This window comes from Mytilus californianus, unplaced genomic scaffold, assembly GCF_021869535.1.
Source record: "Mytilus californianus isolate M0D057914Y unplaced genomic scaffold, xbMytCali1.0.p SCAF_2, whole genome shotgun sequence".
Classification (NCBI taxonomy): Eukaryota; Metazoa; Mollusca; class Bivalvia; order Mytilida; family Mytilidae; genus Mytilus; species Mytilus californianus.
This window is the reverse complement of record NW_026262668.1, coordinates 75,485,948-75,558,036: the sequence shown is the minus strand read 5'-3', so window position 1 is coordinate 75,558,036 and position 72,089 is coordinate 75,485,948. Positions and strand designations below refer to the sequence as shown.

The following is a 72,089-nucleotide window of genomic DNA, read 5'->3' as shown; positions in this document are numbered from 1 at the left end:
TCCAGTTCATTCAAGGGTGACATTTAATGGTTTAGGTTGTTTTGTTTGAGTCGATTTCTTAGATGGCAAAGAGTGTATATTGAATATTTGTTTGTTTTTGTGGTGATTAAGATAATAACACAACGTTGACTGTTATACCCCAATTTTTGACATTTTTACCCATTATGTCTGTTCATTTTGTTCACACATTGTTGTTAATAGAATGGAATTGTATACGACTGTCATACAAGTGAGGGGCTTAGCTAGCGATAAAACCAGGTTTAATCAACCATTTTCTACATAAGGAAATGCCTGTACCAAGTCAGGAATATGACAGTTGTTTTCCATTCGTGTCATGTGTTTGAGCTTTTGATTTTGCCATTTGATAAAGGACCTTCCGTTTTTAATTTCCCATGGAGTTCGGTATTTTAGTTATTTTACTTTTCATTAGTTTTACTTTTGGTCTGGACGTACTTGATGTAGATTATTCCAGAATTACCAATTGTATACTGGTACTGAGTCTATACTGCTGTTTGTAACCTCCCGTCAATGGGGAACCATCGATTTAAGCCCTTTCGATGGTTATCCTTCAAGGTCATGTCACTGGGTTTTAAAACTTGTAAGTGTCAATATCACTTAATGAAGATTTTCCCAAATGATGTTATACGCACGAGAAATAGACCATGTTGTTTTCATAAAAGACAAAAACGACTTAAAGACAAAAATTAAATACGTTCAGACAGAAATCAGAATTAATCAAGATAATTACAGGAAAACTTTTTTTTTTATAATTCTTTATTTTGTATTTCTTCATCTCATACAATAATTATATGCATTTTTTCTATCAAAGAATACAATACATGTTTATTTGTTTTGACCTGCCAGTGTCAGCGCTTATATTAACATTCCCCTCCCCATACAAAAAAAAAAAATAAAAAATCATTAACTTATATTCATATATGATTAAATTGATATTAAAAGATTATTATTATTATTGTTGATGCAACATAGTTATTCTATTCGTACATGTACTCATAGAGAAAATTATACATATAATGACACACATTTGTATTTTGTTGTTATTTTCTCTTCCCGACAATATCTGGAAATCATATAAAAAACAGTATTTTAACTCCTATTATCATAACATAGTAACACACATTTAATTCTTACATACATATATATAATATCTATAGAAGAGGGACGAAAGATACCAGAGGGACATTCAAACTCATAGATCGAAAACAAACTGACAACGCCATGGCCAAAAATAAAAAGACAAATAGACAAACAAAAGTACAGATGACACAACATAGAGAACCAAAGTCTATGCAACACGAACCCCACCGAAACTGGGGGTGATCTCAGGTGCTCCGGAAGGGTAAGCAGATCCTGCTCAACATGTGGCACCCGTCGTGTTGCTTATGTTATTACAAATCCGATAAATAGTCTTAATTCGGTAGGTCACATTCGTGAAAAGGGAAGGGTATTGTAGTTACGACATAAGGAACATATCCGATATCATCTGTGAAACGGTTATTCCATAACGGTCAACCAACTCGTGATGGCGTCCGTAAAATTTACGAAGGGATGATTTCAACTTCACCATTTGGAACTCTTGGTTTAATAGCTTCCTTGTGAGCAGCAATCCTCTATCAAGGAAATCATGATAGGAAAAACAAGCCCGGGAATATCTTATCAATTGGGAGATATATACTCCGTATGCAGGCGCTGCTGGAATGTTGCTACATAGAAATGGAAATTTCACAATTGTGGAAAGCTTAAATCATCTCTTTTGTCGTAAAGTTTTTGTTTTCAACCGACCCTCATTGTAAATTTCTAGATGTAAGTCAATATAGGATGCACACTAACCACTGTTCAATTGTGATGTGAATCCAGTTATGTTACACATTTATTTTCAGTTAAGTATGAGTTATCTTTCTTGTATCATAAAATTAATTGTTGAAATGGTTCCCATTTTTTTTCTTCTATTTTTTCACCTATTGCAGGAGAACTGTGAAAGGTGGAAGAACGTTTTTCAATAATATAATAATTTTTTAATTTCTTTAGTGCAATCTTTACACAAGGTAACAGTGAGCTCAATCTACAAGAATAAATATAGTACTTCATGAGAACAGTGAAAAAATTTCCAGAGATATCTATAATATCTGATCCCAAGAGGATGTTTTGTTTTGATATTAGAAGCTCATAATTGCTATCTGAATGTAATGTATCAACTAGTTGAAGCCAAACATTTTTGACAATGTAACATTCCAAAAAAAATATGTTCTATTGTCTCTTTTGTTTCATTGCAAAAACTGCATAGGTGTGTTTCTTTAAGTTTACACTTATATAGCAGATCATTTGTGCATAAAATTCTGTGCAGAATTTTGTATTGAAAAATGATCAGTTTATTACTCAAAGAACACTTGAAAGGATGCATATAGAAAAGATTACAGGAAAACTTGGTATGTGTTAGAATTTAGTGTTTTCAGTAAAGCAGCTTTGAATTATTTATTCAAAGGACATCGGCTATATAGGGGAACATGAAGTTAACGGATAATTTTATGAATTCTTTCTCATAAGAATAACCAAAGAAGTCGTTAAGAAGACGAGCACAGATGTTTCCTATAGAAATGCCGATTATTTGATGGAAAACACGTATTCATACAAAATAGATATGTTGTAAATCAACAGAACAAGCATCTTGATAATTTATGAAAGGCAGTTGGACTTGTAACCATCAGTTTCAAGATTATAATGAGAAGACGAGAAACACTTGTTTAAAGGATAAAGAAAAAAAACCGATGTGATTGGTTAAAGGGAAAATATACAAATCAATGCTTGTATGAATCGGAAGCAACAAATGATACACTTTGAAGTACCCAAACTATTTTGTATAGTTGACGTCTATATATAGAATTCAATACGAATCACAATTATCTCTCTTCCTACGGCTAAACTGTCTTGAAAGAGAAATTGAATGTGTAACATTACGAACGTGAGATATCAATAATTCTCTGAATAGTTTATCTGCCTTTTTATAAGTTCAACAAAGAAGCAAAAAGGTGTGTTTTCTAACGAAATAGCTCGAAAGCAAGAATTAACTTTATTTATAATATTATAGTTTGATTTCAGTGTACACGATACGATTTCAGGAATATTTTCTTCTGCTTCATTCCAAATCAAATCATTATGAAGCCATGTATATGAGGTCGCACTTGTTTTAAATCCCGTAAGAAATCCTTTAGTTCCTAAATAAGAGGCATCAGCAGTTTACCGATGTTTACATCTCGCGAATCCAATTAGAATATACAAATCAAGATTCTGGAGCATATTTGTGTCATGAGAACATCCTTGTTGATAAAAACCAGTGTGCTCATGATTCATCGTAGCTAGATCAACAACGAATGTGTCGTAAAGAGAGGATTAAGCATCCACAACCTCGGGCTTCTTCAAAGAGATAAAAACCAGTGTGCTCATGGTTCATCGTAGCTAGATCAAGAACGAATGTGTCGTAAAGAGAGAGGATAAAGCATCCACAACCTCCGGCTTCTTCAAAGGGATAAGGGGCCTCGGTGGCCGAGTGGTCTAAGTAGTTACTACTGTTATCACTAGCCAGTCAACACTGAGGTTGTGAGTTCGAACCCCACTCATGCGGGTGCACTCGACTCCAATCTTAATTGACTAGGATTGTCAGTTTTCCTATCGACGATCGGTGGTTTTCTCCGGGCACTCCGGCTTCCTCCACCAATAAAAACTGGCCGCCACGAAATAGCCGAAAAGCAGTGCTTAAAAGTGGCGTTAATACACCAAAAATCAATCAAATTAATCAAAGGGAGAAAAACCAGTGTGCTCATGGCTCATCGAAGGTATTTAATGTGCTTCTGATTGTTCGAACGAGCAGCATTGATTCATGCAGAATAAAGTGGCCAAAGTATGTTATATTGCCCATTTTCTGGCAAAGTCCCCAACAACATCCATCAGTAAATGAAGTTCTCCTTTCAGTTGGTGGGCCAAAGAATTCAATATTTGAAGAATAAAAATAAGAGTGGTCCATTAAAAAGGATTTTTCCGCAACCTCAGACTAGAAAAAAGTATCTTCATTTGTTTTTTTTTCCATTTATCTAGGAAACACTTAGAAGATGAAAGCGGTCTTTTAAACATCAGTGTAAATGGTAGAGAAAAGTTACATAATTACGTTCCATTGCAAATTACCATACACTTCAACAAACGATAAACACAAATACACACATATCATTTTAACCTTTCTTCACCAGATATTTCTAATTTCTGGCTTAGAGGTATTTGTGAAATGCTTATTCAGACATATCCCAGTTTTCTGTGTCTCCTGAAAAATCGACCATCCACAAAATTACATGGATAGCAACCAAACAAACATAAATAACCAAATATATATAGATCACCACAAAATATAGTCTTCAACAAAAGATGGGTGTCTATTCAATGTCAAGCTTAAAAGGTAAATTTTTTACTGCTACAGATAACAGAAAATTCAGTTATGAAAAATCTATCAGGTGTTAATGTGAAATAAAACGTATGATTTTTGTATACACAACAGCCTTTTAGATTTGTTTAATACCAACTTTGTCGGAAAGACTCATTCTGAACCCCCACTGTTCACGAAATAAGTATAGATATACATGAAGAGTGGTTCAATAGGAATTCTTGGCACTTTGACTTGTGTTTAGGTAGAGTTATTATTGACTGTTATGTTATTGGATTCTTTTTCCAGAAGGAAAAACTGTTTAATCTTCAGAAAGCAACAGAAAAATACATCGTGTTCATTAGGTTCAAAGGCTAAAAAAAAAACAATAAACAGTAAGTGGCATAACTGTCCATATGAAGTTTTACCTGCTTTTCAGATAAATATATATCTCAACCATTCTGAGTCATACAGACCATCTAGAATATTAAACAACCAGAAAGCACCAGCCAATATTACCATTCGTAGAAACATTTTTTCATCTTGATATGGATATACCTTTCTTGTGTTGGTGGCTTTACTGCGAATTCTGCAACCTTTAATAACTATAAAAGTTAAACATATTGTATTTACAACAATGGACACCATTACAAGTCCCATGAAAAATATCAATTACTAGAATAAGAGTTGGGAAAGCATGCAATGTCGCCATAGCCAGCAGAGAAAAAGGTAGGGCCAAAGGTGTCCAGACAAAAAGTCGGAATGACAAAAAATAAAGGAAAAGTAAAACCAAGAAGGGTGTTTTTACTACACTATTAGCACTACATAGCTTCCAATGTCGAAAGGATTGGGGTAATGAAAGCTACAAAAATAGATATAAAAGAAAACATGGACAGACATAGGTAATGAAGCATTACTCCAATACAATAACATAGTGTTGGTATTTGAGATACTCCAATACCAATAATGAACAGCAAATTGGACAACAACATTGTTTACATATATTTTCAATACTTGAGGCTGGTATGTTTGTAATCATATTTAGTTTTTGTTGATAATAATAAGCATGAATAGGGCAACAACCGATACAGAAAAACAAACATGAGTCAACACTGCAGAAATGGGAATCTCTGATCCCGTACAAATTGCTATATCAGAAGCGGTCTCGCAGCTTATTTGTCCAATATGTAGGTCATCTTCCACAAATGTCACGCTGATGCAAACCTTATTGCATTTAATATCTGTTAGGATAAGTTTACCTTTAATATTTTCAGATGAAATTCGCAAGGCTATGGTATAAAAAATCGGGTATGAATTGTGTGAATTGTTGAGCATAGTTTAAGGTTACATAGTTTATGAAATCACTAGGAATATGCTTTGTACTAATCACTTCAACACGTGGATGACTATCAACATCTTCTAAATGCTTATTTTTCTCTTATTCAAGTAACTTCGAACTTACAAAGGAGTGTTTACGAATCTTTATTTCAACACTAACATTAGCTAGATGTTGGCTTTTGTCTATTTGCATTGTTAACATGTTTGTCATGGTTGAGTATTTTTTCTTGTTGTAGGTTAATAATGCTAGAACACCAAATTGCCGGAATTTTCGTATCGTTAATGCTTTGTGGGAAAATAGGTAAAAACTTGACTGTATATTGAAATTGGTATATGTAGTAAGATCGGCAAGGAGAGGCGCACATTTCGTTCCCATAGGAATGCCGACAATTTGTTAAAAAAGTCTTCCTCCAAATTCAACAAATATGTTGTCAATAAGAAACTCTAGCATAGTGATCACTTGTTCCTCGGTGTAGCATGTTTTACCTTTTTGTTAACTATTAACAAAATATGTCGTATGGTATCCCAAAGCAATACAATTATAGCGTATGCTACCATTTTATATTGAAAAGCATTGTGTATTATTTCTTGTAGACTATTTTTCAATTTGACATGGCGAATGGTGGTATAAATGGTTGAAAAATCAATAGGGCGTATGACATTTGCGCCAATTTTGAAAACATCATTTTTTTCATTTGCGCCAATTCAATTTGAACAGGTAAGATCTGATACATTAAAGATAAGTTTCCGTTTCTAAGGTTAGCCGAAGATAGCAGGCATAAGTGGTGTTCAACGAGTACATGTCTATGTTATATGTACATGTATATACATACATGTTGAGCTCATTGATTTATTACACTCCTGTTACCCGCACATTTACATTTTATGGATGTCATAAAGAAATTCCAGGCAACAACTTATGTAAAAATCAGATCTCTCGACATGGCAGCAACCGTAAGAAAACAAGAAAAGGGAAAAAATGACTTTTTTAGTAAAAAGTCACGGATGTATTGTAGAGAAGATATCATCGCAGTTCATTAGAAGTGTTGCATAACAATACTCAGCTAGGAAAGACTTTTTAAAAACCTCATTAATATAGTCTGTCCTTATGTCTACTGATCAAGACACACTTATTATTGCATAATTATCACAACAGCATATCATTGCATTTATAAACATTTAATGTTGGTTTTAACTAGGGCTTACAAGTTTATTGTATCTAATAATAAAGGAAAATGCTTCAAAAGAATTCAATATAATAAATATATCTTACCAAATTATAAATAAAGACTTAGATTTTATTCTTTATTTTTTTATGTGGCGAATTTTTAAATAAACTTAATTACTTAAGTACAGAATCTTTTAATAAAGATTTCTGTTTTATTTCTTTTAATCTGTATCTTGGAATTCTTGAGTCTATATCTGTTTTTATCTTTAATTAAAAGATGACTTTAAGTTGAAATTAAAATTTTAACAGCAATTTAATGATTTTTTTTCGTTTATTCATTTGTCTAATATTTCAACTTTTAATAACAGTGGCAACGATGTTTGGTGGCTGTCACACTTTGTAAACAAGACAAAAGAGGCATCAATTACTGAAAGTTTGTCTAGCTGTTCCTGCGAAAGAAAGAGTCAAAGGGATACATGTAAAGGTTTAAACTTTTTTTCAGGATGGTGTCCAAGTGATAAGTTAAGCCACATGAATATCAAATAAAATACCATAAAAGATTGCATAGTTTAAAGGTCATCCTTACACAGGAACTAGATTGACCATCCTCACAAAAGATTTAAATAAATCCTTTAACACAGCTTCTGATATTTTCCCTCCATACTTTCTTGCTTTGTATAAATGTTTGCAGATGTCAATCTTAATTACAATGCCTGAGCAAACATTTATACAAACAAAGCAAGCAAGCCAACAAAACCTTTAAACTACAAGCATTAGGAAAATAGCTCTAATAGTTAATATAATTTTAGCCTTGGATGGACACTTTCAATTTTAATTAGTTGTTATTGGCTTTGAACTAGCTTTCAGTAACTGTGAGTACTCTGTACTGTGTGTCTTTGTTAGGGTTTTTACGTGTTTTGTATCGAGTTGATGAGTAAAGCCCTTTTCAACTGATTTATAGTTTGTTCTTATGTTGCTTAATGTCCAGTTGCAATTCTATATTATCTTTGAATGCATATCATGCATAATTAACTTGTTCAGGATGAGAACATATCAACAATTTTAAACAATTGGTTAGTTTAAACATACATGTATACGTACATGTACGTTATTGTTCAAAATGACAAATGGATCAGACACAAGTGTAACAACTTAGTAACATCTTGTCCAAACCATTACTTACTTACAAATGTATGGTACAGTTTGTAGGTTTTGCATGGTACAGTGAGGAAAGGCAGGAAATTTGGACTGTAAAATGTCGGTTTGCTGGAAATTTTGCATTGCCACTGGCCAACTTCTGACCATCAGAGCTGTTGCAACACGGGGAAGGTCTTTTTTGTTATGTAACTTGAAGAGAGTGTTGTGCTCACCCTTCCATTGCCTTCACCAGTACCATGATTTCCTGAGAACTCCTAAGAACTGAATATTGACCCGAGAACCGAGATATTACCCGAAAAGTTTATTTGATATGGTGCTATTCTGCATTTACAGATATCAACATGATTAAATTATATAATTTTGAGATACAAGTCATTTCTACACAATAAAATATCAATTTCACTCAGGAATTCGAGTTGTGTGTCTTGTATACAAGTTCCTTGCATAACAATATGGCTGACATAATAATTCAAAAGGGAAATCATGGTACCCTGCCTTCACAGCCAACTAAAATATAATTAGCATGCATCAACATGATCAAGGATTTGTTACTATACAAATGTAATATATGCGCATGCCTGTACATCGAAAGACTTCCTTGATTTGGGCTCTTTATTTTGGTGAAATACATACATATTTAACGTTCCAAAATCCACAAAAGCTTTTTCAAACAGAAAACCAATCATAAATGTAATATTTTTCATTCAACATTTTGCAAAAAGTCAAAAAATCACAGATTAGACTTTTTCTTGAATTTGACAGTAACTACCGCCAATATCAGTCACATGACCAAACATAAAAACCGGAAGTAAACAAACATCACATTTACTATCCTGTCTCAAGACTTTTCTATCGTTCTACTAACATGGCTGAACTTTGAGTAAGTAATACCCTGTACCCTTGAGTTGCCAAAGGGACGAAGACTAACTTTTGTTACATTTATTTAACGATCCTACTATATATTTTCTCTGCGCTGCGGCACTATCTCAATTCGTGCACAGACCATTTAATTGTTTCTTTATTATTATGAGGCTGACTTCATACAGGAACTTATTAGGAAGAAAGATAAGAAGTTAGCAATATCCTTTATCTTTACGTTCCGCTATATAGATGATGTTCTCTAACTAAATAATACAAAATTTGGTGACTATGTTGAACAAGTCTATCCCATCGAACTAGAGATAAAGGATACTACAGATACAGTTAAGTCTGCCTCATATCTTGACTTACATCTAGAAATTGTCAATGAGGGTCGGTTGAAAACAAAACTTTTCGACAAAAGAGATGATTTCAGCTTCCACAATTGTGAACTTTCCATTTCTATGTAGCAACATTCCAGCAGCACCTGCATACGGAGTATATATCTCCCAATTGATACGATATTCCCGGGCTTGTATTTCCTATCATGATTTCCTTGATAGAGGATTGCTGCTCACAAGGAAGCTATTAAATCAAGAGTTCCAAATGGTGAAGTTGAAATCATCCCTTCGTAAATCTTACGGACGCCATCACGAGTTGGTTGACCGTTGTGGAATAACCGTTTCACAGATGATATCGGATATGTTCCTTATGTCGTAACTACAATACCCTTCCCTTTTCACGAATGTGACCTACCGAATTAAGACTATTTACCGGATTTGTAATAACATAAGCAACACGACGGGTGCCACATGTGGAACAGGATCTGCTTACCCTTCCGGAGCACCTGAGATCACCCCCAGTTTTTGGTGGGGTTCGTGTTGCTTAGTCTTTAGTTTTCTATGTTGTGTCATCTGTACTATTATTTGTCTGTTTGTCTTTTTATTTTTGGCCATGGCGTTGTCAGTTTGTTTTCGATCTATGAGTTTGACTGCCCCTCTGGTATCTTTCGTCCCTCTTTTAACTAGTATCAATAAACAAAAGCAAAATGCAAATCATACACACAGCACTTATCACTCTAGCTGTGACGACTTTAACAGCAAAATACTGAACCTTAGCACTACTGTCAATTACATCACTGATCTGTCAAGACAAAGCAGTCTGTACTATAACAGTAGTTTTCCAGACAATTCTTGGTTAACTATAAGTCAAGAATCAAGTAAGTCAAACATATTTACCCTCTCAATAAACATCAGTATAAGGAGAGGCTGAGAAATAAAACATAATAAATTAGTACTGACTTACCTATGTAGCCTCCTCTTAGTCAACTCGTATGCACCTGAGTCAAACCCAGGTCCTACAAAATACCCATGCGGTTCTTGTGCCAAAGCAGTCACATGGAGACAAAAAGCAGTCTGCTGTGACACATGTGATGAGTGGTATCACATTAAATGTGAAGGTATTGATCAGCACATGCATAAAATCCTAAATAATAGCAACATCTCTTGGGAATGCATAAAAATGTGGCATGCCAAACTTTTCTACCACATTTTTTAACACCACTATTGAAACATCAAATAGCTTTGCAGACCTAAGCACAGATGATAATACATGTAACTTAGAACACATTGGAACACCAACTCATACATCATCACCAATACTCAAACAAAAATCGAAACCATTTAAGCAAAATAAGAAACAAAGTACAGTTCCACCTCTTCGAGTACTCACTATTAATTTTCAACCAATGAAAAACAAAGCCAGAAATTGATGAGATAATAGACTCATGCAAACCTGATGTTATATTTGGTACTGAAACCTGGCTTTCAAATGACACATCAGCATATGAATATATTTCACCATCCAAATACACCATCTACACTAAAAACAGGAAAGATGGCTATGGAGGTGTGCTACTGGCAATCACTAACACACTGATTACATCACAGGTGCCTGAACTAGACACAGATTGCGAATTAATCTAGGCAAAAATAACTCCAACAGGAAATAAAACCACTCATCTTGGAGCATACTAACGACCACCATCAGACAAAGGGGAATCACAAGAACATCTAAGTACCTCACTAAATAGGATATGCAATATATCCAGTGCAAATATCATGCTCAGTGGCGATTTCAATTTAGGCAATATTGACTGGTCAAATTCATCGGTAATACCTAGCAAACCAGATCCTTCTCTTCGTCAACACCTATTAGATATATTACAAGATCACAATCTCACACAGGTAGTTGACAAACCAACAAGAAATGACCGCACACTTGATCTACTGTGCATGTCAAATCCATCCCTAGTAAACAGAGTAGAAACATTACCACCACTAGGAGACCATGGCATAATTTTCGGTGAAATTACCTTTCGAAAGCCAAACAGTCACCACACAAGTATTCATTTACAAGAAAGCAGACTGGGAAAAATTGGAAAAGATTTGAAAGAAACATACACACATATGAAAGAACACAAATTAGAACTTGATATAGACAATATGTGGAATTACTTCAAAACAAAAACAACAGAAAGTATCCAAAAGCATATATACCAACTAAGCTAATAGGTAATAAAACCCACCTACCATGGATAGATTCAAACTTGAAAAAAGTAATAAATAAGAAAAACAAATTATATAAAAAGAAAAAACATGATGGTAAACACCTTAAAAAATTCAAACAAACCAAAACATAATTACAGAAAGAGATGAGAAATGCCTATTGGAAATATATCGAAAACATGATTTTTGACATTGAAATACAAGAACCTGAAAATCAGAGATTCAACAAACAACCTAAAAAACTCTTTTTATACATAAAAGGCCAAAACAATGAAAACACTGGTATTGCACCTCTTAGGAGTGAAGGTTTACTACATACGGATCTCTTGAAAAAAGCAAATGTATTAAACGAACAATTTAAATCGGCTTTTACATCTGAGACTAATACAGTAATCCCTGACAAAGGTCCATCAACACATCCAATAATGGACAACATAGACATCAACAGAGAAGGCATCTATAAATTAATTAAAAATATAAATCCTAAAAAAGCAACAGGACCAGATAACATAACTGGAATAGTGCTAAAAGAAAACATTAACACATGCACAGACATACTCACTCTAATTTTTACAAAATCAATACAATCAGGAAAAGAACCTCATGATTGGAATCACGCAAACGTAACACATGTTTTCAAAAAAGGAGACAAACATCATCCTGATAACTATAGACCAATCTCTTTAACATGTATTTCCTGCAAATTATTAGAGCACATACTTGCAAGCAACACCTTGAATCAAACAACATACTTTATGACTTGCAACACGGCTTCAGAGCAAATAGATCTTGCGAATCCCAGACAATTTCACTAATTCACCAGCTGTCATCAAATAACGATAAAAACATACAAACCGATCTAATCATTATGGATTTCGCAAAAGCCTTTGATAAAGTTCCACACAACCGTTTACTATATAAACTTAAAATTTTTGGTGTATCAGAACAAGCTACAAACTGGATTTAATCTTTCCTTTCTAATCGTACACAAACAGTCATACTAGAAAACCATTCCTCTGACAACATGCCAGTTACATCAGGTGTTCCTCAGGGCACTGTATTAGGTCCAATACTATTTTTAATATACATCAATGACTTACCTGACTATTTACATCACAGTCAAATCAGGCTCTTTGCTGGCGATAGCATCATTTACCGACAGATAAAATCAACATCAGATTGCCTTAAACTTCACGAAGACCTAGAAGGTGCAATCAAATGGGAACAAGACTGGCTAATGCAGTTCCACCCTGACAAATGCAAAATACTTCGAGTGACCACAAAGAAAACACCTATTTATTTTTATTATAATATGCACGGTCACATTCTTGAGTCAGTTGAAAATGTAAAATATCTAGGCATAACTATATCATCAAATTTAAAATGGAACAAACACATTCAGAACATGACATCAAAAGCAAATAAGACCCTTGCATTCATCAGAAGAAATCTAAAAATAAACTCAGTAACCATCAAAGACCGAGCATACCAAGCCCTTATTAGACCGAAACTAGAATACTGCTGCACTGTCTGGGACCCTTACACAACAGAGAACATTAACTCCATAGAAAAAGTCCAAAGACGTGCAGCAAGATACGTATGTTCAAAATACCAATATACTGAAAGTGTAACAAACATGCTTAACACACTTCACTGGCCAACATTACAAGAAAGAAGACTCAAAAGCCGATTAATTATGGCCCATAGAATTACAAACAACAAAATTGCTATACCACATACTGACATACTAATTAAAAGCAAATCAAACACCAGGTTTAGCCACGAACAAACATACCGACAAATTCGATGCAGCAAAGACAGTTTCAAATTTTCATTTTTCTGCCAAACTATAAAAGACTGGAACAAACTACCAGAACCAATAGCCTGCAGCACCACTACTGAGTGCTTCAAGGAGAAACTCACTAGAGAAATTCTCCTTGGCACTTACAAATACCTACATGTTTAATATGTATCTTGTTTTTATCTTATACCAAAAATTAAAAATAAAAATTGAAGAATATTACTTACATATACACTTGTATATATAAAAATTGAAACTTATTATGAAATTAAATATATTTTTAATCATTAACAATACTGTTAAACCAGGCATGCGCCAGAAAGTAATCATCACCAGTTGATGTTTTTCTGTATATAAAGAAGAAAGAAGAAATCCTTGCATGCATGATATGGAACTTAGGCAATAATCAAATCCCCTAACTTACCTAAGAAGAATTTTACTTAAATTCTCTACAATTTTTTTATAGTAGTCCTCTGTATTATGTCTATGAAGGTCAGATATATGAAATGAGAACTCTATTTGATCCTGAAGTTTCTTCACCAACTGTTTTTGGTTCAATTTTAAATTTCCAAACATTCCTGTTTGTTCGAATGCCATATCTAAGATTGAATGGCAGGATAATGATTCGTATTTGTAGTAGACACCAAGTGACTCAAGACAAATTGGCGTCCAATGAGAAGTACATGATGGAAGAAGATCTAAATGAAAATCGGCACATAATTGATCAGTATGAATACTCGATATTTTACGTCTATTTCGATGTCGTTCTTTATGTACACTGATGTCCTCGCTAGATGATGAACTTTCTCTAATCCTTAATTTTCCATTGTTTAGAAATTGTTCGAGATTAAAGTCTGAATCAGGGATGCGTTCTTTAATTTTCTCAGATGTCAAGTTCCTTGAACGATGATAACCAGGGGCTGTTAAGGACAGGGGATGCATCGTTAATATAGTTGTTTTCTTTTTTCTTTTCTCAAAAGTACTGTAAGCCAATCTCTTCTTCTTCTTCCGGTAAAGTACAGCCCTCCCAGGGGAGTATTAACGTACCGTTAACTATTGACATACTCGATGCGAGGAATACATTGTGGAAAACGTGCATTTATATATACAGTCTGTTGTGCTCCATCAAAATCTGGCCTAAAAGCGACATCTATCTACAATGATCTACATCGTACGACGATCAATCAGCACATTGATAACTACACGTCGGCGCATCGCAAACAGACACTTTTTAAAAAATAACAATTTTATAAATGCAATAAACAAAAATAATTTTGTAAAAAGAAATAAAAAATAAACACATTTACATATTTACAAACAGGGCAGATGTCTAAATGTACTGACTTTGGATCAGTATTTTAAACGTCACTATCTATCCGATAAATGGACACCCTCTTCCACTTCCTCGCAACTTCATTACTAACGAGGACTTGTGTGCATGTGAGTACATTGTAGTTTGATGTGCGCAAACAATCCAATAAAGAATGTAGCTACGGTGATTAAAAATATAACAAGTATGTACACTATAAAAAAGTTCAAGCTCATTAGTTGATGTTGGTTCTCCTTGGTTGGTGCATCTGGAGGGATGATTTGAAGGCCTCCCGTGATGGTGCGAGCATAACCGATTCTGAGTGTTCCAGACGGTAACTGTTCTAGGGAAATTTGTTTGAATGACTCAAGGGTTGTGCATGTAACTAAGGACGCTGGTAGTCCATTGGAGATTCGGATTGTGTCAGGGAAGAACGAATGTCTGTAAATGTCAGTCAGGTCTGGCAAATAGTACCAGGAATCTGTCATGATGTCCCCGCCGAGAGGTGGATGTTAGTGGCATGAGATGATTCGATGATTGAATAGCCACAAGGTTGTTTTACATTTATCTTGTTTAGAGAATATATAAAAAGCAATACTCTTATCTAAAAGTAAAAGGGAAATATGTACCTTTATCATATACTTATAGAAAATAATGGTATAATTGTACCCCATGATAAAACTTATTTGTACATATATTTATTCATTAAATTTGAAGAATTGCCTTAGCCGTGTGATATGACTTTTATTATCAACTGCTTCCGGTTTATATCAACTGCTTCCGTTTCATATCAACTGCTTCCGGTTATTATCGCATGTTTTTCTGTAACGTTATCGCATGACAGTTCGGCGTCATTCGGCAAATTCCGGAAAATGTACCTCAATGGTACGTTTTTTTTAGTAAAACATAACAAAATTGGAGAAAAAGAAAATATCAATAATCAGGAAAATATATTATTTAAAAATACAAAACAAATATTACAACAAATGCATTGTTTCAAAGTTTTAAAAATAGTTTTGTCTGTATGTCTTCTGCTGAAGTATATGATAAAAAGAACATAACATGTCGTTTTTCATATCAGACCCCTTATCAGCCATTGGTCAAAATCATCCCTCGAGCCTGTCGGCTCTCGGGCTGATAACATGACCTAGGGCTGATAAGGGGTCTGATATGAAAAAGGCCATGCTATAATCTATATTTATCATTAAAACGAACACTTCATATCTAATCCTTTACTGAATAAATATAAAGATAAAGATAAAGTTAATTGTGTGGGGCAGAAGGAAGCAGAAATGGCACGAACCGAGGCAATGAATGCTGTATAGCTCATGCCAGTATAGTGCGAAATTAAAACATCCTGTTTTTTATCGCCTGTACGTTTAATACGAATCTAAATTTTAAAAAATGTTCCTAAGTAGACCTATTTTCGCTTATGAATACAACGATTTATTGTCGCCTAATTTGCTACGAAATCGTCCTTTTTTCGCCAACACGTCCGTGGTCTCTGAAATGAATGACAAAATATTCATGAAATTCCGTTATTTTGTTCTCAAGGAGTCACGATAATCTGTAATCATAAGCGAATTTAGAAGATTTTGATTGAATGCCAATCTAAGAAACGTGCACTGATAGGTCTTCTTCTTTACTGAGGATATAGTCTTGCGTGTGCTATTTTGACTTTCAATTTGAGTCATTCGCGGGGGAGTTCCCATACCAAAAACAAAAGAATGGCCCGGACTTTATGATTATATTTCAGTTTGGAGACGGTAGTCGACACACGTCTACTTGGAAAAATCACACATTTTTTTCCCCAGAAAAAAATAACATACGTATCCCTATTCAATCTAACCCGAACAATTCAGTCGTTATATTCTGCTGCTCTTCGATGATCATTGTTTAAAAACATTAAAAGGCTATTTACTAAATGATTGTTATCAGCGCATAATCAGACAATATAGGGTGGCATTATGTAGGGTTTCCAAAATTTGAGAACAATTACATTTATTAAAATAACAAATTCCTTGGATATTTTTTATTAAAATAACAAATTCCTTGGAGATTATCTGATTTAGTAAAATAAATATGTAAATTCATAACTACTAACAAACATAAGGCGTTTCAATTGTCTTCGATATACTGTACCAACAGATCTCGAAAGAAGAAATAACTAGCAGCAATGGAAAAATGCAAACCAGAACTTATATTTTCAACGATTTCATTTCTTCGTTACCATATTATTATCTGACATTTGATGAACGTTCATTAGATCCTTGTTATGAATACTGAAAATGTCATGTTGCGCAAGACAAAAAAAAAGATGGGTTTGCCACTGTGATGATGAGTGTAAAATATTTCAGGATTGCTGCATTGACTATATTGACACTGGTGACTATAAATATAGGAAAAACCAATATGGTTTATGGGGGTTATAATCAGATCTATCGGACCCTTTAAGTGGTTTCCTTGCAGTTGGCAAATGGCCAGACACGTATGAGAACAATACTGTACAGTAAGAGAAAAATGTTTGCAAGAAGATATCGTAGAAAATGGTGTTTCTGTTTTAAACGGAAAGAGCTCATATTCAAAAACACATTTTGTGTATTATGCAACGACGTGATAGAGATCAAAGAATTTTACATAGGGTTTTATGATATCGCATATAAGCAGGAACTGTATGACCATATGAATAAGCTGAGGAATAAAAACAAAATGAGATTATGAATTTATCATACCATCTGATGGCAAAATGAGAGCATGTACGAAATACATTACTACACGTAATAACAGCCTATGTGAAATGTACAGTAATCCAGTATATATATTAGGACTTGGTATCATTTTTATTTTTATAGAAATTATTTTTGCACTCCTCCAAATATTTCTACACCGATAATATAAAATTGAGAATGGAAATGGATATGTTTACTGAAGGGAAACAATATTAATACATGGATACCAGGTATACTTAGCTTATCAGTCTCAATGTGTTCCAGAAAAACAGCCGAACATGGAACTGACCAGTGTAAAGAATGGAATGAAGAGGTATGCATACGTGTATATGATGGTAATAATTCCGATTACGTGTATATGTTGGTAATAATCCCGAAAAGCCCAATAATCAGACACATAGATCTATACAAAATGAAATGTATTAAAACATCGAACAAAAAACGTTTGAAAAGAGAGGCGAAGGATACCAAAGGGACATTCAAACTCATAAGTCGAAAATAAACTGACAACGCCATGGCTAAAAAAGAAAAAGACAAACAGACAAACAACAGTACACAAAACAACATAGAAAACTAAAGGAGGAAATCAAATCATCTGCAGCATAAGCTATTTAGAATTAGTATAAAATACCAAGTTTCTTAATTTATACATTCCTTAAAGATTGAAATTAAATATATATCTTCGTTTTATCTTGCATTTAAAAGGTCGATAAATGTTTAACTTAAGTTGCTCTTTTTGCATTTTCGGAGAGAAAGAAATGTTGTTTCTTATGTTTTTGACAAGTTTAGTTTTCTACGAATGTCATCTAATAGTAAAACTCAAAAGAAACTTATAAATATTTCCCGAAAAGGAGAAGATCTATGATAAGGCAACTTTATTTAAACTTGAATGCTAAAATCAAAAAGTAGTTATATTCTACTAAATAACATCCTTCAGATGTTCATAAGACATAATACAAGTCTTACAAATATCTGTAATAATTTTTTAATAGTTTTGTATTTTGTCTTACATTTTTGCTTTTAATCAATGCTTAAAACTTCTAGAATTTAGTGCAAAACTACGTTATATAGATACAATAAATAAGCGTTGATTCTTGAAAAAGAAACCATGAGCCCGGAGGCTCTTGACTCTTTAACTCATTGATCTTAACCATGCTAACCTCGCGGCTACCAACTTATACTTTACGATTGCCTATAATGAATATAAAAATTATAAAGGTACAAGCCCTGTGTGTCCGTTGTACCGATGTATATCATATGTTCATTTATATTTATAAAATAGACATTTAAATTTTAACCTATTGGTAGCCGAGAGGTTTCGTCGATATGATGATGTCAGTCACACATAACAGATTTCAAGGACGGGTTCGATTCCCAGTGAAGGCATATAAAAATTACAAAAATTAAAGGTAAGTTTTTAAATTAATTCTATTAGTGAACAGAAATCAGTAAATTAGCTTATTCAAACTTAATGAAATTAGGCACACAAAGGAAACAATTAAATATAATTGGTGAATCCATTTCAGCGACAGATTTAGCACATACTTACAACTTCTCGTCCAATCAAATTGCTTATATTTGCCTTCTAATTTTCATAGTACATACTTTTTCTGTGTACTAAGTAACTACGCATGAATGACCACAAGGGTAAGATTTCATTGTATCGTAATCAAGATATTTAAAACAAAAATTGCCACTGGCTATTTTGAAATAAAATACTGTGTTCCAAATTAAATTAAATAGTTTGTAATTAGTTTTCACGTTGATTTTTAAATATCCTGCTATTAAAATCTCTGGATCTAAAAATTGTTTTTGACAATTGCAAATTTTATCATTTAAATAAAGGGTAATACATATGGTTCTTTATATCTTGATTAGAGTACAACGATATCTTAAAATTATGATAATGTATCATCCATGCAATTACTTTGTACACAGAAAAGTGTGTACTATGAAACCTTGTGCAGGAAAATTAAAGCAACTTGGTGATAAACTTTCTTAAGGAAGGTGATCTATTTCGTCATGAATTGATTGATTTATTGATTATTGGTTGCTTAATGTCCAGTGGCAAATATTTCATGCATGTTCAGGACGATGTCATGAATTGAAAAACTGTGATTATGTCTGAAGATAATGTGCCACCTATATATATATATATAAACATATTCTGATAAATCTTTTAGTTTTTACTTTGAAATAATAAAAAAAACAACACAAAACACAAAACCTATAATCTCTGATCTATTGGTAGTTGCTTTTTAATGCCTATCTGCTAGACTATATCTATGGGGACAAACTATCTCTATGTTTCAAAATTTATTATAGCTTTAGTTTTACTGTGAAATTAAAAAATGTTTTCAAAACATGTAAAGCTTCCACTGCAATTTAATTATTGCCTGCTTTTGGTCAATTTATTTTGTCATCTTACCATGTAAGAAGAACATGTATAGTAAAACACCGCTTTATATCAGTATACATACTTACACCAGCAGCTACCATCTTTTTATTCTGGAGTGAAGGGCCTTTTGAAATCACATATTTTACAATAATACTAGTGAGTAGATTTACAAAACTTCGTTAATGAGCTCCTTTTTACAAACACCTGTGATACAAGTAGTCAGCCAAATAAACTATCAATAGACCAATTAAAAGATTACTCAAGTTGTAAATATGTGCTAAATTGGATAGTCTATGGAAAGATATATACTATGAAATTAAGAGCTCGGGGCAAGCCCCTCGCTCTAAATTTCATAGTATATACCTTTCCATAGACTAACCTAGACTTAGAAAGCGTTGATCCTAGAAAAAGAATCCACGGTAAATGAATAGGCTGACGTCACGACAATGGTTTAAATAAACTTGCGAAATACCCTTATTTTGAGATAGTTTCATTTATAGTTAAATATGAGCAATGGCTTTACCATAAAAGAGTTTATGCTATAAAATATATTTTATATTGATGTTTATGCGTATAAGATATCTTTTTGCATAAAGCCTGTGTTCATATCTATTTTTGCCAAAAAAAAACTGTGTGTAAAACTGCACTTGTTGTCAAATATGTCGATTTCGACATGACATATTTTTTTAGGAAAGTTGCTGAAATAAATAATATTATGTTATTGACTGTTTTCCAAAACGAGGATTTATCAGCAGTTTTTCAGTTTTCCTAACACGGTATATAGCAAATAAATCATAAAATTTAGAAATTAAATATAAATACAGATATCTTATATAATATTGAAGAATTTTTAATTAAAGGGATCAAATACAGAGGCGTAGGAGTAGGGGAAAAGGGGTGGCTAACTTCTAGACATCTAGACATATAGAAAACGTTTTTTTCTATTTTTTTTTATTTTTTATCCTTAGAGTTCAGTATTATTGTTTTTTTATTTTACTTTTTCAGAAGTTTTCATCCCCTTTCAGCCTACTCCTACACTACTGAAAAAGTGACCATACTTTCCCCTTCACAATTTAATGAAAGTTCACACTCATGATAAAATTCTTGGTTCCGTCTGTGTAGTACTAAATCAGAAGTGAAAGATAATGTACAAAATAATTTACTTGATTATAAATAGCCTCAATGAATTTTCATTATTTTTTAGGTTAACGAGAGAGGCATCCGCAAAAAAATGAGTTTCTTGTTCGGGAAATTCTTGTCAAGCTATGACGGACAGGGAGTATATACCAGTGTGTTCGAAAACTTAGTTGTTGAAAAAATGTAGATTTCGGGAAGCTCAACTTGCTAAGGACTACCAGGAACACTTAAAATTCATGTGGAGAAAGAACTGAGCTTTATTTTTATATAATTTATATTCATATTGATTTTTGTTGATCAATATTTAGAAATATCAGTGGTTTTTTTCGAGCCTACGACTTTTGTTGCAAAAGCGAGACATAGCGATCCTACATTCCGTCGTCGGCGTCGTCGTCGTCGTCGTCCGGCGTCGTCGGCGGCGTCCACAAATATTCACTCTGTGGCTAAAGTTTTTGAAATTTTAATAACTTTCTTAAACTATCCTGGATTTGTACCAAACTTGGACAGAAGCTTGTTTATGATCATAATATAGTATTTAAGGTGGCTCGGCCCTTTAACAGTGCGCATATTTTAACGCATGTTTCTAACGACGAGCGCCTTGGAAACGGTCGCTTTGAGGGGTTTTCTCAAAAATAGTTTTGACGACATTGGAACGCGGGCGTGTATGAAAGCACCCTTTCCCGATGTCAACAAACCATGCAAAACGTTCTACAAAACAGGAAATACGTACGGTCAGAACTACAGAGTGGTTTGTTTATTTTTCACATAAAAATTTGTTAAATTTTCACATAAAAAATCACAGAATTATACATGATATATATTAAAGCATAACATTAAAAAAAAGAAAATATAAATATTGACATGTACGACGGTATCTGGTGCGTTCGCTCCAACTGAAACACATTCTCACCCTACACGCCCCTTGGATCCGTTCGCACCCTATTTTCATTTAAATACTGGTTACAAATGTAAATATATCAATAGATGTCTTTTAGATATATTAGTATATATATGAAAATATTTTGACAATGACGCAACGTTTAACCGTAAACAAAGGATAGCGATGTAAACAACTGCATGTCACCTTACGGCTTTCAAAAACAATTAAAACCCATATATAGTATGCTATTATAGTATATAGGCATCGGGGTTCATCTGCACGCTATAAATAAAAAATAAATAAATAATAATAAATAAGCTTTTTTTAGAGTCGGCAAAGTATACAAATAGAGTCAACAAGCTCTAATGAGCTTTATTTAACCGTTTTATCCGTTTGGCGTATTATAACATTTTGTTACTGTCATAAATCTCTTCATTTCCAAGTATTGGTAGGATCTTATTACGGAGTATGTGAAATATTTTCCCACTGCAAAATTTTGATAATAGTTACGTAAGTTTTATTTGCCAAAAATTTTTCAACATAACAATTCCGTAGTAGGGGAAATTCGCCTAATTGCGGACACTTTTTCAAATCCGGAAGTTTGGATACTGTTGAGGCCAATTGCGGACATACTGGTGGTTGCATTTGACAGGAGAGGATAGAGGGGTATCAAATGGACTATTTCCCGCGTTTTCAGGTCTCCTCTCTTGATTGGTAGATTGCAAACTCTTAAAATCCGCGGAAATGCCGAGTCGTGTAAATGCGGACAGGGGGGGGGGGGGGGGGGGGGGGGGGGTAAAATACGGACACCTTGTCGTCAAATTGCGGACACTTATTTTTAAACAGTTCTTGCTATTCAAAACGCCGGTATTATGCATATATAACATTAGCTCTCATGAATACCCCTAAGGAATACCCTTTCAGTGCATCTTAAAGCATGTTTGAGAATGGTTTTCTCGCATGAACTTATAATACATGTGGAAAGGTGAGAAAAATAAGATTAAAAAAGTTCATTAAATATCTTATACCACACCAATTATTAAATGATTTAAGATGCAGAAACTTTTTTGTTCTGACAGCTTCCATCGGGATATTGTCTTCCAAGATACATGCATGCATATATACGAGATATAGTTGTCATAACTTTCAATTTCAAATCGTATGGCATTCATTGCAATGTGTTTTATGTCCTAATCACTTAAAAATCCGTAGCCCTCACTCAAGAGCATAAGATACCTTGAGGCGAGATTTTTTTTTGCACTTTCCGATACTTATAAGATAATTTTATTTATCGCTGGTTTCTATGTACTCTTTGACAAACTTGATTTTTTGCGGCCCATCCAACACCATGAACATCTGAAAACAGTTTATGGAATGGGTAAAAAGGCTTCATTTGTAAGAATTGGGAAATCAAAAATTGAAAAACGCAAGGTGTGAGGGAACATGCAAATTTTGTAAATTGGAATGTTCAACAAAAAAAAATTAGAATATGGAAAAATGGACACCAAAAATTTTAGGGAATTATGGAAAAGTCAGTATTACGTTTAGTTTTATATGTATTGTCTATCATTTGTTGTTTCTAATGTATGACAAATATATGTTGAAAAACCTAGTCCGTAATTATAAATTATGTAATTCATTGACCGCTCCCGACATGTGTAACTTCAAAGCATATTTTAGCGGCGATCGATGTCTTTCAAAATTACTGCACTTTTCTTGTATCCCTGGTGCTTTCGACTGGAGAACCGTCGTACACAAGCAACTCACAAGTTGGCACTCCGAGGCGGGTAGGGAGCAAGAAGGTGAACTTTGGTTTATATTTTTATCAATAGTACCGTCTTGACCTTGTAGGATATGAATGATGCGTTCATTGTTGAAGACCCTACATCAACTGTCAAGATGAAGAACAGGAATAAAAGCCCTGCTCATTGATATTTTTTTATTTTTTCTATGTATTGTATGCGATTTTGTCCCATGTACATTTACTTCACATCCTTTTATTTTCTCTTATGAATACTGACCCATGTCACTCCTCAATGAAGGGTCTTGCTGGCATAAGTCCAATATCTCGAAAATGAAAAGTAAGAAAAAAATGAAGGGGAGCTTCCCCTAATGTTACTAAATGTTGTGCTAAAATTTCTTTCAAAATCTGTCGAAGTAAATTTTAGTTATCCTACGACATAGAAAGTGTAGACGGACGGATGAATAGACGTGCAGAGTGATTACTATAATAGGGCACCCGCCAAAAGTCGACAGGCCATAATAAAGACGTAGTACTGGAGATTGTGGTCACGCATGATGATACGCTATTGGCGTTCGTTGCATTTCGTCACATATATACTTTTTTCTATATCGAATTTTATCAGAATGGCGAAAGGATACCAGCGTGTGCAGAACATAAAATTGAGAATGGAAATGGGGAATGTGTCAAAGAGACAACAACCCGACCACAGAACAGACAATATATGCATACCTAGTTCTGTGCCTTAGAGGAAATGTCTAAAACACAACAGGTTAACGATAGGTGCAAAGGATGATTAATTACTAACATTCATTCGTCCATGCAGGTTAAAAAAAACGTGAGAAAATTACCGAACCAAATATGGAAGATGCAGGTGATACTGTGTAACAGTTTCACCCGAGAAGGATGAGGACGAGGAAGAGCTTATTAAAAACTGTTTAGTTATTAAATAGTTTACAATTGAATTGTTATATGATAACAAAGCTTTTAGTTTATGATTTTTTGATAACTAAAGAAAATAAGTTTTTGATTACCAAAGCAAATATTTAATGATTATGTGATTATGTTGGCAAAAATTTGGTGATTATGCAATTACTGGTACCTCCCCATGAGGGGCCTCGTTTGTTTTTCGATTTTTCACAGACGGATGGACAAACAGACAGACAGACGACTAGATGCACAAAGTCGTTACTAAAAGTCTACAGAGGTCTTTAAAACCAATGTATTGGTTACATTATTTCTATCATGTTTTTAAAAGTTTTATAAAAACATTTCTTTCAAAAGAATATTCATGATATCAATAAGTTCATCTGCCTCTTCCGCAATAAGAATGTCCAACTCTTTACCTCATCTACTTGATTTTCTAGCAATAAACACAATGCTGCTGAATTCATTTTCCTTATCACTTTCAATAATTTCGCATAGAAGTGTTAATATATATTCATGTTTTGATAAACATATTAATTTCATAGATAAATAGCTAATAACATCATTGTCAAATAGCCATTCGTCTACGAGACATTGTTGCAATTTCATTCGGACGATTGTTTCTGTACATTTTATTTCATTCCATTTGCTTTCGCAAAAAGTCCTAAACATGTAGACATTCTGTAAAGAAAGAGAAATAGATTGGCTTGCCATCACGGGATGACGTTTTCAGTTTTTGACCTATTGAAGATGTGTGCAAGTTGCCAACTGGAGTGGAAATCAGACTTGTAGAGTGGGGTGCTCATTTTCGCCATAATTTTCCATGTTTTCTGCAGTTTATGTTCAGGTCTTTATGTTTTTTAAGTATACTGATATTTCTATATGAAGATATCATCAAAAGCAAAATATTCCTAGTTTGAAAACGTGTTTCTTTGAAAAAATTCATCTGAAAAGTTAGATTAAAGGCTATTTGATATTTCCTGATGATTTGTTATTGGGGGACACCTATTCGCCGTTTTTACACATCTATTTAAAACCAAATAACTGCAGCTTTAAACAATATTTATCAAATCAATTTCATTATAGATGAATAGCAGACATTTCAAAGGTGTAAAGAACTGAAATTTAGGGCAATCAGTCAAAGAATTACTAAGAAATACTTCTTTGAAATCGTGTTTTTCATTCAGGAAATTGGCCGAAAATCGTTGTCCGTTTCCCGGTCCTTTGTGGTAAGTGCCTAAATTTTGTCTAAGTTTAAAAAATAATCATATTTGTTATAAAAATATAATTTACCGGCATATTTCTTCCATTTCAGCCATCCTGTGAAATCAGTTTTACACCTCAAAATCATAAAACGGCGAAATTGTGTCCCCGGCGAATATGTGCGCTCCACTCTAAACGCATTATGTTCGTAATATGCAAAATGAAAGCAAAACAAATAAACCCAAATCAACGCTTTAATATTGATATAAATGTATCGGATTGAAACTAACAATGCTAGATTATAAGAGAGTTTTGTTTATTTCCGTCATCATGGTATTGACATATGCACCACTGCACGTGTTAGTTGTTCAAAATATTTTGTGTCCGCATTTCGGCTATCATATTATTTTCGGTGGTGAAAATGCGGACACTTGCTTATTCCTATTTTGCATAATTCAAATTTAGACAAATCAGTAAAAATAATTAAAAGAGATGTTTCCTTGCATAAAATACGCAATGCCTATTGCTTTTCAAAACATAAATTGCCATTCTTACATGAACAACTGTGTATTGAATGTGACACGCTTAACTTTGGATTTTTTCAAAATTTTCCGGTTTTCAAACTTGTTGACATAAGCTATTTATAGCATGCAATTTCAATCACATGACACAAAAGTAAATCGTAAGTTATAGACATGATAACCTTATTGCAACAAAATAGAGATTCTATAGTAAACAAAACACCTTTTTTCTTATATCTATTTTATTTCAATTTTTCATAATTTTATTGAAAAGTGAGATATTCGTTTTCCGTCCGCATATCGGCGCTGTCCGCAATTAGGCGATTTTCCCCTATGTAAAATATTCTAACACTGCAAAATTTTGATAATGGTAAAAAAAACTTGGACATTACAATTTTCAAATAAAGACTAAATACTTGACAGTCACACATAACAATTTTATTTAAAGATTTATATACTTTATCAAATAATGGGCACGAAAATATCTAACAAATTTCCTCGTATCATGATTTTATGATTTTTGGAACTCTAGTCCTATAACATGATGATGAGACCTCGGGCCAATGTTTTCTATTTATGATATTTTCCTTTTACTTATTTCACTATTTGTTAATTTTCTATTTTCTGTTGTAACTTTCAATATGCCAACAGAGTTCGCATTAAAAAAAAAAGAAAAAAAAAGAGGTAATATCAGCGTAAAAACTAAAATAATTAATTAAGAATGAGTTATTATAACAGTCTAACGGAACTAGAGCAACACATTTTTTGTTTTACGCAGAAAAAAAAACCGGACACTTCAATAGTTTGCAGTTTTCCACCTTTGATCATGTAGATGAAAATTGGTCAATGCAACCGTGACCTTAGTAGTATTCCGACCTTATATATCGGTATGTGCTAATATCCCTCAATACCGCATGCTAAAATATTTGGTTTGACCAAGTCGGGATTTTGCCTAGGACACACATCCGCAGTCTACCGGGCAGTTCCAAACACTACCAGTTAAAGACATTGTCAATATATAAACAAAATCTATACTACTTACTAGGTTCAGGAAAAGTTGGGATTGTAATTTTAAAACTCCGCCCAGTTAACAGGGACGCTATATTACATGTAGTCGGTGATATTGGCAAACTTTAACTTCTGTCTTACTTTTTGACATGCTTTTTTTCAAAATGGAAGCTAATAAGGAAAGTTCTCGATTTAAAAAAAATAAAGTGCAGTGTGTCATTGCGGCAAGAAATATATATGAAAACTTTTTTAATGATGTGTGAACACTGGTTTGACCCACCTGCTAGCTGCAAAAAAACGTAATTATCGGCCTATGGTGATAATATGGAGATGAATTTTTGTTTAATATTGACTTTTAAATTTGAACTTGGTGGATAGTTGTCTCATTGGCAATCATACCACATCTCCTTATTTTCATATCGTAGGATATAGAAATATGACTTCCCTAATCTGACAGATAATCCCTTGCTATGACAGGGTGTTCATACAGCTGGATGTATAAATACCTCGTGGGGGAGGGGGCACTTCAATACTTAATTGATAGGTGGTGCCGCTGGGGCCCACCTTTTTCATGTAATTTATATTTCAAAAATGCATAACTTTTCATATATTGCGTAGGTAAAATGTAACCTTTTCCCTATAATGCTTGGGTTTCATGTAGTTTAATGTAAGACTAGAATACCAAAGTGTTAAAGAAAAAATTGGTTGATAAAATCACACCCGGGAACACCAAGGAAGATGATAGACGAAGAAGTTATGAAAACTTTATTGACCTTATCATATATTTTTGATAGTTTTCCCGACCTATTCACATATTTTCAAGCTTGAAAAGGTGACCTATTCCAGCGGCACGTCCTATCACCTTAAATATACGAAGTTCAAATAGACCCTGCAAGACAAGCATATTTGTTTTTCATTCATTATTTTGTACATAAATCATGCCGCTAGTTTTCTCATTTGAATTGTTTTAAATTGTACATTTGTCATTTGGAGGCCTTTTATACCCAAGTCTCAACTATGCAGTATAGGTTGTACTCATTGTTGAAGGTCGTATGGTGACATTTAGTTGTTTGTTTCTGTGTTATTTGGTCTCTTGTGGAGTGTCTCATTTACAATCATATCACATCTTTTTACTTAATATTTCATTATATACATTTAATAATCATACCATACACCAATTATAATCATAATAACCTATTGATTACACAGTGTAGCATGTTAAAAGAGGACTTACCATTGACCAATGAACCTTGCAAATGTGGTCAATGACAGCTGCCAGACAGCCATGTACTCCTTACATTTGTGAATCATTGCATACATATAGTTTATCTACTACATGTACTTTTAGTATTAGAAAAAACAGTAAAAAACATGACATTGACAAATGACCTATTGCTAACAGTATCTGATAAACAACCCTAATCAGGTAACTTTAACCTTGATCACTGATCCATGAAATGAGGTTGAGATCTTTGTAGCAATCTGTATCAATTTAAGTGCATATCTAAATTTACAAAACATCATTGTGATACTGTAAATTTAGAAATTATTGTGAGGTTTTTATTAATGCAAATAATGTGACAGGGTGAATATCACAATAATGAGAACTTGCATTCTGAAAACTGAATTATAGATCTTTATGCAGATTTTTTTTGTAATCGCAATAATTAAACTTGCAATTTAGTCCATTCATCAAAAATTGCAATAATAAATGCACACAATAATTTCTGAAAATACAGTACATGCAGTAGGTAAGAATGTTGTCAGTTAATAGTGAGACACAAGTTTTCCCAGACAATATATATTTTTTTTGTTTTTTTGTTTGGTTGCTGTCTCATTGAACAAAACTGTATTCTATTTCTCCTTTTATCCAGAAAATATAACTTTTGAAATAGAAACTGTATAGCATATGGATGGAAAACAAATGCCAAATGATGTAAAATAATTCAAGTGGCCATTTAGGTCAGGGGTTGGTGAGGTAAAAGATGAGGCAAAGGCATGTGCATTTACCACAACTGCCACTTGGTATTATGATTTCCAAAATTTACAAATCTCATAGCTACCTTCTGTATCAAAGACAACTGCATATATTGCAGTTTGCATATATTATCATGAATTGGGTTTGCAGCAAAATTCACTACAGACAGCAAAAAAAATAATTCAGCTCTATTAAAATTCACATTTTTTGAAACATTTCTTTATTTTTATTCCTCAAATGTCTAGGAGATCAAATTTATAAAACATTTATTAGCATTGTTAATTTCAATATACTAGTATTTGTTGACATGTATACATCATGTACATGTACAATCATTAGCTGATCAGTTCTATATTTTCATTATTTTTATATCAATATTAATCTTCAGTGTTTTTATAAACTCAATAATCTGTATTCATCATTGGGACAGGTAGGTAAAGTAGGTCCTTTTGATCTTGGATTTTTTATGGATTTTGACAGCACTAAAGCATATAGTTCCAAATTATAGTTGATCTTGGTTTCTAAGTGGATTCTGACAACACATTGCATATAGACTCCAAGTGTAGATGATCTTGGGTTCTCTCATATGGATTCTGACAGTACTTTGATTATACATGTAGTTCCAAGTATTGTTGATCTTGGCTTCTAATGTTAGTTGTTCTTAAGTTTCAGCACTTTACATATAGTTCCCAATTGCAAGACAAGATGATACTGGCTTCTCCTGTAAATTCTGTCAGTACTGTGCCAATAGTTTCCAAGTAAAGTTGAACATTCCAGGAACTTTCACAACAAATCACTCCTTCCTCTAACATGTACTTGAAGCCTGAAATTAAATGTCAGAGTAATTCTGTCAGAAAATCAACCATGATTGACATTTAAAAGCACAATCTAATTCATATTTTAAATAAATGGGGAATGTGTCCATGGACACACAGATGATGCCCCCGCTTGCATATAAAGTTATAAAGGAACATACATGTAACTAAAGAACGGTAAGAGTGACACTACCCAACTTTTTACTTGATCTGAGTTTTGTTGTAATGTGCATAAGTTTCATAACATTTGGATGAGGCAAACTAAAGTTAGAGAATGAAAAGAAAAATTTAGCAATTTTTCCATTTGTAAAGGGGCATAGTTCATGTAGTTCTAGAACAGTAATAAAATGCTCCGCTGGGCGCAGCTTGATACGACCGCAGAGGTCGAACCCTGAACAGTTGGGGCAAGTATGGACACAACATTCAAGTTTGATACAGCTCTGAATTTGGATTGTGATTAAATATTTGACACAGCATAGGTTTCTGACACAGAATGAATGTGGTCTAAGAACTTAAAATTTTAAATTGGACATTCACCTATTATGGTCCAGTATCCAAAATCTAAATACATGGTTAGATTCAGCATATCAAAGAAACCCATATATTCAATTTTTGTTGAAATCAAACAAAGTTTAATTTTGGACCCCAATTTGGACCAACTTGAAAACTGGGCCCATAATCAAAAATCTAAACACATGTTTAGATTCAGCATATCAAAGAACCCAAAGAATTCAATTTTTGTTATAATCAAACTAAGTTTAATTTTGGACCCTTTGGACCATAATGTAGACCAATTTAAACAAGAGTGCACACGCTGAAATATCTCGCCTTCTTTACTAATCATTGATATTATGTTGATAGTCCTAAATATAAAGCTTTATTACAACTGTCACATAAACTTAACATTAACCAAGTAAACTAAACATTGACCAATGAACCATGAAAATAAGGTCAAGGTCAGATGAACCATGCTAGGCAAGCATGTACAGCTAACAATTCTTCCATACAACAAATATAGTTGACCTATATAGTTTAAGAAAAACAGACAAAAACACAAAAACTTAACACTGAGCAATGAACCTTGAAAATGAGGTCAAGGTCAAATAAAACCTGCGTGACTGACATATAGATCATAAAATATTTCCATACACCAAATATAGTTGAACTATTGTATATAGTATTAGAAAAAAAGACCAAAACTCAAAAACTTAACTTTGACCACTGAACCATGAAAATGAGGTCAAGGTAAGATGACACCTGCCAGCTAGACATGTACACCTTACAATCATTCCATACACCAAATATAGCTGACCTATTGCATGCAGTATTAGAAAGAAAGACCAAAACTCAAAAACTTAACTTTGACCACTGAACCATGAAAATGAGGTCAAGGTCAGATGACACCTGCCAGCTAGACATGTACACCTTACAATCATTCCATACACCAAATATAGTAGACCTATTGCATACAGTATAAGAAAAACAGACCAAAACACAAAAACTTAACTATAACCACTGAACCATGAAAATGAGGTCAAGGTCAGATGACACCTGCCAGTTGGACATGTACACCTTACAGTCCTTCCATACGCCGAATATACTAGACCTATTGCTTATACTATCTGAGATATGGACTTGACCACGAAAACTTAACCTTGTTCACTGATCCATGAAATGAGGTCGAGGTCAAGTGAAAACTGTCTGACGGGCATGAGGACCTTGCAAGGTACGCACATACCAAATATAGTTATCCTATTACTTATAATAAGAGAGAATTTAACATTACAAAAAATCTGAACTTTTTTTTCAAGTAGTCACTGAACCATGAAAATGAGGTCAAGGACATTGGACATGTGACTGACGGAAACTTCGTAACATGAGGCATCCATATACAAAGTATGAAGCATCCAGGTCTTCCATCTTCTAAAATATAAAGCTTTTAAGAAGTTAGCTAACGCCGCCGCCGCCGCCTCGCTATCCCTATGTCGAGCTTTCTGCGACAAAAGTCGCAGGCTCGACAAAAACTGGACCCAAAATTAAAAATCTATATACACGGTTAGATTTGGCATATCAAAGAACCCCAATAATTCAATTTTTGATGAAATAAAATAAAGTTTAATTTTGGACCCTTTTGACCTCAATGTGGACCAATTTGATAACGGGGCCCAAAAATCTAAATACATGGTTAGATTCAGCATATCAAAGAACCCCATATATTCAATTTTTGTTGAAATCAAACAAAGTTTAATTTTGGTCCCCAATTTGGACCAACTTGAAAACTGGGCCCAAAATAAAAAACCTAAACACATGTTTAGACTCAGCATATCAAAGAACCCCAAGAATTCAATTTTTGTTAAAATCAAACTAAGTTTAATTTTGGACCCTTTGGACCTTAATGTAGACCAATTTAAAAAACTGGACCCAAAATTAAAAATCTTAATACACGGTTAGATTTGGCATATCAAAGAACCCCAATAATTCAATTTTTGATGAAATAAAACAAAGTTTAATTTTGGACCCTTTTGACCTCAATATGAACCAATTTGATAGCGGGCCCACTAATAAAAAATCAAAATACATGGTTAGATTCAGCATATCAAAGAACCCCATATATTCAATTTTTGTTGAAATCAAACAAAGTTTAATTTTGGACCCCAATTTGGACCAACTTGAAAGCTGGGCCTGAAATCAAAAATCTAAATACATGTTTAGATTCAGCATATCAAAGAACCCCATATATTCAATTTTTGTTAAAATCAAACTAAGTTTAATTTTGGACCCTTTGGACCATAATGTAGACCAATTTGAAAACTGGACCCTAAATTAAAAATCTAAATACGCGGTTAGATTTGCCCTTTCAAAGAACCCCAATAATTCAATTTTTGATGAAATAAAACTAATTTTGGACCCTTTTGACCTCAATATGAACCAATTTGATAGCGGGGCCCACAAATAAAAAATCCAAATACATGGTTAGATTCAGCATATCAAAGAACCCCATATATTCAATTTATGTTGAAATCAAACAAAGTTTAATTTTGGACCCCAATTTGGACCAACTTGAAAACTGGGCCCGAAATCAAAAATCTAAATACATGTTTAGATTGAGCATATCAAAGAACCCCAAGAATTCAATTTTTGTTTAAATCAAACTAAGTTTAATTTTGGACCCTTTGGACCTTAATGTAGACCAATTTGAAAACTGGACCCCAAAATTAAAAATCTAAATACACAGTCAGATTTGGCATAACAAATAAATAAATGTGGTCAAAGATTTTACAAATCTAATGCGCCATACTGTGCAATTAAAGATTACTTCTTGAAATTTTTCAATATTTGAAATTTGAAAAAAAATAATATTTGAAGAATAATTCTTTTTAATTTCTGAAATCTGAAATGAAAAAATTGACCCCCCACAATTTCTTTTTACCCCTCACCCCCCCCCCCCCCCCCCCCCCTCGCCTTTTCCCCCAATAAATTCTTTCCCTCAAGATATGGTCATAATCTCAATTCAAATTTCCAATGGAATTTGCAACCATAATTACCAATTTAAATTTACCATAGTGCTATCTTAATCTAATTTATAATAGAATTTAAAAAATGGTGTCAAATCTTTCATATGGATTTTTTTGTAAAAAAAAAAGATGCAACATTTGCAGATATTTTTACTGGTCTTCCTTTATAAATATGCATTTCATTAAACATAATTTAAAAGCAGTGTAAGGGAAGTAATCAAAACGTTGTACGTGGATTACCTCCCTTACACTGTTTTAAATTGTCTTAATTGTTCATTAACCATTACTTTATACATAATTTAAAAGCAGTGTAAGGGAGGTAATTCTAATGATGAATTTGATTTATCTCCCTTACACTGCTTTAAATTATGTTTTGTACTAAAGTATTTGTCCATATAAAAATGCTTGTTTTTTGTCCCTTTTTTGGCTCCTAATTCCTAAAATTTTGAGGCAATTACCCCCAAAATCAATCCCATCATTCCCTTTGTGATATGGAACCTTGTGGTACAATGTCAGAGAGATCCATACACTAACACACAAGTTATGTCTGGAAGTTACAAAAATGCTTATTTTTGGCCCCTTTTGGCCCCTTATTCCTTAACTGTTGGTACCATTACCCCCAAAATCAATCCCCACCTTCCTTTTGTGGTATTGAACCTTATGGAGATCCATTCACTTAAACTAAAGTGAGAGTGCGAAAACTAATGTGTCTTCGGACGACGAAGCCAACGTCATACCAATATACGACCACAAAAATTTTTTTGCGGTCGTATAAAAATTGTTAAAAATTGACTATTAAGGGCAATAACTCCTAAAGGGGTCGACTGACAATTTTGGTCATGACAACTTATTTGTAAATCTTACTTTGCTGAACATTATTGCTGTTTTCAGTTTATCTCTATCTATAATAATATTCAAGATAATAACCAAAAACTGCAAAATGTCCTTAAAATTACCAATTCAGGGGCAGCAACCCAACAACAGGTTGTCAGATTTGTCTGAAAATTTCAGGGCAGATAGATCTTGACCTGATAATCAGTTTTACCCTATGTCAGATTTACTCTAAATGTGTTGGTTTCAGAGATATAAGCCAAAATCTACATTTTACCCCTATGTTCTATTTTTAGCCAAGAAGGCCATTTTGGTTGGTTGGCGGGGTCATCGGACACATTTTTTAAACTAGATACCCTAATGATGATTGTGGCCAAGTTTGGTTAAATTTGGCCCAGTGGTTTCAGAGGAGAAGATTTTTGTAAAAAGCTAACGACGACGGACGACAGACGCCAAGTGATGAGAAAAGCTCACTTGGCCCTTTGGGCCAGGTGAGCTAAAAATCAAACGAAACAATCGAACCCCTTGAGCGGGTGGACAGGGGTAAGGAAACATGGGAATGAGGGATCAGGAAGCGAGGAAAGGGGGTATCATGTGCATGTCTGTTAGTAAACCTGGTCTGAAGTGAAAATACAAGTTAATAATTTGGTACAAAGTAAATCTTATGAGGATTATAAATAGAAAAACCCTTTGATCTCGTGTGAGTCACTTTATTTTTAAACAATAAAAATAAACTTAATATATCTTTATTTTATTGTGTTATAGAACTATACTAACAAAAGCATAATTTAGATTAAAGGAAGGATACAAACAGACTGTAAAAGGGATGAACGTGAATTGGAGCGAACATGAATTTGGGTGAAAAGACAAGAATATGAAAAGAGGGGGGGGGGGGATGATGAATAGACGTACAAATGTATTTACACTTGTATGCAAATTTGACCGCCATTACTGTAAAATCACACAAGTTCCCGTAAACTTTGACATCACAATTAAAAAGTGATTGTTGCTTGACGTCAGAAGGTTATTCGGAGCAGACCTAAGGTCATTCAGAGATAAAATTCAGCTAAATACCAAAAGTGTAAATATACGTTTATAATCTGGGAAATACATTTTGCCATTTTCTATCTGGGAGCAAAGGGGGTTGAAGTAGAAGTTGGGGGAGAAAATTTTAGAGTAAAAGGGAAGAGAAATAGAGGTAAGGGATAGGGAGTGTGAATCATGAACCCCTGTCCGAGGGAAGTCATGGCCGGAGTACACCATTTTACTAGACATTATAGACAATAACGAAAAAAATTTTACACCATTTGACCCTAATATGGCTACGAAATAAGATTTTACGAATAACGATATAAAATCAAGATTCATTTGACGCTCACGGTAACGCAGATGCTGAAAATGACCATCCCCTCCGGGATCCGGTACCTCGAATCACCGAATAACACCGTTATTAGCCAAATAAGACTTGTAAACACCGAATAACACTTGAAATTTTAATATTAGCACATATTGGTGACACTTAAACATTGATAATTAAATAATATTGTATTATAAGTGTATTTTATAACTTAAAAATTATTTATAGAAAGCAGGTAAGTTCATAAAGATCGCATTAAATATTAGTGTAAATATTATAAGTTGTAAACGTCGCCGATATTGGCGATAATTCAGACGCAGAATCCGTAACCGATATTAGTGACGCATAACCCGTAATCGATGTTAGAGACGCAGAACCCGTAGCCGATATTTCAGACGCAGATGCATCATCATTTGCCGATTTAGCATTTGATATTAATTCGACAACGCGATCAGACAACTTGGTAGATGAGAATTTATGCCCGTTCATCGATGCTTCCGATTCCCAGAATATCCATCCATTGTCCAACGGTTGCCTACAAAAATCATTTTTAGAAACAACAGAAGTAATTGATTTATTATCTACGTTTTCCGAAGCAGAATCAGACAAAAAAGATAGAGAGTCCGTACTAGACAGCATCTTCGGTGACCAAGGACTAGTACATTCCGATGACGACATTTGTTTTGATGTGAAGTGTGAACAGATCGAGGACCGGACAGCAACTTCATGGGTAAATAAAACCGTACAAGAAAGAGAAAGATTGACCAAGAGATTCAAGAGCTACATTCCTCCCGATAAGCGCGTAATTACATCCACAGATGGCAGGATGAATGTCATAAAGCCGAGAGCATTGGGCAAGAAAATCGGACAACGTAAAAGAAAGATAAACGAGAGAACAACAACCTTCAAAAAGAAGAAGGACTGAACTGATTGTGTATTTAATACTATACATGCATTACATTATTATTACAGCAGTGGGTAAATTATGACTTGTTTTAAAAAAGTTTATTGTGTTATTTAATTGTATAATATTTTTATTGCACTTACTGTGTTGCTTACTTCTGTTTTATTGGTAAGTATATTGTATTGTTGATACTGTTTATTTGAATGGTGTTGAACTTTTTAACCATTGTATGTTTATAACTTACTTTTAACTGCTTTCTTCTTCTGTTTCATTGGTAAGTATACTGTATAATGATTATGTATTGTTCATGCTGTTTATTTGTATTGTGTATATTTTTTCAAATTGTTCATGCTTTTTGTTTGTATTGTGTATACATTTCTATATTGTTCATGCCGTTTTTCTTTTTATTGTGTATATTTTTTTTACTGGTAGGTACATGTATACGTTCCAACCAATGTATGTTAATAATCTATTTTAATTGCTTTCTCCTAATGTTTAAGTAAGTATATTGTATTGTTTATGCAGTTAATTTGTATTGTGTTTAATGCATTTTTCTTTTACTGTTCCCCATTGCTGTTTTATAGACTGGATAAATAATGCATGTATAGTATTGTTGCGCATGTTTTCAGGTACAACTTGAAGAAAATATTTTTTAACAATAAGTTCTAAATAAATTGTTTTCGCGGACTATGACAGATAAGCCCGTGCCTTGTGCAGGATATCTTAGTAGTTTTAAATTTTTACAATGAAATTCTAAATAATTAAATTCTAAATAAAATGTTGTTTTCGCGGACTATGACAGATAAGCCCGTGCCTTGTGCAGGATATCTTAGTAGTTTTAATTTTTCACAATAAAATTCTAAATAAATTGTTTTCGCGGACTATGACAGATAAGCCCGTGCCTTGTGCAGGATATCTTATTTAGTAGTTTTAATTTTTCACAATAAAATTCTAAATAAATTGTTTTCGCGGACTATGACAGATAAGCCCGTGCCTTGTGCAGGATATCTTAGTAGTTTTAAATTTTTACAATGAAATTCTAAATAATTAAATTCTAAATAAAATGTTGTGTTTTCGCGGACTATGACAGATAAGCCCGTGCCTTGTGCAGGATATCTTAGTAGTTTTAATTTTTCACAATAAAATTCTAAATAAATTGTTTTCGCGGACTATGACAGATAAGCCCGTGCCTTGTGCAGGATATCTTAGTAGTTTTAATTTTTTACAATAAATTCTAAATAAATTGTTATCGCGGACTACGATAGATAAGCCCGTGCCTTGTGCAGGATATCTTAGTAGTTTTAATTTTTTACAATAATTTCTAAATAAATTGTTTTCGCGGACTATAACAGATAAGCCCGTGCCTTGTGCATGATATCTTATTAGTTTTAAAAGGGCTTGGGTACTCTCCATTTTTAAATTAAAAAATATAATTTTATTTTTTTAATAACTATAAACACAAAAATTATTATTGTAAACAGTTAAATATTCCATATTTTTTTAAAAGGGGAGGCGCCCACCCTCACATTGTTCATTGCCTTGTGTTTTCCTTGGTCGCCATGTTGGATGTACACACTAATATTTAATGCGATCTTTATGAACTTACCTGCTTTCTATAAATAATTTTTAAGTTATAAAATACACTTATAATACAATATTATTTAATTATCAATGTTTAAATGTCACCAATATGTGCTAATATTAAAATTTCAAGTGTTATTCGGTGATTACAAGTGTTATTTGGCTAATAACGGTGTTATTTGGTGATTCGTGTTACCCCTCCGGGATCCACTTTGACACTGATATTTTTCAAAACAGGCTAACATGTTCAAGACTTGCCAGTTAACAGGTTAATTAAGGGTCAAGTAAACATATAAATAAGATACCAGCCATATCGATTATACATAGAACAGAAATTTAGCCCATGCAAGTTTTCAGCCGCAGTGATTTTCTACAGTAGCGAGTATTTTGAGATAACCCCCCACTTTGTATTTTTCGTGATACTGATAACATTTGGCTGTCTAACATATTAAAATCTATGTTTTCTTATGTATTGACTCTACCTTCATCGTTGTCTATTCGCCAATATGTCTATTATTCATGCACATGGTCGTATTTATCAGTGCAGTATGCTGCTCAGCAATGGCGACCCTGAAATTTCTGTTGTCCGATTATGGCGCCAAATTAGAGGGAAGCAACTCGCGCCAGACAAAATTACCGTATTTCACCAAAATAATCAAAATTTCGCTTTTTTATAACAAACAGTAAAATGTTAATCACATTTATATTCAGCTATCGTTCATTGATATAATTACAAACATTATTTTATTTAAAGACATCAATAAAAATTCACAAGAAAGTAATTAGTGGAGTGCATTGAAATCAGACCTCATGGGGTAGAGGGGTTAAACAAAAGCTCGTAACTTTTTTAAAAGCCTGGTGACCCCCATTTTATTTTACCTTAAAATGCTCGAAAAGTTCATAGCTTTGACATATCCGTTTTTTAAAAAAATCTACCGGGGAAATTTTACGAAAAATCGATTTAACCAATATTTTTAGCCTTAAGCTGAAATTAGAAAATGCCATAATTTAGACATAAATATGAAAATAAAAGGATTTTTAAGTCTAAAACAACTAAGGGGAACGTTTACATTTCAAATTTAATTGTTTTTTCACATAATAATCATACTGACATGGTTCTAAAAGTCTTTGAATTTGATGTAGTCGTTATTTTTGTAAGGGTGGTACAGTTTGGAAATAGGGTCAAAATCGCACATTTCGCTTCCATTTGAGGGGAAAACGAGCCTGGTGACCCCCTTTTTTCTTTGCATTTTTGGATTCACCATAAAAAAATCTACAAAATATGTTAAAATAAAAAAAATTCTACCGGGGGTCCTTATTGGGGTGAGCCACCTTAAAAGTAAATTTTGTTAAAAAAAAATCCTGTTTATCCGTATTTTACTCATAAATGGACTTAGTTTTTCTGCCAGTTAACATAACATTCACTCTGTGGTTAAAGTTTTTCAAATTGAAATAACTTTCTTAAACTATCCTGGATTTGTACCATATTTGGACAGAAGCTTTTTTATGATCATAAGATAGTATTCAAAAGTAAATTTTGTAAAAAAAAAATCCTGTTTTTCCGTATATTACTTATAAATGGACGTAGTTTTTCTTCCAGTTAACATTACATACAGTCTGCAGTTAAAGTTTTTAAAACATTTATTAGATTCATAAACCATCCTGGATTCTTACCAAACTTGAACAGAAGCTTCTTACATTCAAAAGATAGTATCTAGAGGAAAATTTTTAATAATTATTTACCATTTTTTGTGAGCCTGCGACTAACAGCAAAAGTAGGCGAGAAACTGGGTTCCGCGGAACCATTACGAATTTTTATAGAACTGAGTATCAATATGTTTATGCAACAAGAGTGCACACGCTGAAATGTCTCGCCTATTTTACTTATCATTGAATTCATGTTGAAATAAAATTGAGAATGGAAATGGGGAATGTGTCAAAGAGACAACAACCCGACCATAGAACAGACAACAGCAGAAGGTCACCAACAGGTCTTCAATGCAGCGAGAAATTCCCGCACCCGGAGGCGTCCTTCAGCTGGCCCCTAAACAAATATATATACTAGTTCAGTGATAATGAACGCCATACTAAACTTCAAATTGTACACAAGAAACTAAAATTAAAAATAATACAAGACTAACAAAGGCCAGAGGCCCCTGACTTGGGACAGGCGCAAAAATGCGGCGGGGTTAAACATTTTTATGAGATCTCAACCCTCCCCCTATACCTCTAGCTAATGTAGAAAAGTAAACGCATAAGAATACGCACATTAAAATTCAGTTCAAGAGAAGTCCGAGTCTGATGTCAGAAGATGTAACCAAAGAAAATAACCAAAATGACAATAGTACATAAATAACAACAGACTACTAGCAGTTAACTGATATGCCAGCTCCAGACTTCAATTAAACTGATTGAAAGATTATGTCTTCATCATATGAATATCAGGCACAATCCTTCCCGTTAGGGGTTTAGTATCATACCATCATAACATATATGAGAAGAACATAACCCGTGTCATGCCAACAACTGGTTTTTAAATAAATGTGTTTAGTGCCGATGCAAAGACCCTATAAGTGAATCAATATTAACGCCAAAATATGCAATCTTTAATGACGTGACAACAGTATCGCAACTATATCCCTTCTTAATAAGTCTATTTAAAGGTTTTGTTAGCTTCAGAGGTGAATACTGACATTTTTGTGCTTTATAAAGAATATTTCCATAAAAAATTGGATGTGAAATACCTGAACGTATAAGAAGTCTGCATGTTGAGCTATATTTACGAATGATGTCCTTATACCGATGATAAAATTTAGTAAATGTTTTGACTAGTTTGTGATATCGAAAACCCTGGTGTAATAATTTTTCAGTAATACATAAATTTCTCTCGTTAAAATCTAAAACATTGTGAAAGTCTATAATATGAAGGTTTTACCACAAGTATCACATAACCTTAACATTATCAATATTCTATGAAAATGAGGTCATGGTTAGATGAGCCATGCCAGACAAACATGTACACCTTACAATCATTCCATACACCAAGTATTGTGGTACTATTGCTAAAAGTACATGAGAAACTGATCAAACGAAAAAATCTTGATATTGACCAATGAACCATGGAAGTGAGGTCCAGGTCATTTGAACCCTGCCAGACAGACATGTTCACCTTACAATTATTCCATACACCAAATAGAGTTGACCAATTACTTATAGTATCTGATAAACTGACAAAATTAAGAAAATTGATCAATGAACCATGAAAATGAGTTCAGGGTCATATAAACCCTGCCAGACACCTTGGCATGTACACTTTACAATCGTTCCATACACCAAATATAGTTGACCAATTGCTTATAATATCTGAAAAATAGACCCAACCACAAAAACTAAACATTGTCCAATGAACCATGAAAATGAGGTCAATTTCAGATGAAATCTGCCAGATGAACATGTACACCTTACAATCACTCAATACACCAAATATAGGGGTTTCAGTGCTTATAGTTTCTATGAAATAGACCAAACCACAAAAACTAAACATCGTCCAATGAACCATGAAATTGAGGTGAAACCTGTCAGTCGGACATGTTTCATCTTACAATCATTCTATATACCAAATATAGTTGACATAATACTTATAGTTGAGAAACGGACTTGACCACGTAACTTTAACCTTCATTACTGATCCATGATATGATGAGGTCGAGGTCAGGTGAATCCTACCTGACGGACACGATGGCGTTGCAATGAACTCATATACCAAATATAGTTATCCTATTACTCATGATAAGTGAGTATTTTACTTGACAAAAAAACAGATTTTTTTTCAAGCAGTCACTGAACCATAAAAATGAGATCAAGGACAATGTACATATGACAGACAGAAACCTCTTAACATAAGGTATCTGTATACAAGGTATGAAGCATCCAGGTCTTCTACCTTCTCTGAATAATAAAGCTTTATACAAATAATTTACGACGTCGCCGCCGCCGCCGCCGGATAGTAATCCCTTTGTCTCTCATTATGCGACTTTCGTCGCAAGCGAGACAAAAACTACCCCAGTATTTATTTATCAGGCTGAATTATAAAGGAATCCAAAATTCAGGTAAGCGATATATTTGGGTTCGATAGAGTACTACTCTTAGCGCAGAAAACGATTCCTCCTGAACTGTTACCAAGACAATGTTATTTGGTCCGGATGCGTTACTACGTCTTAAGTGTGGTTGACCTTGTTCCTTGTTTTTTCTGATCTTTTCGGGTTTTTTTTTTTGTCCTTGGCAACTCTACCGGTTTCTATAATATGTTATAAAACTCTATTGTTGGTCTTCCATTTACACGCTTTGGTGGTCTCATTTTCTATGCTGGATTTAGGCCGATACTGCAAAAGTTTCAAAATGCATTGCAACCGTCAGTTTAAGAATTTCTTGTAAGTTTTCTTCACTTAAAAAATGTTGGCAATTAACTTTAAAAAAAGTATATATACATCATTAAGCCAGCAAGATCAAAATAACGAAAGGTGAAATTTCATATAATTCTCTGGTATTCATTTGAACTTGTCTACTTGATCGTAATCTATTAAATTGCTTAATCTAACTTGTGCTTTTTTATTTTCGATTTCAATTTTCTCTATGAAGGATAACACAAATTAGGTTCTTGAGAAGAAATGAAGGCAATGGTCGTTTTCTAAGTAGATCCTTTTCTTTTAAAATATCTACAATTATATTATTCTGCACTAAAATACTAAAATGGGCGTCGTCATTGTGATTTTTTGTGTTGACATATATTACCACATCCATCTCAACCTACGCATTGAGTATGTAGACAATAATTTACCTTCACATTTGAAAATCACACCTGTAATAAATTTTAAATGTAAAATATATAATCCTGATGAATTGTAACAAAATTTTAAATTTATTCTATAACATATACAGTTATGTCATAATCTAATAGAATATACATGTTGATTTCTCAATACACTTAGTTACGGGAAAATACATGTATTATATACTACCTATCGTCTGTGTTTGAGCGTTAAGTCTTCAACACACTTAATAATTGTGACATACTTCTTACTTCGTAACTTATGATAAGCTGTATTTTTAACCTCAACTCGGGTGATTTAGAACTTAAATATGTCTTAGATTAATAATTTACCAATTGTCATGCATTTCCTTAAGGGAAAAAAATTTACTGATTATTAGGGATTTCTGTGTTATCCGTTAAATAAATGATGGCTTTTTATGTTGAGTGAAACCCTGGAACTGACGCTAACTACTTACTAACAGCAATAGACAGATCCGTCATCAAAAACATAAAAATAACATTAAGGGCCCAAGCCTTTCTCATAATCGTCCATATTCTATAGAGGCGGCCATTGAATTCCTCAAGTGTAATATTAGCCTCGCAGCAGTAGCCCTTGTGGTCAATCATTGTGATATTTTAGTTAAAATATATGATCTGCACAAATCAAAAGTCCGCATAGAACCATTTGAGCTCGAAATTCACGTTCTTTTACTGTTTAAAAATTTTTTAGACCTCGAAAATGTCAATATATCCGACACTTGTTTACATATAGCATGATTTGTTAATATTGTTATTGTAAGCAGGGCCGTAAATTACATAGAGGCATGTAGGCAGTTGCCTCCTATTGCGGACTGACAAAAAAAAATGAAAAGAAAAAATTGTTAAAATCAAGCATTATTTTAATAGCACTGGTTGTTACTTTTACGTCAATTATTATACCCCACGCAACGAGTTGCGGAGGGTATAATGTTTTTGACCCGTCCGTCTGTCCGTCTGTCCGTCCGTCTGTCCGTCCGTCTGTCCGTCCGTCAGTCCGTTAGTCCTGTTTCTTGTCATCGCAACTCCTCTCAAACCACACAACAGAATTTCACGAAACCTTTTTAAATAATAAGGACATACTATGTAGTTGTGCATATCGACAGGAAATTACGATTCAATTCTTTTTCTAGGAGTTACGCCCCTTTGAACTTATTTACTTTAATGTACTACTGCAACAGTTTGTCTTCGCAACTCCTCTCAAACCACACAACAGAATTTCACGAAACCTTTTCAGATAATAAGGACATACTACGTAGTTGTGCATATCGACAGGAAATTACGATTCAATTCTTTTTCTAGGAGTTGCGCTCCTTTGAACTTATTTGCCCAATATACTACTACAACCTTTTGTCATCGCAACTCCTCTCAAACCACACAACAGAATTTCATGAAACCTTTTGAGATAATAAGGACATACTACGTATATGTGCATATCGACAGGAAATTACGATTCGATTTTTTTTCCAGGAGTTGTGTAGCGCGCTCACTATGGTTCTTTCATTGAGATTGGGTCAATGTGTTCAATAGAGCAAGCAATCAAACACACGCACTTCTACCCAAATATAAAACAAATACTGTTGCTTCTGTTAGCCTTGTCAGTTGGGTCCTTCAGTTGTGAGAGATCGTGTTCTGCGCTACTGCGCCTTAAAACATGGAACAGGTAAACAACGACGGAAAGCAGATTACGTGGTCTGGCTATGCTACACCTAGAAGTGACAATGTTGGCAGTGTAAACAAAAAGTGTTACGTTATAATAATTTGAATTTGATAATTAAATGTTATGAGTTATTAATTATGCATTTTCATTTTAAGGTTTGAAAATTGTGTCTCTGAAACGAAGTCAAAATAGCTCGATTGGGACAGCCAAAAAAGCATGATAAACCACACAAAAAAAGGCTCAACTTTAGGGGGCCTTTCATTTTAAGTTCGCAAATTGTTTCCCTAAAACTAAGTAAAAATAGCTTGTGAAGAGTCATAAAGCAGGATGAAGCGTAAAAAATCTTACTTTACCGGCACACGTAATCTACCTCTGGTTTATAACTATTTTCAATATATTCCAGGCGTTAATTTATTGAAATATAACAAAAATTTAACAAGTGGTGAATTCTGAGGAGGTACATTGCATACAGGGAAAAGGCCCGAAAAAATATCATTTTCTGCTTAAAATGGGTCCAAAAAAAAAAGAAACTCAACTGCCTCCCCTTACAAGACAGGCAATTTACGGCTCTGGTAAGTCATTGTTACTGTAAACTAACAAATATGTTGAAGTTCATTATATCCATGAAACAGAATGTACAATTCATTATTAATGTTCATCAGCAAAGGAATAGATTCGTTATAAATTTTCGTTATATCGCAATACTTAATGAACTATATATAACATGTTTATGACGTCTCAGTGACACCATAAATGACATTTCTGTAATATGCTAATACCCCTTTAACTAACATAAAAAAAATAAAAATATATGTGTATTATATTTAACACCTATATCAGTTAAGTGCTTCGAAAACCGTGAATATCAAGACTCGTTTAATCCAATAGATTTTAACGACTCCATTTACATGAGATTCTGCTAAGCACTACTTCTTGAAAATTAAAATAGTAAATTCAAAACTGTCTGTATCTAGTGAAAGGAATGCACATTAATTCTTAAATGTTTTTGACAAACTGCACAAGAATTGAATAAACATTGTTTGTAATCATCGCCGCATCAATTAAGCAAAAAAAGAGTAAAATACTACTGATACTACACTTGGTAATATTGTTATTATTGTTGGTAGTGTTTCAGTTGCACCACTAGTATCCTTTGGTGGCTTACTGATATTTATATTGTTACAAACTGTATTTCCAACACCTGAACACTGAAACTGACAAACGATATTGTGAGAACTTTCAGCACAACAGTTTTCACCACAGTCGATCACCTCAGGGTTTCTACATGCTCTGTCAGCAGACCATACTCTGAGTGTGCCTAAAAGAATTAGGAGAAATTCTATGTATAAATAAAGGTTTATGAACTTGAGACTTGAAACGTTAAAAAAATCCTATTGATCATTTTTGACATAATTACATGCAGTTTATAATACATATCAACCCAGTGGCTCAGTACTTTGCTACTACCTTAATACAGATATTGTTTTATTGAAATTTGCTGTAATAAAACTTAGGAAATGCATCTCCCTCATGCATAGATCTGATTCCTTGTCCGGATTTGACAGTTCTGTTGGTCCTTTTCAGTAATATCTGTTCTTAAACGCTTGTAGTACATGTTTTGGATATTCAAACATTGTGGCCTCCAACATCACAGAAGACATTAATTTCCTATATACGCATCTATAGTGCAGTAAAATTTATACCGTTTAATGTTACAATTAAATCACATTCGATTATGTTTCCTACTTTCGTCATTAATTGATTCACCAGTTGAGTAGGAACTATTTACCACAGGGGCATCTGAGCCCACACCTTTTTTGTTGGGTTCGTGTTCTGTGTAGTGTTTTGTTGAATGTTACACGCATTTGTCTTTTCGTCGATTTTCTTTTTTGACATATTGTCTGGTTTTTGGGGTTTTTTTTAATGAGGGGAGGGAGGTCTGTATAATTTGTTTCCCTCGGTATTTTCTCAATCTTTTTTTTACCTGGTTTCAGATTCTAATTTTTTACTTTTAAAACATATAGAAACAAAGAGGAATTTTTTTTTGTGTTGTAAATTTACGAGTTTTACAAATTTTTCTTATTGCATGAAACCACTTTAACCAGTGCATACCTAGTTCGTAAACAACTTTAGTAATACAAAGTCCAGTCGAACATTGCACTATTGGAGTACCCATCGTGACGTTCCATGGCTCATTTACACAATCATAGTGAAGTGTGGGATCTCCAGTTATTGAATAAGAACAAGAATAACACTGAAAAGCTTCAATTTCTGAAAAAGAAAAAAAAATTGTAAACAAGAAAATGAAGGAAATTTTCGTGTGCAAATGTAAGAATGTCAAGCGTTGATTATCTTCATACCGGTATTTACTGGTTTTCTTTATTTGTTTGTCTTCATTCATTAACAAAAAATATTGAAATATTTATACAATATATATGAAAATATATAGCTATATAATAAAGAATCTTATAGTATACATATTTTAGAGTAATGATACATCAAGAGTTACTGTATTTAAATGCTAATTACTTGTGGTTTATTTAAAGTTCCAAAGACAAATGCATATAGTATTCTACGGAAGCGTATTAGCGCCACACAACTTTTTTTTAATATTTCTTCCTATGTTTGCGATATAACGCAAACCTTTGCGTTATAACGCAAACATTTGCAAAATAACGCAAACATATTTTTTTATCTTATTTCTTATTTCAGATTCAAAGGAAGCAGCAGTTATAAATGGAGGAGGCTGCATACATTAAAATGTATCCTCCTTTGTACTCATAACAAAGAAAAATGCTTGAATATTTAGAACATATCATTGACTAATAATGAGTAGGATAATATATATAAGAAGATGTGGTATGAATGGCAATGAGATATTTCTCCATCCAAGTCACAATTTCTAAAATCAAACCATTTAATATAGGTCAAAGTACGGTCTTCAACACGGAGCCTTGGTTCACATCGAACAGCAAGCTATACAGGGCCCCAAAAATTATATACATGATAATACATGTATATATATTACAAAGAAAATTGAGTAAATTGAAGTTGTATCGAAGAATATAAAAAATCAACCCTGCTAATATAGCTATAGCCAAATATAAATATACTTCCAAAGTAAGCTCTCGTTTGAGGATTGTGTAAGGTTGGTTAGATCCAAACAAGCTACCCTTTTGCAATAAAATGAAGATGTTTTATTATTAAAATTACGTTCTCTACATTTAAATTGCTACCCAAGTATCTTAAAGTTACTTCACTACATTGAAATGAAAATTCCACGAATTTCTATCAAAGAATCTTGATCATATTCTGAGTTTTAAAAAAAAATCTTGCATCAAAATTTAAAAAAAACAATGTTTCTTTATTAATAATTCATTTTAAAGCAGAAAAATCATTTTGTCTATTTGACTTGAAAGTTTCACAAATGTATGACATTAGTTTTGCTCTTTCAATTAAAATATGCCTATACAATATCTATTTTCTTGTTAAATTATATACTTTTCTGATGCACAAATCATTCTTAATTGATGTATAATTGCACTTCACGTATTCCATTATTCATATGCATATTTATTATAATGAGTTGGCCTTGTATTTATGATTCTTTTCCTATCTACTAGTAAATCACAACCGAAATTAATGACAGACGGACATATTCAAAATATTTGATCAGAGTCATAAAATATTATAATAACAGTTAAGGACCAGCATTTTCACTGATGTTCTTCATTTTTGGGAAAAATATTTTTAGGGTAACTTATTTTTTGGTTATTTTCTTTATTTTGTAATACAATCACAAGGAAAAAAAACCCATAACAATATATCAAAGCTAGCTCATGATTTAAATTCCTATCTACAGGGAGATAGTTTTAGAATTTAACAAGTTTATATGACCGTTTATCAAGTCTCAATATAAAAAAAAATGTTATGCAAACGAACTAACTACCGGGCTAATGATATGATACTCGGGGATTTGCATTCCAACAGAAAAGAAATCGATAAGTGGAATTGAGGACAAATTACAAAAGAAAGGGTACAATTTGATGTTTTCGGCATAGAAATTAGATATGAATATTTTAAAATAGCAGGAAAAGTGTAGGTCATAACAGAGACATGTGTTTAATAAATCACCGAGTCTCTTATTCTTAATAAATGTATCCGGTTTTATTATCGCTTAACAGTTATAGACGTTCCTTTAAAGTCATATGAAACTTCAAATTTAAAAAAAAAACAGTTGAATATGTTTTATACACGTGAATGGTTAAGTTTTATTATAAAACAAATGTACGTGAACTTTCTTGTAAAATAAAATCCTTAATATTATCAAAATCTTCATAAATCTACTGCTATTGAATTATTGTCTTCCCGTAAAGTAATTCGCCGATATTTTCCCGTATGCGGTGACCTTAACTACGAGACCTCTCGTCAGAACTTCGGCCACTGCACAGCGCAAGAGCAATTCACAACATAAAAAGATGATTCTCAAATTTTGTGATTTTTTTTAACAAAATTTCCCTTTTTACCGCAAATTGGACACCGATTATCAATGAAGAATAGTATAATACACCTAATTTGATTTCGTTCAAGTCCTAGAACAGAAAGACTTTTCTTCAAATTTGTGATTTTCTTTTATTAAAAACTATCTTTTATCGAAAATTTGAAACAGGGCATCGATTTGGAATTCCATATTATACCTTAATATAAATTGTTGTTGAAAACTAACCCAAGCACATACAGATGGAAATTATATTTTATTAACTTTTTAACAAAAAATAAATCTTTACCCCATTTTCCTCTAATTTTCAAATGCCGCAAATTTGAAACCCCCGGATTCAATTATCATTTTCCATTGAAATTCTAGCTCAAAAAGATATTTCTCCATTTTTTTTTATCCATAAATTTCCCCCTCTTTTGAATAAAAAGGATTTTCATTTTATAGATATAGATACTGTTCATAAAAAATATTGATATCATATGACATATAATACCACATAAAAATGTTGACGACGGACAGACAGACAGACAGTAATTGATATAGGGCACCACGAATTAGTCGGCGTGGTCTTATTATAAAACCAGACAAGTGTCATTAAACCGTCATAGCCTAACAGTTGTATTCCTAACAAAAGTGAACCGGAAGAAGTCATAGAAGTTCAGTCTTTTGCTATACCAATTACATTATAAATTTTCATTTTCAAAACTTATTTTAACACTTGCAATGATTTGTGCAATGACAAATAAGCGACATCATGATCAGATCTTTGACGATCCTTTTCACAATCACAAAGAAGTGGTACCCGATCTTTCACGGCCATAAATATAAAATTTATATAAATATTCCAATGTTGCCCCACTTTTTGATTGAGCTATTACAACTTAATTTTGAGAGCCATTTGAAACTTTAATATAGAACAACATTATTCAGAGAATAGTAATTTAGTAAATCATTAAATGAAGAAAAAAAATTGTTTTCATTTTTCATGTCTTTGAATTGTTGGAGAGCAATCTGCCTTTTTTAGTTTTGTAAAAACGGTGATCTTTAAAACTCTGATTTTTCTCAGATACTGATCATAATGTTGAACCATTTTGACAGACAGTTTTTTTTTCAAAATTTGTCCTTATAATTCGACAAATTACATTATCTTTTGACCTTGCATGTGTCTTCTCGATAAGATTTCCTTCACGATCCTGTCGCAATACCTGACCACCGTTACTTATTCTTTCACGATCTTTTTTCTCGATATACCGAATGACAGCCTTGCTGAAGCACTCGGTACGAAATGAATTATGTGAATAAATTAGAACGTTGATGCGCATTTACTGTCCTAAAAATGGCTTCTTTATTGCTGGCTCTAGATCCGGTGGTGTAGACAAAACTTGTGACACTTTATGCTGTATTAATATAACTGCTTCCATACTGTATCAGTAGAGTTGCATGATTATTATCCAATTTCAAAGAACAATTTAAAAATTCTAATGATCATCAATGTTGCCTTCTATATTTTGAACTCTTCTCATGGTCCCTAGATAAAGACATAATATGTGAAATTCCTCACATTGGGAATATCGAAAGTAAGAACCTACATTATTGTGTTTATTTCATCAACAATTATATGGATTGAACAGCAAAGTGACAGCTTGCTTTAGTTCCTTACTAAGTCATCCTTCGTGCATACTTGCACATGATGCCCTCACCTGCTTGCTATGTAGTTGAATTGAAATCAACAAAATACCCGAATGGCATGCCTTGTATATATACACAGTGTTTCATTATTTTTTTATTCAAGGACATCAGGTTGTTTTAAATCGGTTTCTTTGTGTTCCCGAATACTAACAATATTCCGTGGAGTACTAAATTAAATATTTAAATGTTCAAACTATTGACAATTTCCCTTTTCAATGTGGTAAATATTTCACAATCTGTTTGTCAAACAATATTATACTGTGAAAATCATAGCATACGCATTACAAATAAGACAGTTTAATTAGGATCGGAAAACAAACGAACCGTTATAAATTTCTCTCATGTTATCAACATACCCTCTTGTGCATTATTGTCTTTGTCAACGCGTGTGGCATTGGAAATGACCAGAGGGACTTGTCAAAATTGTCAATAGTTTAACATATGATGTTGTTTATATATGAAAACTACATATTATTAATTTTTAATAGAGTCGAGTCAACAATATTGTTATTCGAATTTAAAATTATGTGTAACTGTTTCACTCAATTCTTGTCATCACAAACATTTATCCCCAGTCTGAAAAATAACACACTAAAATAAAGAACAATTTTCCATAAGAATTTTATGTATAACGAACGCGGCGAAGTGCAACAGTGAATTTGCTTCAAAAAGAAGAAAATAAATAGATCTACATGTACAAATAATTACATGAAGGTGTTTCATAGATGTATATGGTGATCATTCTAATATGATTTATATAAGCCATCACATTACACTTTCTTACCTGTTAGATGACAAACAAATAATAGACAGCATGTTACGAATTTCATAATCGTTACAGTTTTGTTGTATATATCCATGATTATGTTTTACTGAATGTAATGTCGTTTCCGGAAATGATGATCTCTATCTTATAGGTATAATGAATGCATGATTAACGAATCAGAGCAAAGTAAACAAAGGTACGTCACATTTCACCAGTAGCCATCGTACGTATGTCATTTCTTTCGATGAGAGACTCTTGTTTATCTGACCGAAGATATAACTTGTAAATTGTTGTATCATTCCCACAAGCGCTTTGGACATGGACCCCATTTTCCTTTCTCTATCTTTTTTTTAAACTTTGTTTTAATTATTTTTTTTTAGTTAAACATTTTCAATCCCCTATCGTATGTGTTCTTGCTCTTATCCATACAGTCTTACAATAATTGTAGTTCACACAAGCTTCCCCTCTTAATAAAAAGGGAGAGGGGTTCGATGCCCCAAGCGCCTGTGTTTTCATTTACTTCTGAGCATTTTGTACTTTGTTAGTTGTTTTTTTGCAATAATCGTAAACTTTCTTCCATTTTGTACTCTACAATGTTAAAATTGAACGAATCTTTATTGCATACGTTTAAATGGATTGAACATGTAAAAAATTATATTTGACAATACTGGATTTAGCTTGATATGGAATCTTCAATCGAAAATCGATCCAATTCAGATAAAAACGAATATTAAGCAAAGATTAACAGATGAATTCATCCAACAATGGCACAGTCAAATCCAAAACTCATCGACGGGGAAATGTTATAGTCTTTTCAAAATCGACCTTAATTTGACTTAGAAAAATATTTAGTAAGACTCTCACTTGCAGATCGTAAAAATATTACTTAACTGCAATGCTGCAACTTTAAAATACCTATAGAAACAGGCAGATGGAATAGAATTCCTAGAGATAAAAGACAGTGTCATCTCTGCTCCTTGTCAAAAGGATAGCGAAATTTGCATTCTTGTGTTGTTCTTTTGTGTATCATTCAGAAGTAGAGAATACAATTTTGAAGTATTTTTTCTTCTCAAGTCTCAATATTGAAGATTACTAGTATTATAGAATTATAGAGTATAAGGTATAGGGAAGAAGGGAGAGGGTGAAGAAAATAATGTTACTATGTCGGGGCCTTTTATAGCCGACTAAACGTTAGGAATTTTTCTCATGGTTGATGGCCTTATGGTTGCCTATTATAATTGCTTATATCCACTTCATTCAATAAGGCAGTAGGGTGTCAAAATTTTCGGCGATAAATGTTTCGTCAGCTTCTGTAAAAGACTTTTCGGTCAAAGTAATTTCAAATTTCAATATAAAAACTGGGGATCGCGGACCTTGTTTTTTCTTAACAATACATTGAAAGTAACCACATTCAGGGTATTTTATTTTGTTTATATAGGGGAAACTTAAGTTTTCCTTATTGAAGAAACATTAAACGATAGAATTGTCTAAAATTCGAAGAGATAATTTCGTTAATTAATACTTCTGAAATATATAAGTATATATATATAAAAAAAGGGGGGGGGGGGGGGGGGTCACGGGCCTAATTTTTCTTGAAAAAAAATATTGATAGTTCAATCTTTAAATTTTAAGTTGTAGGTATTGTGCTGTATATTGAATGATACTTGGTAAACTATTTGTAAAACAAATAAGTAATTTTGCAACATGACCAGAAAGGACGCACAGAAAAAATACACCCGATAGATCTACCTTAAACTGTGGCAAATAGTTGTCCAATTTGCAATGATACCACATCTCCTTATTTCTATATCACATTAAAAAACCCAATTTATTTGCATTAGATACAGGCACAATACGCAAGGTAAACTCGTATAGCATTATATTATGAACAGTCTCCTTCCAACTTCCGAAGCAAGGTTGTCGGCTCTCCGAACTTTCTAAAGGTCCTGATTTTATTGCCGAGTTTATGAGCTTCGATCCTTGCTTAGAAGTGGTCTCCTTACATTATACTGGATACAATCTAATGAATTTACACTTGAAACATTTTTAGCATCATACTGGATGATTACATTCTCATAACATCGCCCTTGGTACATTCGTATAGCATTACATACATACATAGTATAGCATTACATACGTACATTCATATATCATTACATAGGTACATTCGTATAGCATTACATACGCACATTCGTATAGCATTACATACGTACATTTATTTCATGACACCAGTACATTTATATCATGACACCAGTACATTTATATTATGACCGTGTGACCAGCACATTTACAGCATATAACTATAATACACAAAGCTTTAGACTTAGACTTAACAATACGGCTTTAGCATTACAATATACACAATGCTAAGGCATAACACAGGCAGTGATCTATGCAACGGGAAGTTATATAAAAAACTCCGATCTGTTTTATTTTGCTGAAATTCATATACGGGTTCTTCTTTTGACCTTATTACAGCCATTCTCAAGATAATATGCATTTGCAGATTTCTTAATTTTATCTTAGTCGTACATGTGGAAATTTAAGAAATAATGGTACAAGAAATTATTTCCTTTGTTAATGAATCTCCAGCAAACATTATACCATGTATAATGCCTTGTCGTGTAGTTAAAAAAAAAGGAAAGCTATCGAGACAGGAAATTTTCAAGAAAAATTGTAGAATCACGTGCACGTGTGTGAACTTGACAAATAGAATGGGTTGTGTACGCAATACCTCGCATAGTGCCGTTAATGGTGAGGATGAAAAGAAGCGATCCTAATATTATAACCGAATTTTTCAAATATGTATAGAATCATTCTGTACTAATCTGGACAACTCGATATTTTATTTAAAATTATTAGAACAATACAAATATTTAAAAGAAAAGATGTGGAACCCTGTCTAATCAATAAATAATGGAGTTAAAGTCTATACAGTCACTTTCTTTCACTTGCAGTATATTTATTTGCCAATTTGCATTATTTTGGCAGCAGAAATATCATTTAACATTTTTCAGTTTGTATCATTATCAACCATGTCAACCGATTACGCTTTTATTTTTTTTTAGCATTTCCAATACTCAGGAAAATGTGTTACACACACTCACGATTTGTATAACAATACTGTACAGTACAATGGGTATACTAGCGTTATAGAGTAGAATTTGTGGTGACGTTACAGCAGACATCAATAACGTCGCCGAATATTTTATAATTTCCCGCTTAAAATCAAACTTCAAGAGAATATAGCTTGAAAACTAGCACGGTTGCTAAGGACTTTCTTTGCACCAATGGATTCGTCGTTTATTTTTGAATCGCATTTCGAATTTTAAAAAAATTCTGTTGACCAACGAATTAGAAAATCATGATAAAGTAAAAATATCTGCCGTTTTTTATGATTTTCCCTATATATATTATCCTTTGTATTTCTGGCGTATCATGCTGTTAGTTTTAACAGCTTGTATCTGAAAAACGAAAACGGTTACCCCCTTTTTTATTTTATATTCTGATGTAATTTTACAAGCAAAATCCACATGTAAAATATAAAAAAGTCTGTGGAGTAGTTATATTACGTACACTTCGCCTTAAACATATTTTATTTGCTAAATATGCAAAAGGGATGAGACAAAAGTAAATCAAACTTATAAAGTCTTCTCCAATGAACAATTTATAACAATAGAATTTTTACAAAGCATGCATGCAAACAATAGATTATATATATTGGATATACGTAAAAAGATGATGTGTGATGATATGAATGGTTGTTCACAATATACATGTATATGCACTGTGGTGTGCTATATTATACAATTAAAAACCTCTTTGACTCTTTGATAAATTCATATACATTCTTTAAAATTCTTTCATTTTCATCATTAGTTAATGACGAATCACCGGAGGTAAAGATGTATAAATTTAGTGGAGAGTTCTCTGGTAACCAGTTCAGATTATTAGATAGTTTTTTTCTTATATTCGCATGATTAGGACTTCAAAAAAGAAGTGATCTGCATCTTCACGCTTAGCACCACAGCGACAAGACGGATCTGAAATGATATTGACTCTGTTAAGACAATGATTCAAAAAAGAAGCGGAGTATCTAAGTTGAGTCAAAATGATGTTGAGTTTAAGATTGCCAAATTCATAATGTTTAGGTACTTGGGCTTTTGAATTCAGTTTAAAATTTTTTAATTCGGTTTTAAATTTACCTCAAGAGTCAAAGTTGCGGGTCACCACATTAAGGTTATTCCACAGTGGTATAGTTGAAGGTATGAAGGATTCTTGGGTCAATGAAAGTCTACAAAAAGGGTATATTATGTCATTCCCATTACGTAAGGGGTAAACAGCTGTACTTTGGATTGTTGGTGGAATTAAATTGCAAAGATAGGCTGGTGCATTATTATGTTGAATATTATAAAAATAATTGTAACTTCCTCCTTTCTGTTCGTTCAGCTAGAGTTTCCCAACCAATCTCATCATAAATAATTCTACTACTAGTAAAAATAGGAAGACCTGTTACAATTTTGGCTGCCTCAAGCTGCAGCTGCTCTTATTTGTTACAATAACCCACACTTATATTATCCCAAACTTCACAGGCATATTCGAGTAACGGTCTTATAAAAGTCAAATATAGCTTTTCTAAGTTATTCCTGCTTAAGTTGTACTTTAATTTTCTAAGTACAAACGTACATTCAAATCTTTCGATACATTTTTTATGATACCTTCCATATGGGTGTTCCATTTAGCGTCTCTACTAAATGTAACACCCAAATGTTTATGAAAATCTGTAACTTGAATATTCTTACCATTGAATATGAAATTCATTTCCGGAGTTTCAATGTATGAATACAACATAATTTCTGTTTTTTTGGGGTTAAAGGACATCAGCCATTTCTTAGACCAATCGCTCAGCTCACTCAGATTGTGACGTGTCACGACTAGAGTAGCTGAGAGATGTGTCATCTGCAAATAATCTTTCCTTACCCTAAGCTCGTTGTCAAACCATGGTCTGTCATTGTTTCGTCTGTAAACATGTCGAGTTGGGATGCTCTGCCTTGCGATGTCAAGGAGTTTTTGAGTAAATGTATTGCACATCTCGTCAACATCCTCAACATTAGAAAAAAGTTCATCCCACCGACAGAATCAAGTCCTAAAGAAAATTTATTTAAATCTGCTTTTTCGTACAACCAAATTTCTCTTTTGAATGATTTTGATGAAAATCTCGGACATTCTAAAAATATTAAAGATGCATCGTGATCACTTATTTCAGACGGTAATTTAAGTACGTCGGCAATAGAATATTTAATTGTGTCGCTGATTATTATCGGGTTTAGCAATGTGCTACTGTGTACAGTCACCCTTGTCGGTTTATTTATTACATTTTCTAGATTAAAAAGATTAATTGTATCTTATGAATTGAAATAAATCAGAGTTCAAATCTCCTGTTATCACAATATTCTCATTTAGCTGGTAACTCAATCCCAGTGAATGATTAAGTCTTGTCCAATAGTCATTGTCCGTCCACTCAGGCATATAAGTACCACAAAGAAGAAATGATTGACCTTTACCTTTAATCTCTACCCATATTGTCTCATCAGTGTGGTTTTTGAGTTTACCTTTAGGTGCGATGGATATATCATCCTATAATTGTTGTGTATTAAGATTAATAATGCCTTTCATGCGTTTCATTTCTTATTTCAATCGGGGTTTTTTTTTGTCGAATATGCGACCTATCCCTTCTTTTGTTAAATTTCCTTACCTTGATGACGATTAAATGTTCCATTGTCTCATTCTTATGGAGTGGATTACTTTAAGAAATAATTCATGCAAGCCATAGATTTGTTGTAAATTTTCACATGCCCCAGGCCATGTGAAAATGATTACAAATCTATGGCTTGCATGAATTATTTCGATTCTAATAGGACAAATACGGTAATTTGAAAAACTGAAGCGAAGGTATAAGATTGCCGTGTGCCGCATATGGCTGTTCTATTTTACCCCCAGTAAGATAAAAGCTACAAATTTCAAATAAATCTAAGGCTTGCATGAATTATTTCTAATGTGCTCAATCCTTATAATTCTTAACCCAAACATTTTTTTCGTTGGCTACTATTTACAGTCAAATTAACAATTGACATGTCGTAACTAAAGGAGTGAGCCGCCATGTTGACTTGCTGAAATCCATGAATGTGCGAATGATGCAATACACCTTATCGCTATTTGTCCGCCATTACTGGACATCCCACAGGTTCCCGTAAAATTTTGACGTCACAATACAAAATATCTGACGCCACAATGGAAAAGTGATTGTTGTATGACGTCAAAAGTTCAAGCGGGACAGATTCTCGGATCAGCCGGGAATAGCGATAAGGTGTATAGAATAGAAAATGAAACAACACCTACCTCAAAACTCCATTTTAATGCGATATTATCCGAATTTAGAGCGTACATGTAATGGAATAATGTTCAGGTTGAGAGTTTTCCTTCGTATGACGTCATGTTTTGACATGACGTTAAGGCGCCAAGATCATTCATGAAATTTCGCGGAATTTTATTTTGATTTTATACATTAATTCTTTTTGTTATTCATTAGAATAGGAATAACGGTTCTGTAGTTTCTTTTTCAATTTTAATTTGAACACAACGAAATCAACATAGTGTATGCATATGGAACGCCGACACTGTCTTATTATGACATTTCTCATTATATGATGTTCATTTGCAATTATATGATGTCATTTTACCCTTATATGATGTGCAAATGACATTATATGATGTGCACTTATCCTTATATGATGTACACTTGTCATTATGTGATGTGAACTTGTCCTTATATGATGTACACTTGTCATTATATGATGTGAAGTTGTCCTTATATGCTGTCCAAACACATTTATATGAGGTGCAAACATCTTTATATCATGTCCACAATTCATTAAATGATGTGCTTTTTCCATTATGTAATGTGATTGAGTCCTTATATTATGTGATGCTTTCCTTATACGATGTAGAAACGGCATTATGTGATGTACAATCACCTTTATACGATATGCAATCACCTTTATATGATGACAATTTGACATTATCTGATGTGCAAATTATATTATATGATGTGCAAATTATATTATATGATGTGCGAATTATCTTATATGATGTGCAAATGGTCTTATATGATGTGCAAATTATCTTATATCATGTACAGATGTCTTTATATTATGTGCAAACTTCTTTATATGATGTGAACTTATCCTTATGTTATGTACTAACATCGTTATATGGTGTGGTTCGGTTTACATCTTTATATGATGTCAGAACATCATTATCATGATATCGAAACATCATTATGATGATGTGCATTCATCGTCCGGATGGTCAGTGAACATGATTACGATTAAAGCGATTACTCACTACGTCAGAACTGATTCCGATCTGCTTCTGCGGAGTAACAATTAATCAGGCTCAAATTTTTAGCTGTCGTTTGGAAAATGGTTGAGATTTAAAAAGATATAAACCTTGGCATATTAGTATCTCGTTTGAAGATGTAAAAAATCATACCTGATATTGTTGGAAAAATGTCAAAATATATTAATTGCAACGTTTTGTTTTAATCGATTGGTCTAAAATAATAAACATACGGAGTCTGCAATAATGAACATACGGTTAAGATTATTAGATTTAAGAAATAATTCTTTTATTTCATGCTCTATGCTCATTTTAACAAGGGAGGGCATTATATTTGTCAATTTCTGTACACCATAAAAAAAATAATCTATAAGAAGTTAATACACGAATTTCTAGTATGTACATTAATGTAAATTTTGCCTTGCTGATTATTTTAGCTGTTCGAGTTTCTCTTTATATATTCTCAAGATAGACATAAAAGAATGGGAAAAAATCGGACTTTGATAGGGTAATGGCTTATATAAAGGACCAGTCATTTGTAACCCCAAAAAGAGGGATCGGAAGAAATAAAAGGGGCCTTTAATTTCATCATTTTTTTAATGGAAAGGTGCATTCAATTTTATATAGTTATAGATTTGCGGTATAATGTTATGGCGATGTCTTCAAAATCCATAGGCATCAATTTTTACGCCTGGTTCCGCACGCCTCAATTGTTAAAACCTGAATCCTTAGTTTCAACAATTTCACTAGCAGAAAATTTTTCAGCTGAAGCTAATATCGAATGAAGGTGTGGTAAATATTAATGAGACCATAACCGGCAAATCCAAATTAAGTTCGTGAAGTCGCAAACAACTTCCACACTTGAAGTTCTAGATTCACTACCGACGCAATATTTTAAACTTATAATGCATTTAGAAACTTAATACGATTTTTTTGTTATTACGAACAAAAGTATTGAAAATGTGTGTATGTGCGTATGGGTGTAATTGTCCGGTGGTGGCTTTTTTGGGAAGAGGGAGGGAGGGGGTTGAAATTTGTAGGTCTTTGGAAAAGGGGGTATTTATTGACTGTTTTTCCTTCTTCAAGGTGTAGACTTGAAAAAAAATAAGAGAAATTCCACTGTTTCCTCACACGTCCCCACCCCAATGAAAGAAAATTACCATAATTATTACTTATTTATTCATTTTAACATTCCGATGTATTGTTACCAAAGAGATTTCTACTTACGTAGCTTTCGTTTTTGACTGGTAACCGATTTAAAATACGGACATTATAGAGTGCAAAATAACATTCCTTATCGCTTGGTATAAGTTTATTTCTTCAATGAATACTCATAAAAATATTTTTTTTAGATCACAGATTAATAATATATAATTTGTACCACTACAATATAATAGTTATTACGGTGAGGTTGAATTCCCGAACATTTATTCATCATCCACGCACGAACTTGTCTCAGAAAAAAAATATATCTCTGTACATTAACATTACTTTCAGGTACAGATATGATTTTTTTCTGGGACAAGTGCTTGAGACCATCCACAAGAATTTGCGGTCATCCGATGATCAGTACTTCACTACTTTGATTATATCTGTTCTTGTCTATACCAGTTTTCAAGAAAAGGTTTCTCTATAGATAAGTTATCAAGATAATAGCCAATAAAACAACAAAACTCTGAAGAGCCAAAATTGCCCAAAAAGGACCTTTACTATAGAGTTTACTCAGACACATTGCACTATTTGTTTTTTTAAATCTATTATAGTTTCCAGGATAAACGCAAAATATTAAAAGCCGCTGCCGTAAATCTTCACTTTGAAAAATTCAAAATACAACTCTCTATCTGTAAGAGAACAACAGGTCTCAGTAAACAATAAATAAATGCAGTGTTTAAGTTCATTTAGACACCAATCTAATTAGATTACAGGTATTGTGTGTTCAAGCTTTGCTTACGCCGATCTGAAAACGCTCAATTCAAGACCATTGGGATTCTCTGGTTTTGTCGGATTGATCCACACCTTCAAAAATATGAAGGCTGAAATTTTATTGGCTGATGTAATATTAACCAGGACAGAAAGTAAAACGAAGTGTTGTCAGATCCTTGTAACCAAAGCTGAGACAGATGATCTGTACATTATATATTAATCATTTGTTAGACACCGACTGTAGTGTGGGTAGGAGCACGTGTATTTCCTTGATGGACTTTAATAAAAAAAGAACATGGTTATTTTTTTTTTTAATTTCATTATTGTTTTATTTTTCCCTGATTTAAAATGGAAACAAACTATTTCGCTCCCCTTCTGAAAATATAAAATCTCTTTCAAGAAATTTGGAATCAAACATTTTCCAAAAATGTTGCCCCCCCCCCCCCCCCCCCCCCTCACCAAAAAATGAGCGGCTTCCCACAAAACCTTTTATATTGCGGGTTACTGCATGTGGTGGTGCTTTCGTGGTAGCATGTTCGCATAGAGAGTGGGAGAGGTCATGGGTTCGACCCCCGGCCAGGTCAAATCCAAAGACTTTCAAATTGATATTTGCTGCTTCCCTGCTAAGCCCGCGAAATTAAGGAATAAGAGCAAAAGCTGGTCGGCTCGGAATCAGAAGAATTTGTCCGGGTAAGGTGACATGTCTTCCTTCGGAAAGTTACCTTGTGAACTAGCATGTTAAAAATCCGGCTCAGGGTGTCGGTCTAGTACAAAGCAGGGTTAATATTCATATCACATTACAGCTATTTTCCTAATGCATGTAGTTTAAAGGTTTGATTGGCTTGATTGCTTTGTTTTTATAACTGTTTGCTCATGCATTTTAATTAAGTTTTACAATTCTAATCAACAGATAGGCTGGGTTTCAGCTGGTATGATGTTATTGAATGCTTGAACAAACATTTAAAAAAACAAAGCAAGCAAGCCAACCAAACCTTTAAACTACATACATCAGGAAAATAGCTGTAACATGTTCTTGTACGAATATGCATATCAATTTGACGCTGCACATCAAGCATCCATCCATAACCATCTATATTGAAGTTGTGAAATATATGCACGAAAACATAATAAAAAGCTGAAAGCAAATGAAAACCACCGAGTTGAAGTTCATTCCATATCTCCTTTAAAGCATTTCGGATGAAAGAGATGGGCGCTCGCTGGTCGAGTGGTGTGGATAGTCGAACTACTGTATCACTTGTCTGTCGACACTTAGGTGTGTGAGTTCGAATACCGCATGTGGCAGGTAAGCTCGACTCCTATCTTAATTGACCAGAATTGTCAGTTTTCCAAACGAAGGTTGGGTGGTCTCTCTGGGAACTTCGGCTTCCTCCACCAATATAAACTCATCGCCACGAAATAGCATGAAAGTGTTGAAAGTGGCGGTAAATATAAATCAATCAACAAATTAATCATTCAATCATCCATACCGGTATAATTATGGCCTCTAAATCTATATCTTTATTCTCATAAAGTCAATGTATGACATCAGTACAGAGATAACAATAATAATTTTACAATTTATACAAAACAAGAGAGAGAGGTTTCAAAGTCTTTAGTCAGGAGGTATAAAAAATTTAAGATATATTTCTAATTCTCTTTCCAGATCTTCTGGTATAGTTCTGTTAAGTCCTGTAATATTTTTACTCACTAAGAATTTTTTTTAGTCAATCAAAAGTAAAGAAAATAGAAACGAAAAGGTGATAAGTTTACTCCTTGTCGAACACCATTGTCACAAGCAAGCAAAGTATTTCGAATTATAATTACTAGAAGATGCCAGCGAAAGCGCGGAACAATTGGGCAAGTGTTGAAACAAAGAGTGTGGACAAAGTAATAAGGTGGACACAGTAAGGATTTGGACACGTTTAATGCATTTAATTCTTTCTTTAAAGAGACGAAAACGAGGAACATAATGCAAAAGACGGGCATCACCACATTCATCTCTGTTGGAAAATAAAAATATCAAATACCCTAAATTGAAAAAGTGTGGCAAAGTGTGATTTTCAGTGTTTTTTTGTTTTTTTTTTCTTTTAACTAAATAACCGTATGAACTACGTAAAATCCTTTGACATTACCGAAAAGGATCAAAATGAGTACACAATGAAAAAAATCCCATCTAATCGGATGAAAAATAAGATTCAAAACACTTCACCAGGAATCAACCCCTCTGTATCTCAGAAACCGTTGACGCCACTCCAAATCTGTTGTCATACTCAAGTTGCAGAATTTTATTAGCAATTAAAAAAATCTCCATTAAAATAAATTGAAAATAAACAATCTATATTTACAAATATGTGAACATTACCCAACCTGACCATTTCGCATTTCGCGGGCAGTACGTGGACTAAGCATGCAAAATACTACATGTATACGTCATATCACAAATATTACCGGCTTTGTATGGTTTTGTAGGAGTAACACTACATTATACATCTTGCCATTTATATTATTCAATTAACATTTTTTCAAACAAACCATCTCGCCATATTATGCACGAGTAGATAATTTTATAGCTATTGTTGTGAAATATTTTTAAACTGACTGTGAGTTCAATGGTGCATTTTGCAATGAATAGAAATAAGAAGATGTGGTATGAGAGCCAATGAGAAAACTCTCCATCCAAGTCATAATTTGTAAGAGTAAACAATCATAGGTCAAAGTACGACCTTCAACTTGAGCATTTGCTTAACCCAAATAGCAAGCTATAAAGAGCCTCAAAATTTGTTTTATCATATTTTCGCCACAGCCGCAAATTTCTCCAATTAGCTCCTGTATTAATTGATCTTAATCCACCTCCGAAATGTTTGAAACGTTGATTTTGTTAAATTGCATTGTCTCATTTTTCCTATTAATTGCACTCTCGCTAGCGATAGACACATATTTGAGCTGGGTTTATAGTTTACAGAAGCAGATCGGAATCAGTTATGACGTAGACAGTAATCATTCTAATCGTAATCATGTTCATTGACCATAACGACGATGAAAGCACATCATATAATGACGTTTCGACATCATATAATGAAGTAAACTAAACCACATCATATAAGATTACAAGCACATAATATAATGACACAACCACATCATATAAAGATATTTGCACATAATATAATGGTAACTGCACATCATATAATGATATGTACACATCATATAATGATATGTACACATCATATAAGTATATCTGCACATCATATAAGTATATTTGCACATCATATAAAGATCTTTGCACATAATATAAGTACATTTGCACATCATATAAGAATGTTTGCACATCATATAAGAATGTTTGCACATCATATAAGTACATTCGCACATCATATAAGTACATTTGCACATCATATAAGTATATTTGCACATCATAGAAGTATATAAGCACATCATATAAGTATATATGCACATCATATAAGTATATATGCACATCACATAAGTATGTTTGCACATCATATAATGATGTTTGCACATCATATAAGGATGTTTGCACATCATATAAGGATGTTTGCACATCATATAAAGGTGTTTGCACATCATATAATGACAAGTGCACATCAAATAAAGGTAAATGCACATCATATAATGAAAATGGGCATAACAAGACAGTGTTGGCGTTCCATATAGTCACATAGGTTACGATACATGTGGATTTACGTGGGAGTATAGTAACAGCCAATAATATGCACATCTCTGAGTCTGCGCTAAGTATAGATTTATCGAGAATTTTATCACGCTGTTGTTTAGTTTACAAAGCGAAAGAAGCACGTCATATTAGAATAATTACATTACATGTATGTTTCATTGTAATACGTTATTTTGATTGGCTAACAGCAATCTCGCGACATTCTGAAGTTAACCTTCATTTCAAAATGAAATGTAACATTCATGATGACACGAGCTTCCACAATAAAGTGCACAGGTAAATGAAAGAAAAACTTGATATAAATCGTGTTTTCATGATTCTAGCAAAAAAACTTAATTATAATTACTCCATGCTTCTTTTAGTAATTTTATAGGGTTGTAAAAGCGTTGACCGTGCGCACATGTTTAGAACAAACAAAATGTTCTTCGGTCAACGCTTTTACATCCCAACAAACTTGGGGGGGCTAGGATGAAATTTGAAAAAAATAGGCAGGACAGGAGTTTTGAGTAAAAAAAAAGGCAGGATGAGCAATTTAGTTAAAAAAAAAAAGGCAGGATGATAATTTGTGTAAAAAAATTCAGGATAAACTAGTAAAAAAAGGCAGGACCGAATAGAGTAAAAAATAAAAAGGCAGGACAGAGATTACAACTAAAAAAAAGCAGGACAAAATTTTTCATCCTAGCCCCCCCGGCCATAAAAATCAAATGGTAGGCTCCCTTACCGTTACCAGGTATACAATGACATTAGTGGGGGGACTAAAGGCGGCTATATAAAAATATTTTAAATAACAACATTTTATTTCGGTTAACTGAGATGTAGTTCTGGGACATCTATCTCTTATCATTCTTTGCTGGAATACGTTTGAAAATGTACAGACTTTTTTTTTAGAAAACAGTACATAATAAGTTACAAGTTTAAACAAGAGTGATGAGACCAAAATTTACTCTATCAAATCATCGAATTCTTTATAGCCTACGGCTTTGTATAAGTTTACACACGATTCGTCAACTTTTAAGGCAGTTTCACGTTTAATTTGCGTTAGCCAACGGCCTACGGATTCCGAAGAGTTTCTCGACGTGGAATATGGGTTAAAATTTGTAGATTTAACAGAGTTTTGTTCGATCCATTTTACAATATCAGTATGAAACTCACTACCAACAAATTTGAATAAATCCTTCGCCTCAGATACGGAATTTCTTGCAAATTTTTCATATCGCACAATTTTTATCCTTCTTTTCATGGTCGATTTTTTTATGAAATGCATGTCTTTATCCATTCTGCTACAAAGTTCGGTAGATTCTGTCTTAAGATTCTGTTCATCGACGAGATTAAGCATCATTCTAGATTGGATTATTGCCCTCGGGTCTCTAACCAGATATACTATTTTTAAATTGGGTAAAGATGACAGTAGTGTTTCAGCCAACTCAGTTGTCATTCTTATTGATTTAACAACTCGAAGTGAAGACTGTTTACATCTGTTTGTGAGTGATTCCAAACATTTTTGGAATTTTTCTGTTGATGTTTTATTTTTTCTAAAACATGTATAAAACTCGGAAGTCTTTATCGATCGAAGCATAAAATCGTTCTTGAGTATGTTTGAAGAAATTTGAGAAAAATCACATTCTAGAATGCCCTTCATTATGTTTGACACCCCTTCTTCGAGAGGAAATCCAATCACTGATCTACAAAATAGAAAACGAACTCATAGTGCGGTTGAGTATGTTTGTTGGAACAAACTGCCTATTAAGGGACATGTGTATTTGAAATTCTTTATTTTTTTTCTTTTTAATGATAACAAATGTATACCTGTCAAAACAAAACTAAAAAAATTAAGAAAAAAAAACAATTGAAAGATAAAGTTAATGAGCAAGCTCAGTGCATTTTTCTTTATCTATGTTTCTGGTAATTTTCTGATTGTAAATAATAGGAAAAACAATCACTGAACTAATTCATCAGGAGTATAAAATTAATACAAAGGTCAGATTTAAACTCTTCGGGTCGAATTTCTATTTTTGTTACACTTATGCGAACTAAAACAAACTTGGTACATTTAGAACAAAATTATACAATTCTTCCATTTTGTGGGAACTTTAAGATAATAGCAACCCAACTGAATGTACATGATAAATATTTCTGAAAAAAATTAAAAGCCAGAGCAAAGAGATTTCAAACCAAGATTTTGAAATTTTTATACTATATACAACTAGTGTTAGCAATTGTGATCTTCAACCTTTGACCTACTGATCTTTAAACCAATTCAATAATATTTGGTCTTAGATTACGTGCAGAGATTAGAGAATGATATTTCTCTAAACAAATCTAGTGGTTTCAATAAAATTCCAATGCATTGGTTATAAAAAATTAATTTTAATACTGAGTAACGATTGCCATGTAGGTTCCAACGTTGTGCTTTATCCTAAATATTTCATAAAGAACCTTATCATGAGACCAATTCACTATCATTTAATTCCAAACAGTGTTGTAACTGAAGAGGAACAGATCAACATTGTTATAACATTATTTATATATTCAAAGAAACGATGATATACAGGAGGTATCAAGAACCAACTGACATATTTTCGATTAAAAATGGTGCAGTAGAAAAGACTCTTAATGTAGGGTTCCCTTGAAAAAAATCTTTATCAACTTATTTTCGGTTATTCAATTGAAAATAGCCATCTAAATACATGCAATACAAAACTGTATACAAATATTGGTCCAAACAATTAGGTCTTTGCTTTTTTGTTGTTTCCCCCTTACATTCAAGTTGATTATTACACAATCTTAAGAAATTTACAATAACAATGTTACCTTAGAACAGATTGTTTATCTGTAATATTTGCTTGTAGAAGACCACGTAGGGGTTCGAACATATAAAAGGCCTCAGGATGTTGGTTGAAAAGTTCACCAGTAAACGACGACCCACTTCTCATCTGTCCGATGAGTAATACCTGTGTCACAGATTTCGTCGATGGTAACATTAATCCCGGCGGTTTGGCGTGTATACAAACTGGGGGAAAAAGAAATAATATGTAAATCTGTATACAATTATGCTTGTAGAAAATACAAACAATAAACAACAACAAAAATAAGCTGATTTGAAATATATAATATACGTATACAAGTCTGTATCCATGTTTATCTAACATTGTTAGGCTAAATTTCAGACGAAGTTTATAATTCAAATAAATAATAAACAGATTCCTTTATGAAACAGTCTGGGGAGCTGAGGACAAGGGACTCTTAGTTATTTTTGTATGTTTATATAAAGGAACCTGTTTATTATGAATTTGAAGAATTAGATACAACTCCACAATGATTTAATCCTATCTAATATTTTCGTATATATGAATTAAAATTAAATGCGTTGCATTTTTTTTTTTATTTCAGAACAAATTTAATCAACGAAAACTTCTTCCAATTCTATTTCGAAATTGTATTGCGTGGATTTCTTTGTTTTACCAAGGGCGTAACTGTTAGTTATAAATGCTTAGTTTTACATAATCGTCTTTTTTTCCATTTATATATTAGTCTTTACAAAATGAGGGAAGCTAGCACATACTGTAGCGTATAGATCAGTTAGTTCGGTTTCGTATACTTATAGAACGGGAAAACTACAACCTGGGAAAATATTTAAATTTAGAGCACCGAACAAACGTAATGAAAGTTTTTCATACGATATACATATATCCTTCATGCTTGCCTTCAAACATACAGAGGTAATAAAACAAACAAACGGCGTAATTTTGATTCCAGACACAATAACTGTAGTTTTGCGTATGCAGTTTTGCATTATTTAGAAGTATTCACAATATATACAGATACAAACAAGAGAATTATACATACTTATTGAAAAGATTAGTGTGTATCCAAATAGAAAATTTAGAATAACCATGATGGACATCCAGGTTTGCTTCCGAAGTTCATACTATAGTAATGTTAAAATTGAAGTAACACTGACCGATGTTTCTACATCTAGTGGCGTTCAACACTACTATGGTACCAATTTCAATTTTGGTAGAAGATGACAACGTATTAGACCCCCGTTAAGACCAGTAATCTGTATTTTAATGTAAATGTCGACGATGTCAACCAATAGATAAAACTGCTTCAATTGGTTAACGTTTTTGGAATTTTGCTTGTTTTAAAATGAACTTATAATCATTTTGATTTTGTTATCTTCGTCAATGGATAACACATGTGTTAATTTCAATAGTCCCTTAATCACTAACACATCTTATTTAAATCTCGAATCAACAAGAACGTCATCAAACCAAAATGATATTTGAATCATGCGAAAAAAAACCTAAATGAACTTAATAAACCTTGTTTATTTATACCATCTTTATCCCCAAGGAGTTGAAATGTACATATTATGATATTAATGCTAAATATCTTTCTAATTCAAAATGCTGAATTCTTATGAGAATTTGTGTTATGATAAGTATCCATGAATATCGAGCTTTGTATTCTTGCATGGTAAATTGCGTTCCCTTCTCCCGATTTTGTAAAAGACAGCTTCTATAACGCAAACGTCAAACATATTTATTTCCTACTTATTCGTTATAATTTTGCTATATTAAGGGGACGTCAGTTTGATTAATTTTTTTTTTGGGGGGGAGGGGGGGGGAGGGTCGGGATAGGAGGATTTTGGGAAATGAATATCCTGGCCTGGTTAGAGCTGAAAAGAAGTAATATTGTCCAAAACAGAATGAAAATGAATATTCTGCCCGACAATATGCAGAAAAAAATTGTGCAAACAAAATTAAAAATAAATTTCGCGAAATAAATAAGCCAGCTGAAGCATCACGTGAACATGAATATACTGTCTCAAATTTCTCCTGTGCCTCCCCAAATCCGCGAAAAATCAAATGGTCGCCACCAAGCAAAACATATACAAAATTTCTATTGACAACCGCTTATTATTTTTTCATATAAAAAAAAAGAATGATAAAGCTCGCGTTGAAACATACATGTGTGTAAAAGTATCAAAGCATCACATATGTTATAAAGACGGTAATATCATTTACGAGATCATATGTTACAATATTAACCTGCCAAGGAGTCTCCTATAACGCACATGTATATATATACAATATGTACATGTAATGTCAATCTGCATTACATCAATTATGTAATACTTTGTCGTCGTTAACATATATTATGTATATCTGGGTTGTTTTCTTGTCAAAAGGTGTAAGGCAAGTAGAGAAGATGTTTAAAATCATTCATAAAAAAGGCTATAAGTATAAAATTAACTTGTTTATATGCTTGTTTAACCTGGGACTATTATCTGATAGCCCAGGGTTTCTGCAATGATCATAAATGATCATAAAGCGAATGCAGTCTTATTTCTTCTATATTTTCTTAATTTTCATGGTTAGTTTCGAAAAAAAAGATTGATGATGAGAATTGTTGGTAAGTGCTTAAGATATTTATACAATAGTTTCCTGTTGAAATGTAATTTATTTATATAAAAATAAGAAGATGGGGTATGAGTGCCAAAGAGACAACTCTCAATCAGAGACCAAATGACGTAGAAGGTTAGCAACTTGTCTGTGTACTGTTAACACGTTTGATAATGACACGACGAAGGCTCAATCAGCTCTAATCTGGACTTAAACCTAAAGTTAGTCATTCAAATGTAAGTCATTGCCTCATATCTTGACTTACATCTAGAAATTGACAATGAGGGTCAGATGAAAACAAAACTGTACGACAAAAGAGATGATTTCAGCTTCCCAATTGTGAACTTTACATTTCTATGTAGCAAAATTCCAGCAGCGCTTGCATACGGAGTATATATCTCCCAGTTGATACGATATTCTAGGGCTTGTATTTCCTATCATGATTTCCTTGATAGAGAGTTGCTGCTCACAAGTAAGTTATTTAACCAATAGTTCCAAGTGGTGAAGTTGAAATCATCCCTTCGTAAATTTCACGGACGCCATGACAAGTTGGTTGACCGTTATGGAATATCTGTTTCACAGATGACGACGAATATGTTCCAATTGTCATAACTACAATCCCGTTCACTTTTCCTAGAATGTGACCTACCAAATTATACTTATCAACGGGTTTCAACGGTATTTACATAAGCAACACGACGGTAGCCACATGTGGAGCAGGATTTGCTTACCCTCCCGGAGCACCTAAGATCACCCCCAGTTTTTGTTTGGGGTCGTGTTGCTCAGTCCTTAGTTTTCTTTGTTGTCATAACTATCCATGATTAGTGCCTTGATAAAAATCACGTATTCCACATGTAGTTTCTGATATGTGAGCCTTCGAGCAATAAAATTAAAGCAACTTAATCAAAAGTATTCATACATGAAATGCAGGTTGAGTTGACCAACTCTTCTATAGACCTCTAGCTGTTAATATCCATTATTTGTGCACTGAGGGACATAATCGTTCCACTAACATATAATGGCTTAGATCTGGACCTCAAAGCAAAACTACTCTGGACGTTAAGCAACCAACAACCAATCAAGCAACGCAAAACTTAACAATAGTAATTTATTTATAATATTTATAGCTTATGAAAAAGATAGTCCACTGGTAGAATACACGTACAGATATTGGCTACTGCTCTTATCTCGCTTGTGATCTTACATCATTATTCACCTCGGAATTAATATACCATGTTATATTAGATCATTATTGATCACTGAATCATGTTCATCAGAATCTTATTAAATTTAAAAACCACAGACCAAGGAATTTAGTGTATAAAATTGAACAAACTGGGTTTTACTGTGCGTATTGCTCACTATTGCTGTATGTTTCTTTATTCTACAGATTAGAGGTATAGGCGGAGGGTTGAGATCTCACAAGACATGTTTAACCCCGCCGCATTTTTGCGCCTTTCCCAAGTCAGGAGCCTCTGGCCTTTGTTAGTCTAATATGTTTTTTTTAATTTTAGTTCATTTATATGTTTTGGAGTTTAGTATGACGTCCATTTTCACTGAACTAGTACACATTTTTATTTAGGGGCCAGCTGAGGCCCACCTCCGGGTGCGGGATTTTCTCGCTGCGCTGAAGACCCATTGGTGGCCTTCGGCTGTTATCTGCTCTTTGGTCGAGTTGTTGTCTCTTTGACATATTCCCCATTTCCATTCTCAATTTTATACTTTACATAACGCTTTCATTTATAGACTGCAATAACTAATGTTCATCTCAGTTGCACACCATAATTGATTCGAAACCTTGTATACAGTCTGAAAATTAACGGAAATGTTGCCTTTGCTGACTGTTGACATCAAGAAAACACTCTGGATTCAAAACCCATCATCCGAGACTTTGTAAAAAAAGAACCGAGAATACGGCACGTATGGGCAGGGATTTTTATAATAGTGAGATCTCCCCAAATCCATGGTATGGGGAACTTATCATGATTGAACTTAGTTTGTATATCTTACGTTTTATAATACAATAAAAATGAATTAAAAAAAAATACCGAACTCCCAAGATA

The 72,089-nt window shown here is 33.2% G+C and overlaps 1 protein-coding gene across 1 annotated transcript; it reads right to left on the bottom strand.

The window, feature by feature from the left end:
* Positions 1–65,432: 65,432 nt before the first annotated feature.
* On the bottom strand, positions 65,433–67,625 carry LOC127727678 (carbohydrate sulfotransferase 3-like). Its single transcript, XM_052234793.1, has 3 exons — positions 67,430–67,625; positions 66,425–66,438; positions 65,433–66,130 (listed from the first exon to the last, which is right to left on the bottom strand). Exons 1-3 carry the CDS (start codon positions 67,597–67,599, stop codon positions 65,559–65,561), a joined length of 756 nt encoding a protein of 251 aa, XP_052090753.1. The 5' UTR covers positions 67,600–67,625; the 3' UTR covers positions 65,433–65,558.
* Between the last annotated feature and the right edge of the window lie 4,464 nt (positions 67,626–72,089).

Coding starts and splice junctions, on each gene's coding strand:
- LOC127727678 (XM_052234793.1), bottom strand. CDS start 67,599: ATGTTACCATCGACGAAATCTGTGACACAGGTATTACTCATCGGACAG.